The sequence below is a fragment of the Strix aluco genome, chromosome 2 (genome assembly GCF_031877795.1).
Source record: "Strix aluco isolate bStrAlu1 chromosome 2, bStrAlu1.hap1, whole genome shotgun sequence".
NCBI lineage: Eukaryota > Metazoa > Chordata > Aves > Strigiformes > Strigidae > Strix > Strix aluco.
In genome coordinates, this window is record NC_133932.1 from 85,735,151 (window position 1) to 85,807,239 (window position 72,089).

Here is a 72,089-nt window from a genome sequence, read left to right on the forward strand (position 1 = left end):
GTAACCAAAATGTTTTCCCATCCGTTCCAAGTGAATGAAGATGCAGCTATTATAAGTACAACTGTGGTGCATGAAAATCATATAGGCTTCAGCTGGATAGAAAGGTTATGGTTATTTTTAACAATTCAGATTAAAATTACACCAAGAACAGTCTTCTGGTTTATGCAATAAAAAACAAACACATTTAAAATAAAGTTTACTGCATGATAGATGGAAATGATAGTAGCTGATATCTGTAAGATTCTATCATACTCTGCATGGGTGGAAGAACTTATGTGAATATATTTCATTAATGGAAATACTAATTATGAACATAAAATCTACACATTGTTTTGAAACATGCTTCTAATTCTACTAACCATTTGGGTTAACTGCTCAGAAAAGCTTTTTTAAAATATTTTTTTTTCCTTAAGTTATCAGAAAATCATCACAAAATTAAAAAAGTTAGAACAGGTTGCACAGTGAATAGAATTAAGTATACATTTTTGCATTTGGGTAAAAGGATTCCTAATCCACCTGCAAGGATCTTGTTTATATTGTTAAGTATGTCTCTGGCTAGCTGTTGGTTCTTCTCTGTGTATGAGTGTTAACAAGCCATGTCCAAAATGCCTGATGAGTTGTAGAAATAAGTTTTTGGGAGTCCATTTTCAAGTATTCAATGCCAAGACATAATTACAGATTTCCAGCCTTCAGCATGCTTCCAAAATACATGTGTCCTTTTAAGGTATGCGCAAGTTGAGGTAGCATTAATGTCTAGTCATGCTTACAAAACTTTAAAAAAGCCCTATGCTTCTATGTAAAGAATTAACCCACCCCCACTTTATATTTCTTTTCATTTTACTATAAAAATGTACATGATGAAATACACTTTTTTTTCTTTTTTCTTTTTTTTTTTTTTTTCCCATTCCTAATTCTGTTTGGTCTTTGGAACCTTAGTCTACTCTCACTTACAGAGGAAAAATTTCAAGAGTAAACTTTTAAAGTGAGCAATGATTGTGGTTTAACCCTAGTATACTATGCATATATTTTGTACTTTAGTGGTCACTGGGTTGCTAAGGTGTTTATCTTCATAGTAAACTACAGTTTATTTTATGTTGGTTTATCTGACTGACAAATTCCTCACAGATTAACTGAGTGATATTTAAAATAAGATACAACAAAGTAAACATTATTGCAAAATATGTGGAAAAAATATTTTTTATATTATCTAAGATTTCTGAAAACATAGGGCAACAACTATACTGGCTTTGTCAAAAAAGTAAAGTCAGTTACACATTAATCAGCTCAACATAAGAAACATTGCTGGTGGAATTCTGAAATAATATTGCTGGTAGAATTCTGAAATAATATTTTGCAGAATAAAAATTAACTTGAGAATTATTCTTCTTCATGTCCAACACTTTTTGTTTATTCTATTTTTTTTCTTCTTTGGCCTCTAACAAAGAAAAAAAAATGCATATGCATTGATTTCATTACTCCACATTGAAACTGAACCATAATTATATGTTTGATGAGTTTTGTGTTTGAAGAGCTTTACGATGTCTAGGAAAAAAAAAAAAACAAAACCAAAAAAACCCCCAACAACAATAAAACCAAAACCCCATCATTTAAATTTGATACATCCCCGAGGCTTGGAAGGTGAACCCATGTGATATATTTAACATCAGAGTAAGATCTGAGTTTACCATGCAAATGTTGAGAAAGTGACATTTTAATAACTGGTATCCTAAAACCACCAATGGGGAAGGATATTTACTTCAGTTGCAGTGCAGCCCTTGTTCTATGCCAGTACCTGGAATCATTATTTGCAATTCATCTCCATAACAGATGAGAATCCTCATCTGAGACACTGCCTTAAATCATCCAATTTATTTAGACTACAAGAGCTGTTAGTTGCGACATCTGAGTCTTCTAATTTCATGAATGACTACTGCTTAAAACAGCTTTAGAATCCTTACATGAACCAAGAGTGCTAGTTAATTACGAGCATAGTAGATTTATAGAGATATTTTTGTATATATTCTGTATTTGTGTTGCCACCACAGCAAAATTTCATTTCTTAAATTTTAAATAACTACCTAGCATAGAATGCATTCAGGAATACAATAAAATGTCAGATAAGCTCAGCTCAGCAGCTCTTAGGCAGTTGGGCTAAGAGACAATGATTACCTAACACACTGAAATTTGAGAATGTGTTTTTTCCAACCTGACAGTACATAGTCACCTATTGAAAAATAGTTTGCCCTTTGAAGTGAAACACAGCACAGCAGAAAATGATAGCTATCTGTGGTCCTCTGCGAGACTTATTGCAATCAATGGGAAAATCAGCCTATGCTAAAGGCTTCCAAGGCACTAAGTGTTTTATGGGGAGCAAGTTGAGTTCAAAAGATAAGGAGAACTGCTGACAAATCCTCTAACATGCTTTCATGAATTTCTCAGTTCACTCAAGCTATACTGCTGATGGAAGAGTACTAATAATGTTCGATGATTCAAAAAAGCAAGTGAGATCATCTAAGTAAACAAGTTAATCTGACACTGGTCGTGGAGAACAAAGCACAAAAACTGCTTCAGAATATTTTAGTTAAAAATTGAAGGAGAGTGCTACGCTTAATGTCAGTCAGAACTGTGTAATGGAAAAATTAGTAAGTCTTGTCAAAAAGTTCGAATTTCTTTTAATGAGATTATAAATTCAGCTTACAAATGTAAGGCTTTTGTTGAGTATTTGAATTCTTCCTGCAAAACCTCTGATTAAAAACACCTGTACACACACACAAAATTGGCATAGCACAAATGAACAAAATGTGCTCTAGATGCATAACTAACATTTCAAATACTGTTGGTGGGATCTTGACTGAAGGGATTGTTTTTGTCAGGGTTGGATAGGAATCACTACTAAGTCCTATGATATACAACATTTTCTCCAGGAAAAATCTAGAAATAAATTTTAAGTTGTTATTGATATAACAGAAGAATGATACAGAGATAGGTGAAATGAACTTTAACAATAATGTTAATCATACAGAGTGATTTAATGAGTTCATCTCCTGTGATTTTATAAACAAGCTGCTTTGTGACATAGTGGAAAGCAGTTACAGGACTTAGAATAGGAAAGAGCTATGGAAAGTGGGACTGTATCTTTGAAAAATATTCAGTGTTTATAGCAGATAATTAATTTATTCTGAGCTCCCACTATGATTTAGTGTTATTAAAGGTTAGTAAAGTAGTTACCCATAAAATATGAGCAGAGTGAATAAACATATGTTAACAGGTACACTAGCCATACCAACTTCTACTAGGATCTTTTATCTAGGGAAGAGACTGCATCATGAACTATCAACAGAAGGCTAAACCTAGAGATACTTAGATGTGAAGTGTGGCAGAAATATTTTACAGTGGAATTAAATAATATCTAAAATAGTTATCACTGTATTCATTGAATCTTCATTTTCTGAGATCCTGTAATTTTCCTCTCATAGGGACTTAGACAGTGTATGGGAATAATCACATGAAATATCATGGTTTATCTCATATATCAGATTTTAGAAGAGTATCTAATAGTTTTTAATGGTTCAAGTCTCTTCTGTCTAAATACTGTCATTCTAAACAGGTCAATATTGCAGCAAACTAAATGATGTGTCCCCTCAAATGCATTGTTTTTCTTCAAAAGAAGGTTACCAAAATCTGTGTCTCTTTTTTAAAAATATAGAAATTTTCCAGAACAAAGGAAATAAAGAAATGGAGCAGACATGTCTATAGGCTAAGAAACTGAAGGAAAATAAGTTCATTACAGCTTGAGGGTTTGTATATCAAGTCATTGTGTTTTGGAAAGAATAGAATAATTTCTCCAAGTGGTTATCTCAGAACCACAATTTCAACATTATGTTCAAAACTCAGTACTATGCTATTTTCACAAACTATTCATAAAGAGGATGTCTCAAACAACTCGAGTGGGATGCTTCCTGGGGAGAAGTGGAGCAAGCTTGCAGAGGTGGGGCAGTGGACCATTTCTCTCCCCCTCCCTCTGGATGTCGCCCAGAGACAGAACTTGCCTTACTGTGCAGGTACAAGCCAGAGAAAATGAGAACTTTCTGGAACGGCCTACTGCACATGTGTGAGAAAGGCTATATAAAGGCAACACCCCACATGTGTCTTTGTCATCCCACCGCCTATGGACCAAGCTGTTTACTCCACAACAACACGGGATCCAAGGGTGGTGATCTCCTCTTTTCCTATCCCTTCCTCCTCTCTTTTCTCTTTCCTCTTTCTGCTCTCTCTTTCTCTCACATATATTCATGTGTACAAGTTTTGTAGAAATTGAATTTTGATTGGTTGGTCATTGATGGGTCTCATTGCCAAAGTGCCTTTATTTGTTCCCAGGACGGATATTTACCAGTTGATTGTTGCCAGATTGTCTCAATTCACTCACTAAAGTGGTCAGTTAATAAAGTCACCAGCACAATTATTCCTCTGAGTCATTGTGGTTACTCGGCCCGCCCTGCAGCTCTGTCGAGCAGAGACCAACTCTTCCACCTGCACGCAGACTCTAGGAGAATTCAAAAGATTCATCCCCCTTGTAACCCACTGTGTGGGATGAGACAGCTATATCAGAAATAAAATTAAAAATTCAATCTTAAATAGAAAATAAAGGATTTGAAAGAGAAGGAAAAGAAAAAACAAACAGGAGGACCGAAGAAAATCTATTGTTAAGATTAGAAGATTCAGATATGCACATCTTGATGTAGTGACAACTGCCAACATGTATCACAAATTATTTTTGCTTAAGTATCCATGGAAAAGAGTTAGCAAAGTGTTGTAAATTTTCACCACAACATACTTCTGTGTTGCTGCTTTGTGAATACCAGTGAATTGAAAAGATATGTAAGGAAAACAAACAAATGAAAACAAGGCAAAGAGCTGAGGAATCGTAGGTCTGTAAAACCTAAAAGAATGTCTCTCTTTTAATGTGTACTGAAAATAAATAATCAGCAGAAGGTAAACTTGTACTACCTCGAGATTAACCAACTGATGCAAAGGAGCTTTTCTTGGCCAGCTTCCATGATTCTTTGGGATATTATATTGTGTAAGAAGTTTCTCTTAAGAGTAAAAGCATTTTGAAAATGCTCATGAAATAACCTGTGTAGGAATGGAATGATATCCTATTACCAGTGTTTCAGAGAAAGGAGGGCTGACTAGATTCGACTAAGAATATTTCAAGAACATTTCTTTCCTGTTAATCTCTACATTGGTATCTATGTGTCAAAAATGAAGATGCAAATGCATATTATTCTTAAACAATGGTCTCTAATATAAGTGTTATATGATGAAGTTTTGGATGATTTCAGCATGACTCCAGTACAACTAACGCACATCTGATACTGTAATATTCCTTTGTATTAACAAAGGCCATTAAAATGTTAATTTCTGAAGACTATATATATATATACATATATTTATGTAAATTACTATATTATTTAAACTGAATCAGTACTGCAACATGGAATAAACAGTCTTGGGAATCCCTTCCTCTGCTGTTACGGATAAACAAACATTAACTTCCATGGAATTTCATTGATTCTAGATGAAGATATCTCTGTCTCTTATTTCTTTCGACAGTGAACAGAAGGAAGTGACTTTTGAAAATTCATAGTATTTTCGTAGTTCATCTTTCAGTGAAGAAACATCTCTGTGGATGCCAAGAATCCTGAGAACTTTAAGGCTGAGTCTGGACATTCATAGTCCTGCTTCACCTGATATAATTAATAACTCCATATCTCCCTACTTAATTTCTAAATACTGATTCCAGCCCTCTGCTCAAACCCCATGTTGTGCCATCGCAAGTGTTTAAATTGTGCTTGCTCAAGCTGTCTATCTTAAGATGAAGTGAGTTGCCCTGTGGGGATGTGAATTTGCCTTCAGTGTCTACAAAAGTAAGCAGAAGTGACTAGTTTAAATTGACATGGCTAACTTTTCAATACTCACATGAAAGCAAATGAATCCCATCTATAGGAAACTACTGCACCCTGCATCTGGTTACTCAGGGAAGCATCCTGTTTTTATGTAAACTAGCAAAAATGCTCTTTGTCTTGTGGAAAACTGGTAAAACTCCAAATATTCCATATCTGGGATTTCTAGTAGAACAAAGAGACTGAAAGAAAGATAGTATGCTAATAATATTGGTTTTATCATTTCCCATATATTTCATTAGAAAAACCATAGAGTAATTCAAAACATAGAGCCCCTTTCCATGTCACATAGAGGATAAAAAAATCTATTTTGCTGTAATATAAGCTCATTACTTCTTGTTCTAAGTGGCATGTATACATAGAGCAGAGTACATTTTTTTATTTATTTGAAATCTTTCTCTCTACGTGCAGTCAGATGTTTTTTACTTAGGTTAAATTACTCAGTTCTTTCAAATACTTGGTACTGGACACAATGTAACAGACATCTCACTACTCCACTTGCCCTTTTCTGGATTCTGTTCATTACATCCCAGATTCTCAAGGCTCATAACTCAAAATGGAACAATGTCCCAGCTCAGGCCACCTATGTTGAAATTGAACTAGGTGTATAAACTTCCTCCTATTATCCTTCTACTACATACAATGAAAAGTATTTCTTTATAGTGTCTTGGGTGTGTTTTTTTGTTTTGTTTTGCTGTTTGTGGGTTTTTTGGTCAAGAGCTTGCATATTGTTCCATCATGTTCAGCTTGTCACTCATTATAACCCACATATAATTTTCAAAAAAAATGTTACTTATCCAGTTTTTTCCATACTGTACAGAGCTGATTTTACCTGCCCTTTGTACTTTCCACTTGTCCCTGTTGAATTTCTTCCCATTTTCTAGAAGATTAATGGTTTTTCATGGTCACTTGAAATTTATACCTTTCCTTCAAGCATAGTTGCAATCGCTCTCTACTACATGCCACCTGCAGATTTAATAAGCATATTCTCTATTTTATCAGTAATGTCAGTAATGCATGTGGACTATGGATCCACTACTGCTTTCCAGTCTTTCAGGTGAGAGGTTATGTCATTTGTGAAAACTGTACTTGAGAATAATACATTTTTCTATCAGTAAAGTCCATCCTTGTGTGAGGAAAAAATGCCTGATTATTCAAGAAATATAAGTAACAATTAGAAATTTATCAAGAGGCTACAGTTTCTGATCATAACAATTAAGAGTAATAATTTCAATATAAAGTGTTTGGTGCCTGAAATAGCTTTTGAAGAATAAAGAACTCTCAAAATAGAATGTGCTGGGTGTTGGAGTCAAGGTGTTAGCAGTGTGGGCTACAGTGGTGTCTTCTGCGAGGAGAGGCTGGGACTGCCCCATGATGGACACGGCTGATTCCAGCCAGCTCTAAAGGACCCACCACATGGAACAGCTGAGGTCCTCAGCCATGGGTTTAAAAAAGGGTAAAAAGTTTCATGGACAGAGGAAAAAGAGTGGTGGCGGAAAGAGCGGGAGAGTGAGAAACAACCCTATGAGTACCAAGGTGAGAGAAGGAGGAGGAGGAGGTGATCTAGGTGCTGGAGCAGAAACTCCCCTGCAGCCCTTGGAGAAACCATGTGGGAGCAGGTTCCCTGACAGGAACTGCATCCTGTGGAGAACCTGTACTGGTGAGGACTGTTTTTTCCTGAATAATTGAAGCCTGTGAGAGAGCCCATGCCCAAGAAGAGGAAAAATGTTGGAAAGAAAGTAGCATGATACTATATACTGACTGTAACCCTCCCACCCCTTCCCATTACTCAGCAGGAGTAATGGGGTGAAGTAGTCAGGAGTGAAGGAATTAAATTGGGCATGGGAAAGGGGCAAAGAAAGGTGTTACATTAATTTTTGTTACAAATATATTTTATCTGTCAATAAATTAAATTAAATTTCACCAAGTTGAGTCTGTTTTGTCCAAACCATGAACTGATGGGCAATCTCTCAGTCTTTATCTTGACCCCAAAGATTTTTCATCATATTTTCTCCTCCTGTCCCACCGAGGACAGGGAGTGAGTGAGCAGCTGGGTGGAAGTTTGGCTGTTGGCCATGTCTAACCCAGCACATAGAAATACTCTTTCAAGCTACTGACATGATTCCTCCTGCCTGTTTACACTGTACCTTATTCACAGCAATGAAGAAACAGCCTATGTTTGTGCTGACAGGATCATAACACATACAAAGCATACTGCTTGGCTATTATGCTGGTTGAAAACTTTCTTTGAAAACCGTACTCACCATGTCTTCTTTTGACAATGCTTTGAAAATAAAGCTTCCTTGTGGTAAATTCAGACTCGTGCATCTTATGATTCTTCAACAACAAAACCAGAAATTTATCCAAATATCCATCTTCTGAATAACAGCATTTAAAAATGCAGTTTTAAATATTCATACATATTTGTATAAAGAGCTGGAAAAGTCCCAAGGACAATCCAATACAAAAAGGGAAAATGTGGAAAAAAAACCTGTGCTCTACTTTCTTAAGTTGAACTAGTATCAAAAATCAACTAAAGAGCATCAGAGGCATATTTTCTTATGACTATGGTGAGTTTCTCTTCACAAATCAAGTGAAAAATCCTGGTCTGAAATCAGACAAAATCCCCAAAACATGCATAGCCTAGTAGAATTATACTAGCTATTAAGTATAATTGCTTTCTGAATAAACATTAGTCTTTAAATGAAATTGAAAGTGCTTCTCAAATTCAAAACTAAAAGAAACATGATCACAAAGAACTTTTTTTCACCAATGTGGATTACTCAGTACCAGGGCAAGTCTGATTCTTTGGTCAGACTATTACAGGCCGGCAATTTCACCTGCTCTCATTGTTTTTATGTTCTCTACAGTGCAAAAAATCGCTGAAGTACAGCAATGTTCTATTTATCACTGGATGTCTTTGCACTCCTCATAATCAGGAAAAACTTCTATGAATGACTCTTTCTGCTGAGGTAGCATTAACCATTTTTTTCTACAAGGCAACTATCACAACAACAGAACATTAACAATTGAAATCTTTGATGAAGTAGAAGGAATAATATGAAGTGGAGGTATGGACTTTGATTTTTAAGAATACCTAATACTGCAACATGGTATATATATATATTTACTTTCAGACTACTTCTATGCTATATTTCTGTGACAATTGATTTTAATATTCTAAGGGTGGATGGAGACAGACATATTATGGTAAGATGTGGTTTTATGCATAGAGATTATTAGTTCAGTACTCTCTTAGATCTGAGGAATTTAAGAGAGATCTCCTTCACTTAGGGAGTGACCAGTCAAACTAATTTAGATATTAATATAAAAGTCTATCTATAAGCTGCTGAAGTCACGGCTATCATCAGTGAAGATGTTTCAGTAAATGTGATTTGTTGAGCTCTTTGGGCTTGATTCAATTGCCTGCACAAAGACAACTACTTACATCTGATATTTCATTCAATATCTAAGACATCTTTATGGAGCTAGTTAATATAGGATATCTTTGCCTTTCTGGAATGGGGAAATCTGGGCTAAGGTACTAAATGAATCACATGACATATAAATTTGGACACCGAACTGTTCCCTAAACTCCACTGGCTCTATCTCCACTGACTATAATGTAGACATCTAACTTGTGGCATTTTACAGCTGAGGTGAGATAAAACCCACTCTGTATCTTTCAATTCTACCTAACCAGTGATGTTAAGTGACTGTCCTGCACAGCTCATCCAGTTGTTTTATGTCACAGAACTACAGTTCAATATCAATATATTCAGATACTGGAAAGTATTTTAATGTAGTTGGTGGCTAGACAATATTTTTTTTTCCACATTTGTAAGGCAACACACCTAAAGAGAGGCATTCTGAGAACTTCTGAATGGAGGTAACTTAATGAGTAAAGAATTTTCCTCTTAGACTACCTGTTTCTTTGAATTGTGGGTGTAGAAAAGGAAGAAAATTTCTAGAAACTAAGAGAATGGTTCCAAGAAGAATTGAAGTGAGACTGATGCTGGTAAGTAAAGCATATATCCACATGCAGTACCTTAAAGGATTGTAGCTTCCATCCTGACAGAACATACGGACCTTTTCTCCTTCTAGCCACTTGATTCATTCCAACAGTGATTATAGATTATCGCTCTAGGTTGCGTGATAGGTCACAAATAATCTGTGAATCCCCATGCCAAATGTTCCTCTAATCATCTATTTTTTATAATGCATATTTAAGGTGTATTCATATACCTATTCTCAAATTAGTTTGCGAGTGTCTTGAAGCAGCTGCAATATAAAATTACACACTTGTGCATATATAGCATAATAGGCTCTGTTTCTCCTATGGATCAGTGAGCATTATTATAATACAAAAACTAAATACAAAAACATACAAAGATATAGTTAGACGATAATCCAGAGAAAAAAATCTAAATTGGAATATTTTGTTGATATTATCTGTAACATTGTTACAAGTGCTGTGTTGATGTTAAAAGATACACAGTTACTATTGGTAAGAGAGAGAGAGAGAGAGAGATGGATGGATATGTCAAGAACAAAATTATAAACCCAGCAACAGCATAATCCAGCTTCTAACTAAGTAAAGAAAGGTATTTTCATGACCGGTGATATGGTTGGTCCTCCTTCCAAAGAAACTGCTATATTTTATTAATTAAAAAACTCAAGGATTATTTCTTACCTTTTATTACTTGTTGATCCAAATTATATGTGTGTGAAGATCTTATTTAGAGCAAGAATTTTTTAATGTGACTGTACCTCCACCTGTATTGCCTGGAAATACTATTCTGCTGACCTACTGTTTATATTATGTACATCTCCTCATTTCATTTAAACTGTCTTTTCGTTGTAAATTGACTATTTTATGTAAGTGGAATATATCTGGCAGTGACTTATCATCTGAAAAAAAATCTAATTTCCTCATGACATTTCTTATGAGTGATTCAGAGCTAAATTACTTGACAAAACAACCATATGTAGTCAGAAAACAACAAAACTTGATAAGCACATGATGTGACAAAGGCTCAATATGAAAATAATTCACTTGAGAATATAGCATTCACTAAAAGCGTGTCATTTCATATAAACATATTTCATATAACTCATCTGTCAATTCATGTATTTTGTTGCTGCAGCACTGCTGCCCCTCAGAATCCTCAGTCCCCAGCTTAATCCTAATGGCTGTGCAATGTAAGTTTTAAAAAATAAAATAAGAAAATAATTATAATTGTAATGCATAACTACTGTAATGTACTGTAGAAAAACTTAGAAACACATCCACCAGTTTAGGGAACTCAAAATAATATCTAAGCTTAATTTTTCTCACTTAAGTAAATTTAGGCACTACAGCTCTTGAGAAATACAGAGTATTTTTTTAGAGAGGACTCTGCTTCCAAATGAAAACTCTTTTTTTTTATTATTATTAAAAAAGACTTCTTTTAGTCCTTAGCATAATAATTATTGACAAACGTTTTTTCTAACTCTAAAAAAAAAAAATCTGTAGAATTGCTGTGCAATAACTTCATTTTTCATTTACCTGAATAATATTCTAAGATGAATATTAGCTTCAAAACTTAGAGTTAAGATCACTGAATTTGTATCTCTGGTGATATAAAAATAGTTCAGTGGGCTTCTTTCTTCCCAAAAGCTTGCTCTTTAAGAATAAGATTTTTACTTATGAACTGTCTGTTAGCAAAGCAGAAAGTGACTTGGATAATCTCTCATAGGAAGTGAGATGACAGAACTTTTCTATTTGGGGACTTATTTTTTCTGTACAAAATTTTCTGCTTCATGTATAGAATGAATCAATAATGGCTCATATGACAGTTTTTGAGTCTCCAAAAATGAGCGATGGGTTGTTGCTACATAAATTTGCACAACTTCATTGTCTGTGATTGCACTTGTAAATTAAGTTGTGCTACAGAACACTCCTGGGCACTGAAACTCCCTTGCCTATACTGCTAAGCTCCTAAAACACGACTTTGGCCCATAGCAACTAACATTCTGCAAAACCAAGCCTGATCGTAATACCAAAGACCAAGCATCACTTCTGATAAACAGCTTGATGTATTGCCTTTGTTATAAAGGGTAAGAGGTGTGATAACATGGGCATAGGCTATTCAGCAGGAGCACAGTATCAGGTAAGTTAGATTTATTAGTATATTTTCTAAGATGCTGTGCCTCAGAAAACAACCTATTAGCAGAAATTGCAGGTTTTTGCACTAACTCACAGAAAGAACAGTGTGCATGAAGACAAATCAATATGGCCTATTTCCATCTCACTGTTTTATCCCTATGACAAATGTAAACTTGAGTCCAGTTCAGCTAACAACTTCAGGTACACCGAAAACAAATACAGTTATGTAAAAGAAGCTGTAGGTGAAACAAGGCAGTGGAAAAGGTTGCTAAAATTAATTATAGAGACTGAAATCTACTGGAAGTTATGCTTCAGTTTATGGTCCCTGAATATTTAACTGTTTGTCTTATGTTTTCATAATTCTTTAAAATATCTCAGTTATAGGTCTGGATCAAATCTACTTATTTGACTGCTTATTGGTTTGGGTGAACTATCAAAGAAGTTTAACTTACAATAAATTGTTCCTGTTGTCTTTCATCAAGTTATCTTTTGAAAGTAGATGCAACATGGATGAGAGCTCAAAAAGCTGATTTGCATAAGTGAACTTATTAAACATACTTAACAATGTTTTATTTGTTCTAAACAATAATCAAAACTGTCCTATCATCACTTAGGAAAACTTCAGCGAAAGCATAGGTTTTCAAAGCCTTCTGTACTTTTAATCACTAAGTAGTTACACTGTTTTCTGCCCCTTCTGAAATTTTTGTTATGTTTATATGCTTTTGCAAGATATAAAAGGGACCAAGACAGGAAAAATTCATCAGATGATAGCTCATACTATTTAATGTAAAAACTAACACGACAGAATATTTTTTGTCACTGACTATAAAAAAAGTAGAGATGGCTAAACTAAATGCCTAACTTACAGACATCTAAACTAGGGTAGAAAATATCTCTAGTCTAATACTTATCATTAATAGTGGATTTAACCACTAGAGGTTGCACATCACAATGCACAAAGGCAGTCAATGGAATGAACTGACAGAACTAATCTTGGGGCAGCAGACAGAACCCCTTTTACTCTTGTGTTGCTGTGATCCAAGTACCAGGCTTGTAGAGCCACTGTGCCACTGGATCACATCCTGAGATGAGCAAACTGACCAATACCAGGGGAGTTTGGGAACTATGCATAATACAGTTACAAAAACTAGGGAATGTCAAAGCAAAAAAGGGTGTCTTTGTGAAATTAGTCATTCACACCACCAGGCAGGTGCCAAAGAGTTAAGTTTTAATTTTATTTGTGGAGAAAGGCCTAGACCATCTATGTCATTTTCTGAATCAAGTCCTAAATTACTTAACTTTTATTACTGGATAATGTGGAGGTGATTGGTGGCAACTAACATGGCTTCCCCAAGGGAAAACCCTGCCTGACAAATTTGGTGGCCTTTTATGATAGAGTGACAGCATCAATAGATAAGGGAAGAGCAACTGATGTCATTTACCTGGACTTGTGCAAGGCCTTTGACACTGTCCCTCATGACATCCTGGTCTCCAAGTTGGAAAGACATGGATTTGATGGATGGACCACTCGGTGGATAAGGAATTGGTTGGAAGGTCGCACTCAAAGGGTTGGGTCAATAGTTCAATGCCCAAGTGGAGACCGGTGACAAGTGGTGTCCCTCAAGGATCAGTATTGGAACTGGTACTGTTTAATATCTTTGTTGGTGATATGGATAGTGGGATGGAGTACACCCTCAGCAAGTTTTCCAATGACACCAAGCTGTGTGGTGTGGTTGACATGCTGGAGGGAAGGGATGTGCCATCCAGAGGGACCTGGACAGGCTGCAGAGGTGGGCCCAGTCCAACCTCATGAAGTTTAACAAGGCCAAGTGTAAGGTCCTGCACCTGAGTCAGGGCAATCCCAAGCACAGATACAGGCTGGGTAATGAGTGGATTGACAAGAGTCCTCGGGAGAAGGACTTGGGCGTGTTGGTGGATGATAAGATCAACATGAGCCAACAGTATGCATTTGCAGCCCAAAAAGCCAACCAGATTCTGGGCTGCATCAGAAGAAGTGTGGTCAGTAGGTCGAGGGAGGTGATTCTGCCCGTCTACTCTGTCCTCATGAGATGCCACCTGGAATACTGTGTCCAGCCCTGGAGCCCCCAACACAAGAAGGATATAGAACTGTTAGAACAAGTCCAGAGGAGGGCTACCAAGATGATCAGAGGGCTGGAACACCTCTCCTATGAGGACAGGCTGAGAGAGTTGGGCTTGTTCAGCCTGGAAAAGAGAAGGCTCTGGGGAGACCTCATAGTGGCCTTCCAGTACCTGAAGGGCGCCTACAAGAAGGCTGGGGAGGGACTTTTTACAAGGGACTGTAATGATAGAATGAGGGGTAATGGGTGGAAGCTGAAGGAGGGGAGGTTTAAATTAAATATAAGGAATAAGTTTTTTACTGTGAGGGTGGTGAGACGTAGGACATGTTGCCCAAGGATGTTGTGGATGCTCCATCCCTGGAAGTGTTCAGAGCCAGGTTGGATGGAGCCTTGAACAACCTGACCTAGTGGGAGGTGTCCCTGCCATAGCAGGGGAGTTGGAACTAGACAATCTTTGAGGTCCCTTCCAACCCAAACCATTCTATGATACTATGATTCTATGAATCTACTGCTTCTTCCATTTTTATTTCTTTCTTTTCTTCACTAGATTAAAGGTTGTTGACTCCTTGTTTTAGGTATGGAACTGTTAAATGTGAAGAGACCAGCAAGAAGGCTTTCTAGGGTCATCTGTGAATTTAGATGCATCAACGTTTGTACACTTATAATAGCCAATTTTGGAGAGTCAGCTACAGAATTTCTGAAACCTAGGTTAGCAGATGTTGAAATGGTCCCAGAATCTGATACACACAAAATTCCACATCATCTTCACACATCCTGAGGAAAATAATTTCAAATAAATTACTTAAAATCCCTTCTTAATTTTTATACATTTCTTTCCATTCTTCTATTTCTATATGTAAAAAATAAAACACATTCTGCTCAAGGTCATAAAAGATTCCTAATAGCAGAATCAGGTGGAAATGTGTTTTTTTTCCTCTATGTCATAGTCTAGTAGGAATGACTGTGATCTCTTTTATGTTCAGTTTTACGCTTACAAGAAAGTGGGTCATTATGTTATTTTTCTGTTATTTTGTCATAATCTTTTATAGTTTATTCTACCTGTCTTCTTTCGGAAAATAATGTCCATGTGATTTTCACCCACCCCCAGTTAAACGGAACTGATACACTCTTAGCTGCATATTGAAGTTATCTTGAAGGGAAAAAAGGAATAAAAATTTTTCTTTCATTATAGATTTGGGATTTTCTTTCCATTTATACCAGATGGATTAAAGAGACAGAACTGCAATTAAATGGAATGCGGTAGAATATTTGAGAACATTCAGTATGAGAAAACACACATGAACTGAACCCTTTCTTAAAAGCTTGTTACTTCCGGAGACAGAAAGGAAAGAAAAGAAATAGAATAAAAGTGAAAATATGACTGGTTAATTTACAGATGAAGCAAAGAAAACAATTCATCATTAATTTTCAGTAATATTGATTTTTTACTGAGCAATTCTAAACAGCGATTTTCAAACAAATAAACCAAACAACCTATTTTTTAAAATAAGAAAATAATTAGTCCTGTAGAGGAATAGTTATTTCTTTAATATTTGCTTTTATTTTTAACTCATCTTTCTACACCTAGAATGAATTATTTTTAGAATTTTGCAGATCTGTGAGAAAATTTCTTTTCCATTTCCACTACCCTTAGTGTGCAATTAACTTATCTCCACTAAAACTGTATTATGAATATAAATATGTAGACATACAGAAGATGGAAATTAATTTTTGAAAGATCTCAGGACTGATATTATTCTTTTAAAAAAAGAAAAAAACCAGCAGCTTTTAAAAAATTCAGTGTAAAATATTTGTTCTGGAATACTGATGAAAGCTATCTTTTATGATGACTGACATGTTCAAGTCGAGCATAGTTTCTAATAATACCGAAAAAATATTTAAATAATTTAAATGAAAAGATAAACGTGTTTAATACCAAAAATGTCAGTCTGATGCCTTGAGCTGGCCAAAACTTCTCCTTTTCATCAGTATGAAATATTGCTAGGCAAAAAAATTATGAAGCATTTTAATTTTTGATTGAACAGAATTCTCTAATGAATATTCTTCCCTCTTACCCAGATAAAGCAATATGCAAGCTGGCAGATTAATGTGTAATTATGAATTCACTGGTGAGAGAGATCCTCAACTGGTGTATATTATTTTTATTTTATTTTGCTTCTGACAAATCAGACCTTGGGAGAATCTCCTCAAAGAATCAGAACTTGAATCCATTTATGATGCTGGGAAATATCAATGGATATGCTCTTAACATTTTTTCCCAAAACTGCTGGAATTGGAGATGAACTACCAAACAGATTTAAAAGGTTCATAAATATCCAGATGGAATAAAAGCTTAATATATGAGATTAGAAGCAAGTTCATGGAGGAAAACACCAATTTTTTAAAAGAAATTGTGTTCCATTAAACCATTTTTCATGTGACTTTTCAGTTGGGCAAATTTAAATGCAACATTACAAAACTGCACACAGTAATATTTTCCTCATTTGTGCTGTAACCTTTCTTTTCTTGATTACTTAGAAATTTGAAAGCAATTGTTGTAAAATCAACTATTAAATATCCAACAATACTAGATATGATTATTCAGCTTGCACCTTATCCTAACATGCTTTGTCAATGGATCAAATTTTGCTAGTTGGATATTCACCCCAAACCAGGTTTTCTTTTACCTTTCCACCCCTCCAGAAGAGGGAAACAGCTACTGAAGCTATTGAATTCTACCTTACCCCAGGAAAACTGTAAGGAAATGTTGGGAGGACAGGAGATAAATACAGCAAATCCTAGTCCAGCAGTCCATAAAGAAAGAACAGCCAACGTTCTTCCTCTTGATTGTGTACACAAAGTCCATAGACACAGAGCCTAATTTCCTCCTGAGACTCTAAATCACTTTCTGGCTTTATCTCCATCTACCTTCCCAACAACACATTAGGATAAAAACTATCTCATGCCAGTATGACATTCAGACACTTCTGCTGGATTGTAACTTTGATATCAATTAAAATTAATTTGTATAAATTTCATAATTAGTTTTATTAGTTTATTGATTTCTCACATCAGCATCATGCAGCTTCTTAATGATTTCCTACATTACTTAAGAAAAACAGTACTGTAAGTATTTTACATAATAAAATTCAGAGGGAGACCTTATTGGAAAGGAAAATTATATTTATTTATGAAATCTCTGAGTAGATGTTACCTGTTTGCAGTCATTGTCTCATAGGCTTAATTCACTCATCTTCTCATAAACTCAGGATCCAAGATGTATATACCCAAGATCCAGAGAGAACCATGTGTGTGTCACTGAAAACAAGAGATGCCAGCTATTAGGTCTTCATCACACCTCTGGGGTTCTTCTTGAGCATCAACGATAAATTAGGGTTTGGACAGTTATTTTATACATTTTATGAGTTATCAGTTGTTATTGGCTGATTCAGTGTCTTGTTTATTTCCATCTCCATAAACCTTGAGCAAGGTTGCATTATGTATTTTTCTACCGTGGAAATATATCTGTTTTCCTGATAGACTAACTTGAAAACAAAGGGCATAACTGATATGTTACCACCTTGTTGTTGGCCTCCTGTTTTTGGAATGGAGAGTCATTTACTGTTATATGGGAGTGCAGGCCATCTGCTCTTGACATCAGCTTTTTAAATGTTGGAATGGTGTTCTTTTTTATCAGAACTGACGTGGTTTTAACCCTTGCTATGTTGTTCCTTCTGGTACACTCATACTTGGTTTGTACCAATCTTAATGTCTCTGTTACAAGTATCTACAGTATAATCCTTATAAATGCTATAAATTCCTTTTTCAGAGAATGGACAATTACATAGAGTACAACCAGTCTTGTACCTGAAGTTGTACTTACAGTGTGCATTGTAAGTTTTATGAAATTTTCATATCAAAGAGGCTAGAGCATCTCACAGACGATAGTACAAAATGAGGATGGAATATATCACAAAAGCAATTAAGTGGGCGTTCTTTAAAAATTTTCTCCTTTTGAATTTTTCATTTAGCAGTGATTGAAACCACTGAGAAATTCACTATATCTAAAATTTGATCATAACTTTAATAGAATGGGCAGTAAACAACTGTATTATTTGAATTGGTTTTAGTATTACCAGTTAAGGAGAAGTAAATTACCTTTGGGAAATGGTTAGAAGACTGAATAATAAACCAACATTTCATTTCCTGTTTTCACAGTCACTTACCAGTGCATACAAATGCAAGATTCAGTGCTTCCAAAAGTTGACAACTACACTATTCAAATGTCACAGTCATCTGGTGTCTTTGAGTCAACATAATTTACATTTCTCAGCCCAAGCGATGTAATGATGATCCATGCTCATGATATTGTGCCATAACATCTTCCACTTTTAATTTTCTGGTCTATCTGAATGCATATTCCTCAGATTTTTGGTTTCTTAATTTCCTGTTGTTGTGGATGTAATCTTAAAGTGGCTTCCTTGGTGTATATAAAATATTTATCTGTCACTCCACCTGCTGAGTTTTGTTCGAGCTTTGAGAAGCTCCTTTGAAGTGTCTCTGTGAGCTGTCTTTTGATATTGACTCCAACACACTGTTGTGCTGATAAAAAATATTTACAGTAGTAGCACGCAGAGACAAAGATTAAATGACTAAGAAGGCCAGTCTTCCTAGGCTGCCCATAAAAGTAAAGGCAAATTCAAGCTTTTATTCTGAATCTGCATTCAAGGAACTTCCTCATCTCCATAAGGTAGAAGAAGGTATCCTACCTTCTACCTTCTGTCTATAAGGGATTGTCTCATCCCATGCACTGGGTTATGAGTGGGGTGAATCTTTTGAATTCCCCGAGAGCCTGTGTGCCAGTGGAAGAATTGGTCTCTGCTCGACAGAACCGGAGGGTGGGCCAAGTCACAACAATGACTCAGAGGAACAATTGTGCTGGTGACTTTATTAACTGACCACTTTAGTGAGTAAATGGAGACAATCTGGCAACAATCAACTGGTAACAGTCCAGAGAATGAATAAAGGCACTTTGACGATGAGACTATTTTCCTAGTAACCCATCAACGATCAACCAAACGCAATTCAATTTGTACAAAACTTATATACATGAATATATGAGAGAGAGAGAAAAGAGAGAGAAAAGGAAAGAGAAAAGAGAGGAGGAAGGGATAGGAAAAGAGGAGATCACCACCCTTGGATCCCGTGTTGTTGCAGAGTAACCAGCTTGGTCCATAGGTGGTGGGTCGACAAAGACACACGTGGGGTGTTGCCTTTATATAGTCTTTCTCACACATGTGCAGTAAGTTGTTCCAGAAAGTTCTCATTTTCTCTGGCTTGTACCTGCACAGTTAGGCAAGTTCTGTCTCTGGGCATCATCCGGAGGGAGGGGGAGAGAAATGGTCCACTGCCCCACCTCTGCAGTCTCGCTCCACTTCTCCTCCACAGGGCATCCCACTCGAGTTGTTTGAGACAGTTTCTTGTTTATGAACAGTTTGTGACAAGGATTCTACCTTCCTTCAGTAAAACTGAATACTTTAACATATATCACTATGGAAAGGAAAGAGGGCTCCTTTACTATATTTTTCAGAGTAAATCCTCCATTTCAGCTCTTTCATGTCTCCTTGAAAACCAATGCTGTATTTCCTCAGTTAGGTGGAGCATTTGGCATGCAAAACTGGGACAGAAAGAAAAGTGCACAAACTGGAAGCAAGCAGCTGTATTCTCCAGGTTCCCTGATAAAAACTGTCCAGTTGCTAGGACTGCTGCAGAATGCATGCTTCTGACAACCTAGCAGGAATTGCTTTGCAACTAATTGCACTAATGATTGGTTTTGCTAAACATATCAGGTTGTGGTTTGGCTACTATTTCAGACACATTGTTGTCCTCAACTGTGTTATGCTTTTTTACCATACTTAGTCTTTGCTTCCTCAAAGAATAAATCAAAGGTGTGTGCAACTAATCTTGTCTTAATTAGGAGGAGTTTAGTTGTTTATATGGGGTGAGGTTTATATGGGGAAAGCAGATTCTTTCAAGGTTTTTTTAAGCATCTGAAGGCACAGATCAAAATATGATTTATAAAGAATAATGCACTTGTTCATAAAGAACTGATAATATTAAGACTGTCAAATTGCATACAGAAACACTCCTTGGTCCCTGGAAAAGTATGAGAACATATACTACAACTTCTTGCAACCCATTCTAAAGACGACTTCAGATTAAAATTTTCAGACTCTAATCTGGAAACGGTGTCACTTCAAGTGTCACAGTTCTGAAACACTAATAAGAAATATCCCCAATCCTGATACTGACACTTTGAAAAGAATTCTGAAAAACATGAATTCATGATGTCATAAAATGTGTGCACATTGACATGCATATATAAGTGGCACGCATGCATACGTATATGCATCTGCAGATGGATATACATGTGTTTTGTGGTCTTTAAAGTATGACTTACAAGGAAAGAATAAGTAACTAAAACTACATAAACAGAACAGAGGGTATGTTTTTTTGCAGGTTATGGTTATTTTTACAGAACAAAATGTCAATCTGATGCTAAAAAATACTTTACCCAGTAAATTGAAACAAGGGCAAGTTGGAGTTAGAAAAGTTCAAATTGGAAATCACATATTTTTGTTTTATTTAGGATTTTTTCTACATTGGCTTAGTAAAAGCCAGTAAGTTTTCATCAATTGTCCATCAAATATTGTCTTTAAATTGTTGGTTTGTAGTTTTCATTGGTTCACATGAATAATCAGAATGGTACTTGCTTGTCTTAAAAAGGCAGTTTAAATCTGGAAATGATTGACTTTTAACTGCTGTATAAAGTTTCCTCCCACCTGTCAGTGAAAAGTGTCTACTTTTAAGACACTGGAGAAAAACATGTTTTTAGACAAACTTGGTTCACTGTCACAAAGTTACCTGTGCTCAGCAAGTTTAACTACTGTGCTTAGCTCACATTCACTAACTAAATTTTCTTTTAATTCTGCTATCATTTAAATCTCCTGTGAAAGACTTGTCCAGGACAAAACTTTATTATACCTTTGAAGAAAAAGTGTCAGTGCTACACATTATACATACTTTGCATCAGCAGCAATGGTGTTACTCTTAGAGCAGCTAAGAGTCTATTCTTGTATGTCCATTTTGAGAACCTTTTAATAGACGTCAGTTTTGTAGATATTTTCATTTTCTGAAGCAGCATCAGCTTTTTTTTTTTTTAAATAACATTTTAGAAGTATCTAAAATTTATTCAAATTAAGCATTTTACCATTAATTTCAAGGATTTGCTTAGATTTTCACTGGATTAATTCTGCTTACATTAACAGGCTGTTCATATCCTCAAAGTTCTTGAAGATCTTAAACAGCTTCTTTTGTGAAAAGGCATTCATTTTATTGACCTCGTTTCATCTTAAACTTTTCCACATGATGACTTTTTATTATACATCTGTTAGGAACTACTTACAATTAATTAGAATTCATATACACACGCACACACATATAAACACCCCCCTGCTATAATCAAACACCACACACTGCTATAATCAAACACAAGCTCCATTTGGGCAATTTATTTCAAATAGCTTTTTTTGCAATTAATGCCTGTAGGGTGTTTTTAAGTCCTGTGTAATACCAAAACCATCAGAAGTACTTATGCATACTGTGTTTCATGTAGCTATCAGCAAATTAGTTAGATAAATAATAGAGTGAAATAAAATCTTCCAGTCTATTAAAATGCCATCAAATTTGCTGAAGATCTTAGATGGTTCATAACTATATCTTTTTAAAATGCTGTTAAAGTGCTGATATTATTTGCACTATTTTATTAATAGAAATGAAATTGATTGACTGATTGATTGATTGATCACTTGAACTATGTTTTCTGTGGGAGTCATGTCATAGTTTCAGGGTCGTTAGGGAGCTTTATATTAAAGAGTAATATATCCAGAAAAAGTCTAGAAGTCTAGGATCTATTTCCAGTAGTCTTCAAGATATTGGATTGCCACAATTATCATCATCATCATCATCATCTAAAGGCTGGTGTTCCAGAAACCTGCTATTTCCTCCTTGGCAGAAAAATTAAGTGACTCAGACATAGACAATTTTATGCTACTCTAGGTTGCAATCTTACATGCATGCTAAAGTTGCGCTTCTAAATGAATATTTTGTAACAAATCTTATTTAGAAGATATGAATCGCTTTTATTTTTACTGTGCTTCTTGTCAGTTAAATCCTTATTTTGGAAGAATGAATAACTGTTTACATTTTTGTTAGATTTTGTTTTGAAACAACAGAAAAAGCTAGCACAACTCTGTATATGTATCTTTTACAAATCTACTAGCAAAGGTTAGAGGTAAGTACATATTACATAATTTACATATATAGGTCCTTGACCATCTCCATTTAAAATGAACAGAAAAATGTATATCTACTATTGATTTCTAAACAAGTTGGATAAGGTCCAAGTGAGATTACTAAAGCTGTATAAGTGTTGAAATTCTTTGCTACTCTGAAACTGGCATTCCTTGTCTCTTGAGGAATAAGTAGCATCCATGAAAATAAATATTGGACTCACATCAAAGAATAAACCAGGCTATACCAGAAACAGTTTTATTGATTTTGCTTGTTAGCTTTTTCACTTTAAGAATTAATGACTAAAATGCATAAATGACACTAGGATCCAGGATTAAAACCTGGGATTTCTTTCTTTGAATTGAAGTTCTTTATCCCTAGGCTATAGAATCACTCTAGCCAAGCAGAGACAAGTTCAACCAATTCATTTTTTTTCCTCCTTGTACAATATGTATTTTCCATTCTCCCCCACCCCCCTCTTTCTCTCTCCCTCCTCAATTTCAGTAACTGGAAATTAGAAAAATGGTTGTTAATGATAAGAAAAATGACAACAATAACATTAATGGCAAAAATTGACTTTGACAGATAACAGGTAAAGGGAACATGAATTTCTGAAGTGAAGGGCTTTGAAGTTTTAGAATCCTACTAAGAGATAGTTTGGTGGAAATAACTAGTGTCTTCTTAAAAACTATTTAATTTATTTTCCCCTCTAGACAAAATCCAATTTGTGTTCTTGACAGCTATCAGTCAAACTACTTCTGCACTATTTCTTTTCACTTTTGGGGTTAGAAGAGTGCTTGAGGCCAATTTATTTCAAAGTCCTATACCATCAGAAATGTAGTTTGATTCTGGGCACTCTAGCTAAGGTAAGAGGTTCTGCATTATTCAGGCATTGAGAAAACTGTAAAATAGTGTCTATTGCTCACAGTAAAAATGACTGATGGTTTTTGAATGCCAAGACCATGACACAAATCTTGATTATTGGCAAAAGAATATCAAACTATTAACTGCAGCTGTGTGAAAACAATTTTTACTGAGGGTAATATTTTTTTAAAAATTCTTAACATAATAAAATATACCTTTATGCTTTTTTTATTAGAATAAGCACTTCTATATTTGTAAAACACACTTTTTATTTATTCTTTTAACAAATTTAAAGTTCAGTGGAGAAATTTGTCTAGCATTACTTCCAAAGAGCCATCAAGAAGCTATTATCAAGGTACAAGAGTGCTTGATAACACAATCAAGAATCTCCATAATTTATGCTCCTCTCTTTATCCAGGAAGATATAATGATAATATGCAGTAGGTAGATAAATTACAGAAAATTTTCTGTTTAAATATTCATACATATTTAAAAGTTCCAAATTATTTTGCTGATAAACAAAGCTCTGCATCACTAAGTCTTTTTTGCATGCCATTATTATGATCCTGCTGTTTCTGGTCATGTTATTAATAACCTTGTTCTTCCCAATTCCCTTAATAAGAAACAAGTCTATGAATACTTTTATTTCTTCTGCAGTTCCTACCATATTCAAGAGGGCATCTCTAAATAGCCAGAGAAGATGTGATTATAAACTACTCACTTGACTTTTGTAGATGTTGAGGGAGACTTCAGCACCACTTTGTAACTGAAGCTCATAGTCTTGCAGGATGTGGTTTATAAAAACCTCTTGCTACCAGAAATATTAATGTATTAAGAGCTCTTTTCTGACATTTTCCAGGTCACTGTAAATAGAAGTAGGAGTAAATTCCCTTTCAATGATTTCCAAGGAAAACAACTTCATGCTTTTGTATTTTTATTTATTATTGTATTTATTCTAAAATAAACTGTTATTATTAATGTTCCAGTGTCTTAGGCTTTTTGAGTGTGTAAAAACATATAACAAAGTGATGTCACTTCTGCTACATAAAGATGTGCCAGTATTATTCCTTTTCTTCTCCAGGGTATTCCAGACTGCTTTTAAGGACAGCAGGTGACCATTGTTTTCAAAATGCTTAAATTCTAATATTACACATGCTCAAAAGATTATGACCTCACTTTGTAAATACCAAACATCAACTCTTTTTAGTTTTATCCATGGCAAGATGCAGCTGGTTTCCCACACCATTTCCCAGAGACTTTTTTTGTCATGTATAGTGAACTACCAGATAAAAATGCATGTCTTCCTGAAGGTCCAAAGACAAAGCAGTATTTTGTTTCTGCTGGAAGTGGTAAACAAACTAAACAATATTCATTTGCATGATCTTATCTGGGGAGTATTTTATCAGTATGTGTAATAACTGTGTATGTTGCATAGTGTATATCTGCACTTGATGGAGAAAAAAAATGTGACAACAAAAACTAATTAAAAAAAACAACTCGACAACAACTAATAAAAAACCCTAAAGCAAACAAAATAAACAGCTCACAGAAGAGGTTCAGATTTTGTATAGCATGAAGAACTGAGTTCTCAATAGTCGGTGCTACACAGCTTTTTCAAAATGACTAAGGGTCAGTTTTGTACAGTTATCATATTCTTAACATTAATTGTCTCAGGATCTAAGCAGCTAGGAGTTGTTTTTAAAATGTTTTTGCTTCATTAACTGTTATTTATTTCATAGCATTATTGATCTTAATGAAGTTACACAATACATGCACTGGGACTGTGCAAAATGAATATATTCTCTGAAAGACCACAGAAAATAATATATATTTTATGTAAGACATCACCTGGAAACCTTAGAGGGGAAAAAATAACATGGAAAATACTTTTTTCCCCTAACAAATATAATAATTCCTGAATTTATGCTACCAGAAGTTTACATTTAAAAAATGTAGCTAGAAAAAAATTATGTATATTTTCAGGCAGGTGCTGAACAGATTTAGGAGAAACTAAATAATGCCTTCATTTTTTATAAAGTTGTGTAATTACTTTGTCACTGAATCACTGAGGTATTAGAATATGTATGTATTCTAACAGCTTTGTCAGTTCTTTTTATGTGTAAATTCTTTTAATGCATGAAAATAATTAAAGTATCTGAATCACTAATCAAACACCTAATCAGCATTCTAATCAACAGTCAAGTATCTGTCATGACAAATTGGGTTAATTGTCAGATGCACACCAGGAAAATGAAATGATTAATGAAAAAAATATAATAAATCCATTGCCAGGAGTATTGTTAAAGTTAAACCACAGTGACAGACTGGAACTTTGCGAAAATAAGTAAAATGTTGCTTGTGATCATTGTGATCAATAAGTATCTGACAACAAACTATTATGAAATTGTAGAAATGCCTCCAAAAAAGTATGTGTTTAAGTTTGTCACAAATAGGGAGATCATGAATAAATTTACTTTTTTTTTTTTAACATTTCAACAGCAAAATATATTTTACTGTGATAAGTATTATTAATATCTTTAAATTACTAAATATTTATCCTTCTTAATGATTTAGCCATCAGATCACAGGTGTTAACCTGTATCTAAATTTCATTATATCTATAAATATATATGTTGTTGTTGAATTCAGTTAAAGAACATGCTGTTATAACCACAGTTATTATGGTTACACCATTAACATACATTTATTTACGCAAAGTAATTACTATTACCTATATGAAACATAAGTATACGGTTCTAAAACTCTGTCAGCCATTTCTAGTGATGGTTATTAGGCAGAATTTGAATTCTTGATATATGTGCTGAATTACTGGTATTTTTTGGTTAAAAGACTGATTGTTCATCTTCCACAGCTTTTCAATTTATACACTTTTATAATTCCAAAAACTGAGTTGTAGTAAACAGCTGGTCTGAAATAACTCTAAGTCTCGATTCAGAATTTTAGAAAGTAAGCATTCTTTATTGCGGTGCCAGATGCACGGGGGATAGCTCCACCTAATGTGCATCTAACAGCACTAAATACGGTTAAAGTATACATTTTCATCAGTTTTCTGATAAATGATTAACATATTCATACAATTTATTGGAATTCATTAACATATGCAAATTTATTTGACCCATGCATCCTCATATTCTTTGGTGGTCTTTGGTGGTCGTCAATAGTCTTCCCCACTGTGTCTGTTAGTTGAACTTGGTTTCTGCGCATGCTCAGTCCTACTCCATATTAAGTTTACATACCTTGTGATCTACAGAACCAGTTTATGCTAGTATTACCCTTTTATCTTATTCTATTCAAGGTTAGTGTCTCAGAACAAGCTTCTTTTTCTATAAGCACTTGGCCTAGCTGCGCAATTTCAGTGGGAAAGGAATGTAGTTTTAGCGTGAGAAGAACTGTATGTCCTTCAGTTATTGTATCACTATCAAGGAAGGTGAATATCTAAACCTCAAATTGACACTCTAGGCATGCATGTAGACCTTGCCTCAGCTGTGTATTTCTGCACCACAGCTTCCACTCAAACATTCCTTTAGTATTGTTTAAAGTATTAATGTACTCTTCACACTGAAAATTTGGCACACAGATTTCATCAAGATTCACAAATTTATTTCTCTGGCTACACCAATAGTAAAACCTCACCTAATTGGCTAAGAATGCCTAACAGTTCACACTTTGCACAGTGGATTACTTCTGTTGCTACCTTTTTACATATTTTAAGATGTGAGGGAAATAATCCTTAGTGAATTTAGCCTTAAATATCAACATGTAAATTATTCTGGACAGCATTTTTTTTTTTTCTTGGGAAGAGAGATTTTATATAGTTCCTTGTTGTGATCATAGAGATAAGCATGAAATGCCTATTATGTATATTTAATGTCCTGATAAATCTAGAAGTAACTGTCAAGTAAGTTGCATAAGGTCCATCTGAACCCTAAAGATAAATTTTGTCAGGCAGATGAAGCTTTGATTGCAGACATGATGTGGTTGACATATTGGTATTGGTACTTCCTTCCAAAATATCCCTGGATATGTATGTATGTACTTCTGATCAAATGAACCACATCTTCAGTTATAGTAAAACAAAGACGACTAAGTGTGTGTTGGGACTGTTGCCAACTAAGAATCAAATACGGCCCAGGGAGTAGGGATTAAGTTCATAAATTAGGGCTTTGAGTATCATTCTAGGAATGCCATTCACACAAAATACAAAACAAAACCAACCAAAAAAACCCCTAAAACCCAAACTCAGAAAAAAACCTTTGAAAGCCTCAGACTTCTGCAGAAGTGCATTAGGAATGTTTTGCGGTCTGACAGGCGGGGTGGACTTCTGACTTTCTAGATCACTATTCTGTTCTTGGCACTGAAACCAGTGAGATGAGATTGGGAAAGTATGTAAGCTTGGCTACCTTCTGCATTTCTTTTTCTTGATACTTACCTCTCCAAAATCTGTGCAACTCGTGTGTACTTCATCCTTCCAGATGTTTTGAATTTATCATCCTTATATCTTATATATCACAGAATCACAGAATCGTCTAGGTTGGAAAAGACCTTGAAGATCATCCAGTCCAACCATTAACCTAACACTGACAGTTCCCAACTACACCATGTCCCTAAGCGCTATGTCAACCCTACTCTAAAATACCTCCAGGGATGAGGTCTCCACCACCTCCCTGGGCAGCCCATTCCAATGTTTAACAACCCCTTCTGTAAACAAATGCTTTCTAATATCCAGTCTAAACCTTCCCTGGCACAACTTGAGGCCATTCCCTCTTGTCCTATCACTTATTACTTGGTTAAAGAGACTCATCCCCAGTTCTCTGCAACCACCTTTCAGGTAGTTGTAGTGGGCGATGAGGTCTCCCCTAAGCCTCCTCTTCTCCAGACTAAACAACCCCAGTTCCCTCAGCCGCTCCTCATACGACATGTGCTCCAGACCCTTCACCAGCTTCGTTGCCCTTCTTTGGACACGCTCGAGTAATTCAATATCCTTTTTGTAGTGAGGGGCCCACAACTGAACACAACATTCAAGGTGCGGCCTCACCAGTGCCAAGTACAGGGGTAAGATCACTTCCCTGTTCCTGCTGGCCACACTATTTCTGATGCAAGCCAGGATGCCATTGGCCTTGTAGGCCACCTGGGCACACTGCTGGCTCATGTTCAGCCGGCTGTCAATCAACACCCCCAGGTCCCTCTCTGAATGGCAGCTCTCCAGCCACTCCTCCCCAAGCCTGTAGCGCTGCTGGGGGTTGTTGTGGCTGAAGTGCAGCACCCGGTATTTTGCCTTTTTGAAACTCATACAGTTGGCCTTAGCCCATCGCTCCAGCCTGTCCAGATCTCTCTGCAGAGCCTCCCTACCCTTGAGCAGATCAACACTCCCACCCAACTTGGTGTCGTCTGCAAACTTACTGAGGGTGCACTCGATCCCCTCGTCTAGATCATCAATAAAGATATTAAACAGGAGTGGCCCCAAAACCGAACCCTGGGGGACACCACTCGTGACCAGCTGCCAACTGGATTTAACTCCATTCACCACAACTCTTTGGGCCTGGCCATCCAACCAGTTTTTTACCCTGCGAAGCGTGTGTCCATCCAAGCTACAAGCAGTCAGTTTTGCCAGGTGAATGTTGTGGGAAATGGTGTCAAAGGCTTTACTAAAGCCAAGGTAAACAACATCCACAGCCTTTCCCTCATCCAATAAGCAGGTCACCCTGTCGTAGAAGGAGATCAGGTGTGTCAGGCAGGACCTGCCTTTCATAAACCCATGCTGACTGGGCCAAGTTGGGTGGGAGTGTTGATCTGGCTGAGCCAGAACTGGTTTTCCCCTATAGCAGCCCTCATGGTGCTGTGTTTTATGTTGGGAGCTGGCAGGGTGTTGATAGCACACTGGTGTTGTGGCTACTGCTGAGTAGTGCTTACACAGCACCAAGGCTCTTTCTGACATTTCCCCCCCCCCCACAGTGGGACGGGGTGGGCAAGATCTTGGGAGGGGACACAACCAGGACAGCTGACCCGAACTGACCAAAGGGATATTCCATACCATATGACGTCTGCTCAGTATAAAGCTGGGAGAAAGGAGGAAGGGGGTGGGGTCACCCTTGGTCCTCCGAGGCAACCACTACGTGTATTGGAGCCCTGCTTCCTGAGAAGGCCCGACATCGCCTGTTCATGGGAAGTAGAGAATAAATCTGTTTTCTTTTTTTTGCTTCCACGTGCGGACCTTTGCTTCGCTTTGCTTATATTAAAACTGCTGTTGTTTTACCCACAAGGGTTGGTTTTTTTTTTTTTCCTACCTTATTTTCTTTCCCCTCTTTGCCCTGTTGAGAAAAAAAGGGGAAGGGGGGGGAAGTGATAGAGCGACTTGGTGGGTACCTGGCATTTAGCCAAGGTCAAACCACCACATATACACAATACAAAATTATATTAATTCAATTATAAATATAATGATCCTAATATATACATCCCAATTATCCACTTACTACTAATTTCAATGAATGATGTAAAGTTGTTATACACAGACTGTATAGTACCCAGACTTTTCCCCTATATTATGTTTACCCTTTCCAGATCCCTATCTAAAGGCTAATGGGATCAGTCTTCACTTAGTGGGGAAGATTTGCATTCAGTCATTAGCATCCAGGACTCTCCACTGGGAGGAGTTTGATGGTGAAAGCAGTGGTTTCTTACTCCTCAGTCTTAAGTCCACCAAAGATTTTTTCTTATGTGTTGTTACAAAGTCTGTTTGGTCACTCTTTCTTTCCTTGTTGGCTCACAGGTTAGTTGTTTACCTATTATTTAGTTTTATTGGGTCACTACCACATACAGTTAAGTCCTTCCACTGCAGAATCAGGATTAAGAAGAAGCAAAATAAGCCATTGCTAAATTATAGGAAATAAGATACTGTAGAGTCAGTGTTCATCTGAAGGACATAGCCCTTTTGACCTTCAGCAATTTTTGCAGTCACAGCTTAAAAAGATCCACAAATAGTCAAGACAATCCCTGACAAGCCCTGAGGCCTGAGTTGCTAAGTTATTCAAAAGACAGTGGCCTCTTCTGATCAGTAGAAACATTTTCTTGGCTGGTTAATCTCCTTTTCTGACAGGTGGGAAAACCTGCTCAATATTGTCCACAGTTTAAAGGATTTCAGCTGAACTGTCGGCAACACTTCATGGCCTGTTTAACATGTGTTAGTGTGTAACAATTAGAGAGCCAAAGGAGAGTCCACCTTTTCACCAGTACTCTAGTGAGGCTATTAATCAAGAAAATTAAGGAAATTCTTTTTCTTCTTTTTTTTTTTTTTTGTTCTCTCATATTCAAAATTCATTAAACAAAATTTTAAAGCATTTATCAGCAGAGAAGCACAAGTTCCTTTCCCCTGATGAGAGTAGCACTCCTTGAGTGAACTGTGAAGTCAAAATCCTCATTTTTGTTCTTTCCCAGTGTAAAATACAAAAATCCATTAATTTTCTGCCTGAGTCTGGAGTCAGCACCAGTATGACCAGAAACGGAAGGAAGGAGGAAGCAGAGTCTGTGAGGGCATCATAGACTAGATAACTATGAATTATATGTAAACATAGGGACTGAAAGTAGAATATTAAAGACTTGGTGAAACTAGAGTCAGCGTGAGGACATAGGTTTGGAAAGGATGGGCAGCTTAAGAGGATGTAAGTGGAGGGGTCTAGGAACACCTAGCTAACAAAGGGGGTTAGCTGAGTGAGCAGAAGGTCATGTAAACTAGAGGTCATCAGAGGCACACTATTAAGGAATGTGTGGAAGAATATCAAAACACAAAACCACCAGCCTGTTGGGACTGCAACACAGCTCTTACAGTATTTTACAGCATCGTGAACAAAAAAAAAAAAAAAAAAAAAAAAAAGAACGTTTAAAAATACTAGAATCTTAAGAGCACATGGACATCTCTGAAGATACAGTAGCAAATATTATGAACTGTAAAGAAAACATGTTGCTCTAGGGTTGGGGAGGACACACAGAATGCTCTTTCTATATTCAGGCTGCCCCATATACACCTTTTGCTATTACTGGTTCCTTCAACATCCTTGCAAGTCCTATTCTCTTCTGTTTTTTCAGAGTGGATGATGTTAGTTAATATTCCTATGTCATCTTCCTACACTTGTCCTTTTTGTAATATTTTCCCCTCCTGCAAGCTCAGCCCAATCAGTATGCTTTGCATGTCACATTTCCTGACAGAGAAAGTGATGCTTTTGCATTAAGACTCATTCACAGAATCACAGAATCACAGAATCACAGAATCGCCTAGGTTGGAAAAGACCTTGAAGATCATCTAGTCCAACCATTAACCTAGCATTGGCAGTTCCCAACTACACCATATCCCTCAGTGCTATGTCGACTCTACTCTTAAACACCTCAGGGATGGGGACTCCACCACCTCCCTGGGCAGCCCATTCCAATGCCTAACAACCCGTTCTGTAAACAAATGCTTCCTAATATCTAGTCTAAACCTTCCCTGGTTCAACTTGAGGCCATTCCCTCTTGTCCTATCACTTATTACTTGGTTAAAGAGACTCATCCCCAGTTCTCTGCAACCTCCTTTCAGGTAGTTGTAGAGGGCGATGACGTCTCCCCTCAGCCTCTTCTTCTCCTGACTAAACAACCCCAGTTTTCTCAGCCCTTCCTCGAACAACATGTGTTCCTTGTTTCTATTCTATTCACGTTACTTGTTTCCTTCCCTAGCATTATACGCTGTAATTTTGGCCTGGAGCTGTGAAAAAGGATATGTACACATGCTGTTTGCTTAAATCCACTAGTGTCTGCCTGATACTGTGTGAGTGCTGTGAATTATCTCCTAGTCAGCCTATCTGCAGCTGCTGCTTTCATCCCACAAAGATATGAAGTTATTAGATGCTAGACTCTTACCAGACTAATGAACCCATGTTACGTACCTGTGCCATGCAATCACACCATGTGCAGTATCTATAATACTGCCTGGGATGGGAGAGGACCTTTGAGAAAGAAATATCCAGCCAACCAGTACAAGAAACTTCTATGTTTCCAAGGAAGTGGGGAAGACAGAGTGCAGTTCAAACAGTGTGGAGGTATGGGGTATTTTATGGTTGCCTTTTCTGCGCAGGACGGACTGATTTATTTGATGATCATTGTAAGTGGGAGTCAATACTGGAGACAGGAGCAGTGACCTGGGCTTGCTGTCCTAGAGAATAGTTTTTGAGCTAGAAATATAAGCTTGTATTTCATCAGTGACTGGTAGGGACTGCTGTCTTTTCTCATGCAGAGTGCCCTTTTATGTGTCAGTCTTGTTCTTTAGGAAAAATTAGTGGCTTCCAGGGTCCTTTGGTAGATGGGATAGCTATAATTACAATGAAAGGATAGTCTGTAAAGAAACAAGGAAAGCATGCGTATAAATATTTTTAACATTTTGACCTAGTGATACTATGAGACTACCATGAAGCTGAACCATTCTGACTGGATGCCTAGACATTTGTAATGTTTTCCATTATGTGAATGGAAGAACAAAATGTCCTTGGGCAAATGAATCACTGTTAAAAATAGCCACCTACAGTGGGAGGTAAGTGTCATTTGGACACCTGCTTTAAATGAATGAGCTTCAGTTTCAAGTGCCCTAATCACTAGACTAGAATCAAGGTCCGTTTTTTGGTGATTTAATGCAAAGACTCTTACTTGCATGTTCACAGCGGCTCAGTTTCAAATGAAAAGATGATGGGCAATGACAATCAGAATACATCACTGCTTGGTGATTAAGTCACCCTCTTCAAATGAGAGAGAAGCAAATCCAGTCTTTTGCAAACAGCAGGAGAACTAGAATGCAGGTCTAGATAGAACAACTTCATGAACATCAGTGTTTACAGAGTTATGCTGTTCTGGATAACAGGAGGGCTGGGATATAGGTAGAATGGATTCTACCAAAAAAAAATATGCTAGGAATGCCTACAAACTTTAAAAATATTTCTTGAGCTGAATGCTTAAAGTAACCTAATGTTGTTCTTTTATTTCAATGTAATATCAGTATAGCTGACCATACTTATAATAGTTTTTTGAGTTTTGAAGTGTTTATTATATCGTCATTTCTACCTGAATAATTTTTTTTTTTTTTTCAGGAAAAGAAATGGTCACCAAGAAGATTATCATTATGAAAACCTTGTTAAATAAATTTGGAAAATCATTCAGTGTGTTTCAGACTCTTGTTTACATATTAAAATAGCTTGGATATCTTAGTGTTGTTTCAGATGCTCTCAAAATAAAGAAGGAAAATACTCAAAATTTATTTTGAGAAAAATCAGTTAGTATTCCAGCAATCATTAATAAACTATAGGTTCAGATGTTTGTGAGAGGAAACTATTACTACACAGCCAATTTAAGGAATTCCTAAGATATAAGTGATAACCCAAAATGCGCAATCACTCATCTGACAAGTGAGGGCTCTCAACCTTAAGGAGTTTCCTTGGGTGGTGTCCCAACCCAAGGGGAGAGTCCATGACTGCAGCCTTGCTGCTCCGAAGATAACTGGCTCAAAATGGCTCCCCAGTAAGATTCCAATTATACCCAAGCCAAATCTGATCTGTGGTCAATGTCAGCTCTTATTGGTTAAGGGCCCAAATTGCTGTAAAGACACAAAAACAAGGGCATGAAAAGAGTTGGCAGCCACTATGTTTCAACAGTCAGAAAGTCCCATCTTTGTCATGGTGGGTGCACATGCCACACAATCCACCCCGTGACCACAGTCATGATTTGGCTGGTTTCCTTGCAGTGGCAGCGCAGTCAACTCTTGCCTCTGAGGTTAAAAGGGAGTGCGTTCTCAATGAGCTTTAATGCTCATTGTGGATCATCATTCCTTAATAATTACACAAACAAATTTTAAAAGATTTACTCTACCATTAACATGGACACACTAATACAACTTATTATAATACAAATCATAATAAGCATAACTACACTCATTATCAAAGTTGCAGGGAACTAATTAAACATTCTGAGAAGGAAAATCCAAACATATCAGACCAACCAGTTAACACCTAATATAGCAACAATTGCCTTTGAGTCTCTTGTCACTTTCTTCATTTGTTGACCTGAAGTGGCACTAACACATTTGGGACATAGATCTATTGACAGATTTAAAGTCCCACATACACCTTCCTCCTTTAATAACATCTAATCCAATTGTATTCTTCTAGGAGATGCCAAGTTCACAAAGACTAAAGTTTATTCACCACCGCGTTGTCATCCAAGTACTTTTTGTCCACATGGGTCACTATCACCATTGCCAATAGGGCTGCTGAGACAATCTGCTTTTCCATGGTCCTGTAAAAAAACCTAAAACTAGACTTCATATTCTAAACTGGACATCAGGTTAGAAGTCAGGAACACCCACTTAACAACTTCTCCTCATGCCCCATTTGACACCATTGTGGCCGTGAAATGTGATCCATTGTCACTGGTCTCCTGTAGCTGTGCTAACAACTGTAGCTATAGTTAATCCTGACACCGCTCTACTCCAGAAAGCATTGTGGGCAATAATGGGGAAGATGTTTATACCCTTGTACAAGTCAATTGAGGGTGTACTGTGTCCCTTTCTTGATGGTTGAATTCCTAACTCATCAGCTTGTTGCCTGTTTAGAACACTAATTTGAGTCCTTGTATCAATTAAAAATTCTAAACTGATCTCTATTGGACCCACAGGAATATGTATATAAGGCTCCTTGTCAGCAGACCATTGGCAGAAATTCACCATGCAGAGGGTGGCCCGAACCCCAAACTGCGGCTTCTAGTTTTTTAACTCTCTCAGTTTCACTTGAAGTGTCAGAAAAGGGTTAAGTTTCCTTTCCTGAGGAAGTGCCCTTACTAGCATTTCATTTTGATCCTGTGTTTTCTCCTCCAGCAATCGCACCAGCTTCCAGATGTGATTGTTCAGGGTGCCTCAGTGTCAACTTCTTTCACCAAAGATTGTTCCTTCCTGTATCATAAGTTCAACCTGGCTTGCCTCAGGGAGTTTCAAACTCCCAGCCAGGAGGCCACTAGGAGTGGAGTTTTCGGCTACCTTGCTGGACCTTCCTATTTCTTTCTATGCCACTGCCTGGATCAGCCCATAAGCAACCAGATCATGTAACTTTTCTGCCCAGATACATGTATCTTTAAAGCATCCAGGAGTCTTCTAATAAGACATCTAAGCTGGCTGGGGTACACCAGCACAGCAGGTATCCAATGTCGTCCCCTTCTCATATGTTGCTTGAATACAAGCAGACTTTTGTATTCCTTCCACCAATTCTAACAATACCTTCACCTTGATAATAACAGGTTCTACCTCTTCCTTGGGGTCCACACCCCCAGCCCAATAAGCCACTTGTGATGTTATCAATGGCTTACCCACTGGCCTATCTCTCAAAAACACTCCGGGACCCCAGAACCCCTCTGCCTCTTCATCACTCAACAGGATTCAATCGTCCCCCCCAAAACTCTCCACAGATATTCAGTTTCAGTTTCATCCGGCTTAGGTGAAAACTTCGTCTGGAGTTCACTAAGACTGGATCCTTTACAGAAAGTTGTGTGGATGGTGATTTGGGGGTTCCCACATTGCGGACCCATGTACCTTTCTGTTTTAATAAGGGGTTGCATGTCCCTTTTCTCCAATTCCTCTATTTCCTCCAAATTGTTTTCACTGGGTTCTCCCCATCCCAATCCCTGGGATCTAAACCCGTGATTAACTTTCAAATCTGGACGATACTGGGAGGTTTTTTCACTTGTACCATCATGATTTCAGTTTTTTGTTCTAACAAACACATCTGCTCTCTTTCTCATTGCAATTCTTTCTTTAAACAACCTGTTTTTAATTGCTTCTTTAAATTATCTTTTCCTACCATTCTGAAGTAGTCTTGCAATTTAATCAAACAGGCACATAAGATGGCACACATAGTTCTGTTACCTCTGCCATCGCAAAAACTTCTGTGGCTTTGTTCTAACTTTTCCACAACTGCCACCAGATCATACCACTTCTCCTTTGTCCATTGCACATCTGGGGGAGAAGGTGCACAGCTATGCCTGTGTAATAGTTCCTCTATCTACATCCTGCTGACTGCACCAATTTAAAACGTTGCAGAGGCTCTCAAAATAAACAGGACAAATACTCAAAATTTGTTTTGAGAAAAATCAGTTAGCACCCCAGCAATCATTAAAAAACTACAGGTTCAGATGTCCATGAGAGGAAACTATTACTACACATCCAATTTAAAGATTCCTAGGATTTAAACAATAATCCAAAACGTAATAATCCAATCTGTAAAAACAAGAAAACAAGGGTATAAAAAGTGTCAGCAGCCACTATGTTTCAGCAGTTGGGAAGCCTCATCTTTGCCAGGGTGGGTGCACCTGACACAAATGTTTGAAAAGGAATCTGGTTCTAATTCATACAAAATAACTTTTTAAATGTTGTTATAATTGCAGAAGAAATCACAGTACATAAAAACTTCAGAAGAACTGTTTAGAAAGTCAAGACAATAGGGATTCAAAGTTTTTCATGTATTGCGCTTTTTTTTTCCTACAAGAAGTATAAATTAGAACTAGATTTCCAAACATACTTAAACCCCTTCATTGGTCTGAATCTTCACTTTGCTGTATTACGTTTAAGTGTTTAACTCAGAACTCTTATCATGTCTCCTATACAGTTAGTGGGGAAATAGAAACACTTCAGAGTACTATTCAGGAAAGAAAACTAAATAAGCCATCTGCTATAACATGGCAGAGAAAAGCTTTTCTTATAATATAGAACGTTCATGCATGTGTGTTTATCTAAATGTGAATGTCTGTGTCATCAAATATGCTTTAAATTAGATACGATCACAATGGAAAATTGTGTTTGATTTTTTCAGAGGCAGCCATACAACAATAATAACAAGTTAACCCCATAATAATGCATGTAGATATAACTAAAATTTTTAAGACTCTGGAGGTCAGTACATAAGGACTAGATACTCATCTGGTATAAATTAATGAACTACTATTGATTTCCGACATCACATACATTTCTAGAATGGATTAGAGACTCTTATTTAGATTGAATTACTGACTGTACTCTCATTCAAATTCACAGCCCCAATCAGAGAAGCACCCCAAGTGAGAGGGAAAAAAAAAACAAAACACAGATGCCTTTAGGTCTAAATGATTTAAATTATTTCAAACCAATCTCACCTTCGAGCATTTTTCTTGGCTAGGAATACACATGAGTATGTATCTAAGATTTTGTCTGGTTTTTTTTGTTTTGTTTTTTTTTTTTTTAACCATACTCTGTATTTAGAACATGGGGTATTAAAAAAAAAAAAAAATCTAATTTTACAAAAAATACAAATTGTATGTTAATGACATTTTTTCCAAAGTAAAACTTTGCAAAATTTTTATTTCAAAACATTCTTAAAAATCACTATTGGTCTGAATCTTCGTTCTGGTGGATCTATGTTTCGGTGCCTAAGGCAGAATTCTAGTAAAATTGCAAAAAAAAATTGCAAAAAATGTTTGAAAAAAAAAAAAAAAAAACCAACAACCTGTGTAGGGAAATTTGAGAAATGAATTTATTAAAAAAATATTGTGATTTACCTGTAAAGATGAACTAAAGACATATCTCGAGACTGCTGTTTCTAAACTCCACAGCTTTCAGGACAGAAAGAGCAAGCTAGCTAAATAGCAAAATGCTAAATGAGAGTTTTCTACTAGAAAGAAAGAAAATATCTGGGAACAAGGAAGGTAAATTTCAAACACAAAATCATTGAAAACTTTAGGCTGGAAAAGACCTCTGGAGGTTATCTAATCCAATCTACTGCTCAAAGGAGGTCTAATTAAATAAGACTGGCCATGGCTTCATCCCTCTGAGTTTTTAACATCTCCAAGAACAGACATTCACAACCCCTTTGGGCAACTTGTTCCAGTGTTTGACAACCTCATAGTAAAATGGTTTTCTTTATGTACAATCAGTTATCCATGTTCCACCTGTCACCTCCTCTGTTCCTATTGGGTCATTGTTGACAGCAATAAGCTCTGCCCTTCACTGTTCCTTTTTGAGAGTGAACAATCCCAGTTCTCTCAGCTTGTACAAGTTCCCTTGTACATCATGTTTTTGAGGTCCCTGACCATCCTGGTGGCTCTCCCTCCACTGGACTTCTTGCAGTATGTTTATGCCTGCCTTGTACTGTGGAGCCCAGAATAGATGGGGTCTCACAAGTGCTGAAGAGAAGAGAATAATCACCTCCTTTGACACTTCTTATTGTGTCTGAGCTTAGTCAGGCATTACCTGTCCCTTCATCATCATCTTTTGCCAAACTTACTTGACTTTCTGCACACTGCGGTAGACTGTCTTTGTGCACTGAGGTCTTTGAAGACCAGCCCAATTGTGTCAGACCCTTTTGCTCTCCAGGTCAGTCTCCCATAGGAAAAACAGATCCAGGAATATGTCCAAATCAGTACTCCTTAAGTTCAGGGCTGTAACTCTTTTTTTTTTTTTTTTCTTCACACACACACACACCCCCCCTCTCATTCTGTTAGTTTTGAAAGATCACAGCAGTCTCTCAGGGGAGATTACAGAGGAGTAGATGAAAGTAAATTGTAATCCTATTTTCAAGAAGGGCGTGAAGGAGGATCTGGATGGGGAACTACAAGATTTTCAGTCTTACCTCAGTCACTGGGAAGGTGATGGAGCAAATCCTTCTGGAAAACATTTCCAAACATATGAAGGACAAGAAGGTGATTTGAATTAGTCAGCATGGATTTATGAAACATGCCTGACCAGTCTTCTTGCCTAAAATAGGCTTCATTTACCTCCTCTTCTTGATTAGGTGGTCTGTAGCAGATGCCTGCCACAATGTCTCTATGTGGATCTGTTCTTCCTCATAAGCTCTAAATTTTCTCATCACCTGCCTCAGTGAAAAGCTTTGTGTACTCAAGCTACTGCTTTGTAAAGAGAACTACCCTCCTCCCTCTCCTTTGCAGTCTGTCTTTCCTGAAAAGCCTGTATCTATTCATTGTAACATCCCTGTCATGTGAGATATTCCACCATATCTCTGTAAACCCAGTGAGATCCTAGCTCTTCAAGTGCACTCAGACCTGTAACTCATAGGAAACACAGGACCATAGGATCGTTCAGATGGGAAGGGACTTAAGTCCTTCTAGTACAACCTCCTGTTGAAAACAGTGTCAGCTCTGAGGTCAGATCATGTCACTCAGCTTTATCTAGTTGGACATTGAAATATTGCAAGGACAGAGACTGTGCTGGGGATTCTAAAACTGGATGCAGTATCTAGATGAGGTATAACGGGTGTCAAGTAGAGGGCAATCATCACTTTCCTTGATCTGCTTTCTATGCTCCCATGTACACTGCCATGGATGTTGTTCACCATCTCTGCTACCAGGGTCCACTACTGGCTTATGATCAGTTTGTCCTCCAGGTGTCCCAGCACCTTTTCCCCAGCTGGTCCCTAGAGTGTCAGTGCCAAGCCTGGATCACTAACATGATGCATCGATAGCATCAACAATAAAATGAGAGAGGGAGTCAAAACAGTTAAATAGTCTGTACTCCAACTTCAGCCAAAGCTTCTGACATTGGCAACATTTGCATAATAAACATGTCTCCTGACTCTTTTACATGCTGTCTGCATTTGTGTGCAGGCACTTGAGGTGGACCACTACTTGTGCTGCTTTCACGGGGAAATCATGAGGGGCTCCCCCATCACACTGTCCCCCGAATGCTTCCTCACCCCCCACTGCATCTTCACTTCTCTTCAAGCTATGAAAACTCTTCCCTGACATACCTAGTTTAACATATAAGGTGTGTAAGAGAATAGCTGTCAATGCAAATTGTGTGAGAAGAGAGTCAGACTTAAGAAAGTTATGGAGAAAAAACCTCTATCTTTAAAATCTGCAAAGTAAAACTGGGAAAGAGTTATCAGTAAAGTGCCAGACTATTTGTAACTGAGAATATAAGGTTTACTGAAAAGCTGAATAGCGGTCCCTAATTGTTACTATGGAGGAAGAATTTGTAAAGAGATATTACCCACATAGCTGTTATTAGATATATATGTTCATTCATTTAACTTCTGTTTACTTAACTTTAATAATTTCAATGACCTTTTCCATTAGTTTTGTTAATAGAAATTTTGATTTGTTAGTTTGAAGATAAGATGTTGAGGTGTCCGACTATGACTTCTAATGCAGTAGTGGCACAGCATTTGTGCTAATCTTGGCAGAGCTGTGTCATTGTCTCCTTCCCTATAACTCTGAACAAAAATCTGTCATTTCACCAATATGAAATGACGGAGTATAGGGAACAGAGACTAAAAAAAAATAAGGAATAAAGATGATTTTTGTGGGAATTAAGAACTGGTAGTTAGCAAAATGTAAACTGACCTTAAGGTTAGAAGAATGATTGTGAGCAACTGAGGCAACATTCGGAACACTGTGTTGCAAGTGTCAGAAATAGCAGGTTGGAACACCACCTGCAGAATGCATGGTGAGCGTGTGAGCAGTGAGCAGATAAAACCTGAAGGTCAATAGGATGTAGAAGTAAAAACAAACCTATGTAAACAAGTGGTAATAATTTGGGAGTTTGCACATAGTGTGGTGGCATTTGCTCTTGGCAATGCTCCCCCTTCAACAAACTGGTGTGAATTTGTTATTATTCAGCATCGCCCCAGTCCTAGCTGGTCTGAGACCAACACTTTTAGGTAAATTGTGACCTGCTGATTTCACTGAAATTGTCAATGTTCATCATTCTGAAAATTATTAGCTTCAAATATAGCCACTTGATCTGTGCCTTTTGGGCAAGGTAGTTGTCATGAACCACTCTCTTCCTTTGAAATAGAAGAAATAACTTTTCTTGAAGGCATGGTGTTTATGCCTCTGCAGTAACATCTAGTAATTCTCCAATCTACTCTATTCCACTAATACCATTTTAACCCTTTAAGAAGCTAAGTTTGTGTTTCCCAGGAAATACAAAGTGTATCTGTATTAGAAAGATTTAATTTTTCAGGAAACTCCTGAAACATAACCTGTTTTATTTATTTCTGGAAATAAAATAAAATTAAATCAAGAAGAAAAAGTATTATCAACCAAAATTTATATATCTACATATATGCCTGGGAATGTACTTCTAACCTGGTATGAAATGTTCTGGCTAAATCATGCTATCCTGAGTTGAAATTACAGTAAATGTCAAATTCTGTAGTGCTTTGGGGATGGTACAAATACAATTCAAAGGCAGTCCAGTGCTGCCTTGGAATTATAAGAACTGATGTTTATTTTAAATCTAGAGATTTTTAAACAAACTGTAAGTTTTTTGCTAATATTTTGCTTCTTCAGCAACCTTGACCTGTTAAGGAAAGTACAATAATATTTTTTTTCATTATTTTTATATAGCAGAAAATTAAAAATAGTGTGTTATGTAAAGTAACAAAATTGTAAGAAAACAGTTTTTGGAATAGTATTTCCCTTGTCCTGATTTTTAAAAAGGAAAAAAAAGTTAGGCAGTATAGGTCATACAGTGTTTTTGTATCTAAAACCTTAAAATTTAAAAAGGAAATCTTTATTTTGATGCTTGTAGAATCCGATTAAACACTTCCCTTTAGATGTTTCTACTGCAGTCATAGGAGAGACTAGAGCATTTCTAGCAATAAAAGCAAAGGTGTCTCCATACTACAGTTTGTACAAGCAGCTCCTTGGTAGTATCAAAGCCTGCATGTATGTTTCACATATATATCAGTTATCAGAATGGTTTTGGATGCTTTGATCCCATTAGCATTAATAAGCTTTTTCAACCACAGTGATTAAATTTCATTGGTAGTAGTAAGAAAAGTATTTGCACAAACTGCTGCAGGATGCAGCTCCTGCAATATGATGGAGAAAGTGGAAATTGTTACTTGGATAGCTTTATCTATTTTACAAGACCTGACTCAATGTTTCACTGTAAACAGTTGTGTAAGTTTATTATAATAATTGAACAGTACATGAACAGTCCTCAGTCTTCACAAGATGATAAACAAGACTACAACAAATCAAGATACCAAATAATCATCTAAGGAGGGGAAAATCAGCAGTCTTACCCTTGTTGCCTCTGGCAATTTTAGTAAATTATCTAAAGGTGTTCTTGGCTTTAAATTGTGCCAACTTGTATGCTTCTAGGGAGTTAAACAATGGACTGAAAATGCCAACAAAAAATTCTATATGGCTGCCACTTCAGTATTTATGAGTGGGAATTTTAAAATTTGCAAGAGAATGGATAATTGAATATCTTTTTAAAAAAATCTATATAATTATATATACAATATGCAATGAAATTTAAGTGAGAACTTCCTTTACAATCACTCCTCTTAGGAAAGAATGAATGCTCAAAAATATGTGTAAACCGTGACAGTCCAATGAAACCATAGTTAAGCGCTCAAACATCCGATGAAGAACTCTGGTAAAGGAAACTGTTTCTATGGAAATGTCGGGACTGCGCAGGTAATGTCAGGAAAATGCAGCAAGAGGGGTGTGTCCAGCAGAGGTGGGACCACAGTTTTCTGAGGCTGAACTTCCCTATCTTGAGCAACTCCATAAAGAGCCAATAGAGAAGCCATTTTCATAACACACGTGCCAGGAAGAAAAGTCAGACAACAGTCATAGCTGCAGGGACGGGGGAGTAACTTCCCAACGACCCCCGAAACCACCAACCCATTTCCAGAAGAATCTGAAGGTACAAACTACACATGCACCAAAGCAAGGAGAATTCTAGAAGCAAAGACTGTGCATGATGCCTGAATTAGCCTAATGAGGCCAAGTGTCCACCCGGTGGCTGCACTCCTGGGTGGCTGCACCCCTCCAGAACCGGACCCCTAGGCTGATGGGACCAATGATGAAACTGGGACTGGTGAAATCTTTCTTTTTTATCTTTCTCTCTCACTCTCCTTTTCTCTCTTTCTCCCCTTTTCTCTCCCATTCTCTATCTCTGTGTCCCTGCGTATAAGACAAGGCTTGTCGGGGCATGTTTACAGCTTGTTGGGGCGTGTTACAAGATCTGCCACTAGTCGTTGTAATTTGTAAGGTTTGTCAGTGCATGTTACGAGGTTTACCACTTGTTGCAGAGGTTGCAAGACTTACTGACAAAGTTTCATGCCAATATCTGTTGTGAGCAAATAAAAATTGAGTTTTGTGAAGTGAAGAATCCTTGGTGCCATTTCACCTTAATCCTGACCTGGGAATCAGTGAATCTGAGTCACCATCTCGAGAAACTGGGACATGACAAAAACTCAACACAAAACCATTGTGAACTGCAGCTGTTAGAAATACTTCATATTTTCTGCTACAAACTTCCTAATACATTGTATTGGGTTTGCGTGGCAAGGTTTTGGTACTGAGGGGGCTACAGGGGTGGCTTCTGTGAGAAGATGCCAGAAGCTTCCCCCATGTCTGATAGAGCCAGTGCCAGCTGGATCCAAGATAGACCTGCCACTGGCCAAGACTGAGTTCATCAACGATGGTGATAGCATGTCTGTGCTAACATATTTAAGAAAGGGGAAAAAAAACCTGTGCCACTGCAGCCAAAGATAGGAGTGAGAATATGTGAGAGAAACAACACTGCAGACACCAAGGTTAGTAAAGAAGGAAGGGGAGGAAGTGCGTCAGGTGTCAGAGCAGAGATTCCCCTGTAGTCTGGGGTGAAGACCATGATGAAGCAGGTTGTCCTCCTGCAGCCCATGGAGGTTGATGGTGGAGCAGATATGCACCTGCAGCCTGTGAAGGACCCCACACTGGAGCAGGTGAATGTGTCCTGAAGGAGGCTGTGACCTCGTGAGAAGCCTGGCTGAAGCAGGCTCCTGGCAGGACCTGTGGCCTTGTGGAGAGAAGAGCCCATGTAGGAGCCCGTGTTCTGACAGGACTTGTCACCCCATGAGGGACCCATGCTGGAATAGTCTGTTCCTGAAGGATTGCACCCTGTGGGAAGGACCCACACTGGTGCAGTTCATGAAGAACTGCAGCCCATAGGAAGGACTCATATCAGAGAAGTTTGTGGAGGACTATGTCCTGCGGCCGAGACCCCACACTGGAACTGGTAGAGAGTGTGGGAGTCCTCCCCCTGAACAGGAAGGAGCAGGAGAAACAAAGTGTGATGAAATGGCTGCAACCCCAACTGCCTGTCGCCCTTTGCAGCTGGAGAGGAGGAGGTAGAGAAAACTGGAAGTAAAAGTAAGCTCAGGAAGAAGGGAGGGGTGGGGGGAGGTGGTTTTTTTAAGATTTTAATTTATTTCTCATTATCCTGCTCTGATTTGATTAGTAATAAATGAATTTCTCCAAGCTGAGTCTCTTTTGCCTGTGATGGTAATTTGTGAGTGACCTCTCCCTGCCCTTATCTCAACCCACAAACCTTTTGTTATATTTTCTCTCCCCTGTCAAGCTGAGGAGGGGGAGTGATAGAGTGGCTTTGGTGGGCACCTGGCATCCCGCTAGGGTCAACCCACCACATACATGAAAAGTTCTGACTTGTTCTCAACACGATAAAGCTTTCTTGAAAATGTAATAAAATGCAACATTATGCAAACAACTATAACTCACCAATAAGAAACTGATCTTGAATAAAAATGCAGATTGGCAAATGTCCTGGTTTAACCAGGATAGGGTTAAGTTTCCCCAGCAGTGGGGGGGAGCTCTAGCCGGGTTATTCAGATACCATGCGGACGTCACATCCTGGCAGGTCACATTTTCCTGGCGCTGGAGCGCGGTGCACTCGTGGTTTTGTACATCGTGCTTCTCACTGCTGTATTTGGTAGCTATTTTGCTCTGTTCATTGCTATCACTATTACTGTTATTGTTATTGTTGTTGTTTGTTGTGTTGCTATTGCACTGTTGTATTAAACCTTTCCTTATTTCAGTCTTGGGGCTTTGTATTTCACTCCCTTTGTGGGGGAGGGGCAGCGGCCGCGTGGTCTCAGACCCCGGCGGGGGCTAAACCATCACAGCAAAAAAAGGGCAAAATAAACAAATCTCTAGGTTCACAGTACTTTAAGCAATATTATGATTAGTCTAAACAGAATAAACAAAAAAATAAGTATTTAATATAAATCTTAATATTTTTGTTTAAGTTGAGTACTTTCTATGTTAGAAAAAGTTGAATAGTCACAGCCTAAGAATGTCCCCTGTCCCCAGGATCCAAAATATGCAATCTGGTCCATATACAACAAAGCACATTTCAGCCCAGGCAACCTGCTCTAAGTGGCCCTGCTTGATCAGGGGGATTGGACCAGATGACCTCCAGATCTTCCCTTTCAATCTCAACCATTCTGTGATTTTGTGATTCTGTGATTATTCTTTGAAGAGCAAAGAGGACAGGGACACCTCAGACTTTGCATTTCTGGCCTTTCAGTATTAGGCATATGTGCTGAAGTAAGTGACAAGTGGAAGCAAACAGCTGACACATAGTAGGCATGTATCTTCTGAAAATGTTTAGTGATAGCTATATCCCATTCTTTAATAGCATCAGCCAGACATAAAGATGGGAGAATCTGAAATGAAAATGGATTCAGTAAGTAGAGTAGATCACTCCAAGAAGAACAGTGCAGACAGAAGCAGCTAAGAGATACAGCAATTCATGAAGCAGTTTCTGGGCTCTCCTTCCAGAAGGGTGTCACTGGTGCTCACACAGGTAGTTAAGAGAGATGTTCACTCCTAGAATCTCTAGCAGTTTCTAACAGCCTCTGAAAGCTAATCCTACTCAAAAGGTGCTTACACCTGTTAATTTCAACTGACTCTTAATTTAGAGTTAGGAATTGTTAAGCACCTCTTCAGCTGGCACCAGGGAAAGCATCACCAGCTGGGAGCACAGAAAACAGAAGCAGTAATTTGTGCAGCAGTTGGGGTGGAAGGTGTCCAAAAACTCTCCTGAGTGTGGGACTGCTCAGCACTAGCAGTGATGTGCCACAGGGCATCGTTCCCAGCAGCAATGGAAACAGCTACCCAGCACATCAGATGCCTCTCAAACTCAGACTCTGCAGGAAGGACACAGGCGTCTAGCATGGAGTGCCCAGTACCTCTCTCTGAGACTCTGGCAGGCAGAAATGGTGGCCTTGCCTGCAGGAATTTTGCACTGTCTCAGTAGTCATTAAGTTAAACCAATGCACAAGGAGGTGAGCAGAAGTCTGCACATACGGATTTTTAATACATGCCTACCTTTCCTCAGCAACAGATATAGATGAGCAAACTTCATTCACATAAGAGAGGCTTTATTTTACTCCTAGTTAACAGTAATTATTTCATACATCTTACAATCATATGTTATTACAAGGGGGAGGGGGGAAAGAAAAACTCAAGTTTTTAATCAGTCAGATTTTTGTATTTTTTGAGATAGCAGGAAGTTTTTATCCAAAAATCAAAGACTCTGGCTGAATTACTCTTTCTTGGGTTTGTTTCTGATTTCATTGAACATATCTATCAGCTGACTGTAAAATTTTAAATCGGTTCATGCAACCTTAACTTTCCTTTTGTTATATATCTATGAGTACTAGCAGATACATCATCCTCTGGAAGCACCAAGTAAAAAACACCACCACCAAAACACTTCCTCCAGTTGTCCTAGAAATAAAATATCTTCTGCTGTGACAATCCGTATCTATATTTTACTTTGTAGACCCTCCACTAGGATAGAAACTTACATTAAAATTTCCTTTCATCTGTGTTAACTCTCTGATTGGAAGGGGGAAAAAAAGTAAAAAAGTTTTGCCCCTTGGATGAAATAAAAATTTCACCATCTGTAGTAACAAAACATGTGGAACAGCATCTGCTAAAATTAACTAAGCATAGATAGACAAATTGACAGGCCTAGGCAACTCATGCCCAAGAATCTTAAGGGAAATAGCAAATTATTGTGATATTAAGACAATTGTAACTGTAAATTTGTTAGGAAGAACTGAATAGTTGAATTATCTCCAAACCAATGATTTTATTTTTTTTAATAGCTCAGAAGGAAACTGGAGACTTTTCAAAGGTTTAGAGGACTGAAAACAGTAGCAGTATTTGCATTACAATTAAGGAAATTCCCAGGGAGCCATAGACTGCTTAGGCAGATGTTTATCTTTTGATAAAATAACTGATTTGTGGCTGCCAAAAGAATCAGAAATAAAAATTTAAGCAAAAAATCAGGCTATATATTTGGAAACACCTGTTTCCAGATGGGGAGGGGCTGTGAAGACTTGATACTGGCAGGCTGCTTCTACCCTTGGAATAAGTAATTTTATAAATCCTCTTTTTATGCCTGTATAGCAGGGCTGCTTTTATTACCCTTGGCTTTTTCATAATTTATCATAATCACAGCATTCATGACTGGGGACCAAAGTGATCATAACCTCCAGAGACGTTCTGTTAGACCCAGCAAAGATGGATTATATTGATGTCTTTTTTTGTAGCATAGAACATGCATTCTCTGATATAAAAAACCATTACTGAATTCATTTAATGAATTCCTTGAGAATTAATTGTCTTCAAAAAACACTGACATACAGAAGAGTTGAAAGAAAACTCAACAGTCCTCTATTGAGAAAAAGTATCTTATATTAATACCACTAAATAAAGGAAGGCCAGGTACTGATGTCTGGCCATGCAGCTCAGCTCCATGGCGTATCATTCACAGTGTTTGGACTAGCTTTGAAGAAGTTGAATTTAGCCTTCTGCTGGGCCATATGTTGTAAATTAATTATTTCTGTGAGGTTTTTTTTCAGATTAGAATCTGGTATAAGGAGAAGACTCTGTTGCTTGCTCATCAGAGAGCTTTTTTATATGAAACTGAACACATGGCATACACACTGCTTGCATAGAATGATGACATGAAAAGGTTTCTGAGTGTGCAAACCTTCTTGAGAAATACCAAACCTGCCATCCTTAGGATCCAAAAGAACACTGGAGGGAAGGAAGTTGTTGTGCAACAGTTTTAACATGACTTTTCTGTGTTAGACTATTTAAAATTTTGAGTGCAAAAAAAGGCCTCTGCTGTCATCCTAAGGCTGTACTTTCCTATACTACAGTTTTAGTACAGTGCCATAGATAGCTGATTCTACACAGGACAACTACTTGTTATCACTATGTACTGGTCTAAAAAAATATATAAAACCAATAGACATTCCACCACACAATGTATACAGGTATGCTGGAGATAAAACCAGTCAGGCAAGAGTTTTTTCATTATTAGAGAAATGTTCTTGCTGTAAAGCAGGTGAACATAAAGCTCCAGGCTGGCCTAGACAAATCGACACAAAGCAAGACCAACAGTCCCAGTCCTGGGTCCTTGCAGAGTCAGGAGAAAGCCTGTGGCCTGTTACAGCTCATGCAAGATTCTTCCAAAGTCCTCAAAGTCAAATTAGTTCTCCAAATGAAACCTAATATAAACTGAATAAACCCACTCTTGTTTACATATCCCATGTGGTTCTATGAATCTCAGTACTACAGTAGATTTTTGATCAGTTTTGTGATCATCGTTTACTTCCAGGTAATTTATGGGTATTTTTCATCTAATCAGTTGATCTACATCTTGTGTTTCTGTAGTTATCTATTCTTACCAAAACAGAAAATGCATATGTGACTTAATTGAATTACTTATCTTTTTAAACCATTTTTCTAACTTTTAAAAATAATTCTTAATTCCAGTTTCAGTCTCTCTTATTTCCTTCGTATGGCATACAACTGCTTTCTGAAGACTGAAATGCAGAGTTGTTTTATTCAGTAAAAAAATATGTGGATGAAGTGCAATGACCTGTGTTATACTAGAGGTTAGATCAGATGATTTAAAAGCCCCTCAGGCTTTAAACCCAAGGAAATCTCTCTGAAATCTATGAAGTTTCAAATATATTTTACTGTCCTAAATGGCTGTCTGCTAGAGCAGCTTGCAGGAAGATAATAACTAAATAGTGATTACTAAAACCTTAAATCTAAATTTCCTTATCTATCACCAGATAGTTCAGCTTAGTTGTATCTACTCAAAGATATATATCTAGCATTTTATGCCATATCTTACAGTTACAATACTTTTGAGATTATTAAATTCTCTCTTGAAGTTTTTAAAGATCTGCAGGTTGTTAACAGAAATAGAAACAGTAATATATGTCTTCCATTACTGTATGTAATTGTATTTTTATTTATGTACATGCATATGAATGTCTTCTTTTATTCCCTAAATGTCTATTGACACTAGTTTGCAGCACTGGATCATTTAAAAGGCCAATAATCTGTTTAAATGTGTGGTCTATTCATTCAGTACATAATAAGTAATCAGTAATACAATCAGGGCATTTCAGTTTTTCATAAGCAGTACAGGAAAACTGAGACTCTGCGTATTCTTTTGAATTTTTTAAGCTTCTTGTTATAAACAATCAGTATTTCTAACTGTGCATTTTACTGGGAAACAATACATTGAAGTTCTTTTTATAAGGCACTGTTACACAAAGTTCAAGCTATTATGATTAATAACAGTAATATATGTAATAACTACAGGAAATAAGTCTTGATAGCAAGTAGGCAATATTTGTGTGAGAATTTTCCCTATGCTGCCTAACGCTGGAACTGCATACATTCATAAGTACCTCTGCATTAGACTGATGAGTTGAAAAACTAAACAACACAGGACATGACACCCCTCCTGCTGTATTCCTTTAAGCATCATCCAAGTAAACTTGACTTAATTTAGTTTCCAGTATCTGACATAATGAACATAGTTTGGTTGAAAACTCAACCACAACCCACTGAAAAGCCATAGATGGAAAAAGATGTGGCTTAGGATCCTAAGTACAAGATTGTTCTACAAGATCATGTGGACTGAACACTCAGAAAAGCAGCTGAAAATGGAAGGTAAGGAATCAAAAATGTTGAGAGACAATTCACAGTAAGGAAACCAAAAAATTACTTAAAAATACAGATATAAAGCATATAGTATAAGAAAAAACTTTAGAATTTCATTTTACATTTATCTGAAATCATAAATAAGAGCTGCTCAAATTACTTTTATTATGAGAAAGGGGGTAAAATTACAAGAAACATTGAAAAAAAAATTGGGAAATGCTGCTGAAAAGAAATATGTCTCTGTGAGAGCACATTCTACTTTATCTTCCTTATGGAAACTTTTTAAGTTTTTAAAAAACTTATTTATTAATAGAATCATAGAACAGCCCAGGTTGGAAGGGACCTTGAAGGACCATCTGGTCCAACTTTTTGTGGGAAGGGGAGGCTGGATGAGATTGTCTACCTCTCTGTCTTGAAAACCTCCAGTGCTGGGGACTCTACCACATCCCTAGGGAGGTTGTTCCAGTGACTGTTCTCACTGTAAAAAATGTTTCTTATATCTAGATGAAATGTTTCCCAGTGCAACTTGTATCCATTGCCTCTTATCTTCTCCATGTTGCTCCTTGTGAAGAGAGAGCCTTCATCCTCTTTGTAGCCATGCTACTTACCATTCTCTTTAATTATTTGAAAAGAGAATGGCCACTTAAACCAGCATTTTCTGGCCACTCTCTATCTGTGTTTTACAGCAATTTTTCCTCTGTGCCTGTTCTGCAATTTTCACTCTTAACCCATTGGGGCAGGAATTATTTATTAATTACCTTTTGTATGTACAGTGCCTGACACGAGGGGTTCCCAGTCTCAGTTTGGTTTTAGATTATATTTAAACCAATAGAATTAATATCAAGATGCTAATGTAGACTAAGTACATAAACACTACAAAAGTAACTACTTTTATGACATGTTTTCAGCTTGAGGCAGTATCAACTATGAGTTAACTGAGAAAAAAATAATCTAATTTAGTTTTACATATTCTTGAACAAAGATGGGTAAGTCTCAGAAGAAAAGCTTTAGTGAACATGGTTGTAGCCATGTTTCTTCTGCTGCCAACAGCTTGATACAGCTGGCACTACTCTACAGTAACAGAGCAAAAATAGTTCCTGTAGATGTTTTGCAAGCATAACAGACAGCCAGGCTGAGAAGATAAGATGTAAACCAAACATATCCAGTTATAATTTATCTTGGTTTATGTGTTCAGAAATATAAGGCCAAATGAGCTAAACACTGAACTCATTTACAATTATGTCTCAGTAAGTACTGAATCTAGTCCATAGTGCATAAACACAACTTAATAAATAGTGCACTACTTAAAGCATCAGAAAACAGTCCTTCCTGAAGACTAATTACAAATTAAAAGATGACTATCAAATTAACCATGCTTCAGGCAAGTGGAAAATGGAATGTATTATAAATAAAGAAATTAATACCAAGCTTCTCACTTTTCAATTTTAAAGCATTAATTACAAATTATTCTGAAGATATGACAGCAAAACAGTTGCTGTTTTATTGTCCCTCTGCACCAGGGAGCAGATAGAGCATAACAGTATTTGCTTACAGAACAGAAAATGTTTCTCTTGAATCATCTCATGTAGCATTAATTTAGTAATATATTCGACTTGTTTTTGAATGATGGTTAATGGAGTTTGGAGTTGCTTGGAGTTTGTTTATAAAACTAGGGAAAAATAGAGCTAGAACAGCCTGTTACTGCCTTATTTCACGAACTGTAGTGTTAACTGAACCTTTTTGAAAGAAATTGTTATCTACAGCCTGCTGTCCCCCTTGCAAACCATCTCCCTGGAAAATTGGTAAGACAATCCTTTAGCAGTAATTTTTCCCTAATATCCAATACTTTGGTGAAAATTAGTAATTTTTTTTAGATAAGCAAGAAGGTTATTCTCTTCATCGTTCCAACAGTCTTCTGTATTTTGAAGACCAGGGTCAATCTTCTCTTCTTGAGGGTAAAAAAATACAGTTTTTTCAGTCTTTGGTAATTCTGAATGTTCTCTGGGCTCCTGCAATTGATCCACAATGATAATGAATTGTAAGCTGGAAACAGAATGTCATATTCCACCCAAGACTTACCAGTGTTGAGTGAGCGAATGGTTTATTGTCTTCAATCTTTACATTGCAGTGTGATATTTCCTTCTTTCTTCTTTTCTTTTTTTTTTTTTTTTATTTTTAACTGACATTAATTCTTATTTTTATGTTTTCTGAAGATTTTTCATCACAGCTGTTATTCCTTATCTTACATTTGTAAAAAAGACTAATTCTTACTCTATTACAAAAAAATTAATTTGAACATTTGCGACAGTTTGGTCCTCTAAAATCTATATTGGCTGCTACTTTTACCTTAAAGAATAATAATAACAATAACAAATTAGAGTATTTGTTGTGAATTCGAAACTATGTGTTGCATTTAAAGTGAGGCTAAATTTGGTAAGAGATGAATCCCCTTGCATTCTAGTCAATCCTCAGAGATTAGAAGGGCTAGGGGCGGTTGGATTTATCTTTTAATAGGTATGCCAATTATGGCCATAACTATAGACCTGACACCAGATGCACGAACATGCATTCAAGAGAAGCAGTCAGGTTCACTAATAGTACGGTTTATTTTTTATGCAACATTTACAGATTCTATAAGATTGCCTGTGATAAATGCACAAACTGCAAGTTGGTTATATAACACTACACACAAAAAGAAAAAACAATTGCAGTCACCCACACAGTAAGTTCATGGGTAATCACTCGGCGTAGCCAAGGGAATCTTACCAAAAGGTGTTCCTTCGGGGGGGGGGGGCGCGGTGTGAGAGCACAAACCCATTGATCTGTCCCTCTGATTTGGTGTCGGATTATCGTCCCTCCAAGTTAGACACAAACTTGGGGTAGTATTTATCATAGCATGTATGTGTGAGTGGGTGGGACTGTGGTCAAGCCATTATCTCTTGAATAATGACACAGCACATTCCTTGGTGTGAGGGGTGTGCTGGTTTTTTGTGCGAGAAGAGGAAGGGTGAGAGACAAGGTGGCAGACTACTGCAAAACAGTCCTTGAGAGGAGATAAGTGAAAGAATGGGACCGCGTGGCCTCCGTCTCGCTTTGCATTCCTCCTTGGTGCCACAGCAAACACAAATCACTGGATCTTCACTGTGTTTGTTCTGGGCACCATTGTCAAAGAAATGTGTGTTTTGGAGATTTTTTATTGTTTTGCTTTTCCCACACTTCCAACCTAACACTATGACAACTGATCTTTTTTTCCCCTGCTTTCTCTTCTCCTCTTCCATTTGAAACAAACATTACTTTTTTTCCCCTGAATTTCAACTGTCCTCCCTTAGTTCTTAGAAATAACTACAGTGGCTTTGAAAGTCAGTTAAATATGTAGATCCAGCAGAAGTCACAAAAACATGAAATAAATATATCACCATTACTTAGAAATCATCTTCCTTACATCTTCCTCGTATCTTCATCCCCCATTTTTCCTAGTGTAAAGTTCTCCTTACGAGGCCAGGCAGCCTATTGGCAAAAAAACTTTTGTGACAGTTAGTCAGGTGGATCCTCCTTTTCCTAGCAGTAGTCCATTCTCAAAGAGGGCTAAATGGTCATATAAATCATATAAATCAAATCCCTGTTGTCAACACCTGTTTGGAACCAGCTGTTGGCTCATAGGATCCAACCACAACTCCTCAAGCCTCTCCCCTCACTAGCAAGATAAAAGAGAAGACCACTTGGGCCCTCATGCTGTCAATTGTCTCACTCCTACATCTAGGTAGTCACACTTGGTACTTTCCAGAAATTCACTTTAAAAAATCCACCTATGTTTTTAAAAATTCACCTATATTGCAATAGTTTTACGTTCATTGAGATGGCCATAATTAAACCATCCTTCTGGGAGTCACACATAAAGTCTTAATTTGCTGCACAGTACCTCTAAGCCATCACTTGGGAGTGGGGGGAATAAATAAATAGAGGAATGATTAGAGGTCTACTAAAACCAGCAGAAACTGAGATTCCATATTAAGAAGTAACTTAGAAATATTTCCAATGTGCAGCTTCTGCAAAGAGTCTGCCATTCTAGCTAGAACTGTGCAAATAAAAAAGCTGTCCTCAGCACAAAAGGAACAATAGCTGGGTAGATTCAGTTTCACATCCTGTGTGCTGCAATATCTGCAAGAACAAGACAGTGAAATATTATTTTAGGAAACAAATGAGAACCATCCCACTGCAACCCCCATTAAAATCAGATCTTTTTTTCCCAGAAGACAGAGAGTTCAATCAACCATTGCAGTTTAAACACAATCCACATTATGTCTTGCCTCTACCTATGTAATAAAAATGTGGTAAAAGTGCTAAGGGCAATAGGCATCTGTCAGAAAAATGAGCAATATAAGCACACACATGTCATGCATCAGCCAGAGAAATAAAACATTTGAAGTAACCATAGATCCTTTAGGGACAATAGGCCTGATTATCTACTACCTCAAAACTTAGAAAAATGCTACTGACAATGAAAGATGCTCCTGTTCAGATGGGATAGCATTTTATGGCTGCTCAGTGGATAGGAAAGACACAAAGAAAAATGTATAAGCTCTTATTATTGAGAACATGCTGCACAGAACAACCCAAGTAATATCCAATCTTAGAAGACACATCTGGTCCTTAGTTTTCTGTCCTTTTTTGCATGTGATTCACCCCAGCAAAGACTGATGTTTTCTGACTTCAGGAGGAAAGCTGTAAGCAAGAGTAATCTGTCCTACTGAGCAGTTTTCACTCTTGGCTTCCACACTTAAAGGTGGAATTTGTATAATTTTAGACATTCTGAAGCTGGAATGTGCTCACAGCTCTGCCTGTAATCAGTGGGAAGAGATAGGTACAATTAATGCCATTTAGCTGATCATATAATTGACTTAATGCAATAAGAAATACCGTTCTCTGAAGTTCCAGCCTTTTTTTCCAATAATTGAAGAGGAAACATAGAGAAGCGACATTGATTAAACAATGGACTTTTACCTAAATATTGTTAAATGTGTCTCACTGTAAATGGCCATTTACTTAAATGTAAGCACAGAAGGACCTTGGATATGGATGTGTGAGTGGCTCCTAACAGCACAGGATGCACAAAACCCAATCCTTAGATCTTGATTTTCTATTTGTTCAAGTCCAGACTTTAATACTTGATTAGCCTTCTCTCTTTTCACATTTTTCTAATTTATGTAAATGCGTTCTGTTTCTGTTGGCCATTTTAGGGTCTAATAGCAGCAAAAATATATGTTAGTGTAGTGTAAAGGATAGCTGTTTTTTTCATCAAGCGTTGATACGCTATCATGCCAAATGCAATGCAAATTTCTATAGAGGCAAAGGTCATTGTGTGCAAAATGGAAATCTTCCTCAAACTGTTTATTTACTTAAATTTATAACCAGCAAGAAGATAATCATACTTGGCTTCAGGTCTACTTAGTATAAATGCCTATTCATAGACACAGAACCAATCCATAAAATATTCATTGCTCTTAAATCACAAAATTATTAACCACTTAAAACCAGACACAGTGCTGTCCCATGCCTTAAATTATGTATGCTCATAAAGCACCAGTGCTTTCTCATTTCAAAATTACTAAATGGAAAATTAATACTAAAGAAGCTGTGACAGATCTTCAACCTATGGAACTGGGTAAAGTTTCACTGAAGGCAACAGGAGCAACAGTATTTTAATCTTCTGAAGATCTGATGCCAGTAGTGAGAAACCAGAGTATTTTATCCCCACAACATAGATGTATCATGTTGAGTTAGTGTTATTATAGACATGTCCTTGTTAATTTCTGTTGAAGATTTGTGTACACGACAATGAAAAAATCTTAAATACTCTCTTTGTTACTGCTTCCTCTCCGCTGCCTGTCCCCATTTTGACATATTTCTATGCTCTCTTGTTACTTCTTTTAAAGCTGACTGCCTCTTTGTGTTATAAATTTTTTCTAATTTCCCTTGTTACTGCTTAATCCCTCTGAAGGTCATCTTCCTCTTCAGGACTATCAGTTTTGGGCAAATGACCTCTCAAACAGTTTTGGGTGTCCACTTCTCACACACATTTTACACTTCCATTCTCTTACAGCTGTTGTTATCCAGGGCATGTTACCAAGAGGAAGTTGTGCAGGGACCCCCACAATGTTTTCTTCATACTTCACATCTATTTACTTACTTTTTTTCCTTTAATTAGAGTATTTTGTAGGTTTTTACCTTAACATTTTTTACTTCATACCTGCTCACAGTACTATGTTTTTCTTTTCCCCCCACAGTTTTTACTTCTTTAAAATGTCATGTTATCAATAAACAAACCACATCTTTTCTGGTTTGTCATGGCTCGGAGATTGTTGCAGACAGGTTTGAGAAAAGTAGATGTACATCTGAAAATGATGAATGACTTCCCATAAGCAGTCTGGATCCAAAAATGCAAGGGATAAATCCAAAAAAAAAGAGTACCTAAATATCAAGGGAATCTATTGAACCTTCTAGGGGTGGCACACAGTGTCAGGTTGTAGCAGCCAGAAATTTATCTATGCCATAATTTTCAAGCACAGAGCTCCAACCTATAAAGCTTATTGGATGAAAATGTTATATCTTGATACTTCAGTTATTAATCATATACAATTTTCAAATATGAAGAAAAAAAGGTCCTGCTTTATCTGTTTTATACATATATATATGTTATACAAAAGATTGCAATTTCTGACATAATACTATCATCTACTTAATTTCTGTTGCATTTTCTGTCCACTAATACCTTTAACTTCAGGTCATTTTAGTTCCATCAGTGGATGGTTTTCTTGTGATGGTTAAAGGTTGCATTGACAGATTGACAGATTCACAGAAAGTGTTTTTACGACCATCTAGGCTGGCCTGCTGTTTAACACAGGCTGCAGAATTTCACACAGTAACCTATCTATTGAGCACTTCTGTTTAAGCTATGGCACATTTTAGAAAATTTTTAGTCCTGATTTGAAGATTCAAATAGTGATTATAGATTGCTGCCAACAAAACCTGTAAAACATGATAAGATAAGGGGTAATGGCTTTAAATTGAAAGAAGACAGATTTAGATTACATGAAAGGAAAAAGTTTATCACTGAGGATGGTGAGGCACTGGAACAGGTTTACCAGGGAGGCTGCGGATGGTCCCTCCCTCGAAGTGTTCAAGGCCAGGTTGGATGAGGCTTTGAGCAACCTGATCTAGTGGAAGGTGTCCCTGCCCATGGCAGGGGGGTTGGACTAGATACCTTTAAGGTCCCTTCCAACTCAAACCCTTCTATGATTCTGTGAAAACCATCAATCTTTTCCCCTCAAAACTTCCCTTGTTACTTTTGTTATATAGCCTACACAGCACATAAACATATTTTTAGAAACCTTGTATCATAAACCTTATTACAAGAAAAAATATCTAGACAATTCCAGACAAAAAAACGATTCTGCATTCTATTTTGGCACTTTTTAATGTATTTAGAAAGCAAGATGATGGTCAGTTTGGAAGTACCTATGATTGACATAAATGATAGAGAGGAAAGGAAAGTCCAGATTCACAAGGCAAAGTTCTAAATCCTAGTAAAGACCTACCGGAAATTACACTTTTGCTGCCACTCATACATGCAACCATACACACGCATAATACATTTGACAGAATTAAATTCTTAGAGACTGTGATGGGTTGACCCTGGCTGGATGCCAGGTGCTCACCAAAGCTGCTCTATCACTCCCCCTCCTCAGATGGACAGGGGAGGGAAAATATAATAAAAAGCTTGTGGGTCAGGACAAGGACAGGAAGATCACTCAGCAATTATCTTCACAGGCAAAACAGACTTGACTTGGGAAAATTAAAGTAATTTATTACCAATCAAATCAGAGTCTAGCCAGGGTCAACCCACCACAGCATCTCATGCAAAATACAGTTTTGGCAGTGCTGGAAGGTAAACAGACCAACTTTCCAACCGAGAGTGGTGTGTATCTGCTGCATTATTCATAGCACACACAGGATTTTGGCACACTGTATTTTACCAACTTTTATTAGATTTACACATTAAAATGGTTATACGTATGTGTAAGGGTGTGTTAATTCTTTATTATTAGCTTAGGAGAGACATGTGGTGCTGCAGGTAGAGTCCTACAGATTTGAAAGCCTTAGAGCACATATTCTTGTAATTATACAGACACATTTGAAATAAAATACAGAATAAAGTACCATTCCTGTAAATTCTTTAAAGATCTGAATAATAGCAGAAAATCACACAGAGAGACGAAAAACATGTTTCCATAAATGTATTTATATGACACAATATGTTGGTGTCTTGCTGAGCTGTAGCTGTCAGCAGCAGTTTTACTCTTGACAAAAATGCTTATGGTGATATTCCTAGTGGATTATTTACAATGATGATTCATTTTCACTTATATTGTAAATATATGAAGCAAAATTTCATGATATATAGCAGTGCAAGTCTTTGTACTGTGGTTTTGTTTTCTGCTCATTTAGAAGTCTCTTACAACTAAAGCTGGAGGTGTATTAAAATGAAAAAGTTTATTGTCTCCTTTATTTGAATGTATTTAGATATTTATGCACTTGTTTTATGCATTGTAGTAGGAGGTGTTTTAGGAAGCAATCACCAAAAAAGTCTGTAGCACTTCAGTTATTCTATTTACATAACTTTGATAAATAATATAGGTTTCTTTTCAGTTTCTTTTCTACAAGTTCAGAATACAACTTTTCTTAAAAAAAAAAAAAAATTGTTTTGGAATTTAGTCCATTGAAGGTAAGAAATAAATTGAGTATAGTCTTTTCTAACATGTTCAATTTCAGTGTCTTTTTAAAATATTAAGTTCACGTATAAATTAAGATATATGTCATTTAGTTCTTTCATATTTCTATTTCACCCACTCATCTACCCAACCCGCAGATTTCCTATGCTTTACTTTAGTTTTCTTTATATTTTTCCTACTTTTTCTGTGTTCTTTCCCTAGCAGTTTTTCACATTTTCTTGTCTCTTTTTGCGTCTGACAAACTGAAAATTTGTAAAAAATATAGTGAAGGACAAGTTCAGTCTAAGAGCTATAACATGGAACTGCAAAAGCTGAAGTATCTGTCTTTTTTGCGGATGATGTTCAGATGTTTTCTCCTACTCTAGGCAAGACACATTCTGTGTGTTGACAAACCTATCTACAAAATGAGGATAATATTTATCATTTACATGGATTGCTATCAGGCTGTAATTAGCTCATACAGTTAAGCATTCTGAGCAAACAGAAGCTGCTGGAGTATGAAACTTGGTTTAATGATGTATATTAATTCTTAGAAGCTATAGTTCAGCAATGATACCATTTAATAAACTAGATGACTTTAAAAACAAAACCACACCGAAACCCCTTGATTAACTTGAAACATCAAAATTGAGTTCTCACTTCATTCTTTCTCTTTAAAATACTTGAGGGGCTAAAACTTTTGTCTTTCTAGATATGGTGTTTTCTCTTGCAAAAGTCATAACTAAATCAATTGGTTTTCTATATGTAATGGGCATATAAAACTGTGTGCTCTGAAATACAAAAGACCTCAGAAAAAAGGATGGTTTTTAGGTTGTTTTGACTTTTAGAAAAAATGTTTCACAGTGGTATTTGACCAGCCTTCTCCTCCCTCATGTCTTAGAGGAACAAATGATTTTGCTATTTGAGTTTGTACAGAATTTACAGACTAATTTCTTTAAAAGCTCTGAGGAATTCAATTTTGAATTAATCACCATCTTCAAAGACATATGATATCATTCATAGCCTCATTTCCTCTGTCTCTAATTTGTCTAGAGATATCTAGTCAAGGCCTTGACTTTGCCTTCAGGAGATCCAGGTATCACATAGTTAGTTACTGTATGTTTACATATTTAACATAAATTAGAGTCAGTTCAATTTCTTTGGTGTCCATCTGTGATGGTTCCATGAAACCATAGTTAAGCGCTCAAACATCCGATGAAGAACTGTGGTAAAGGAAACTGTTTCTATGGAAACGTCGGGACTGTGCAGGTAATGTCAGGAAAATGCAGCAAGAGGGGTGTGTCCAGCAGAGGTGGGACCACAGTTTTCTGAGGCTGAACTTCCCTATCTTGAGCGACTTCATAAAGAGCCAATAGAGAAGCCATTTTCATAACACACGTGCCAGGAAGAAAAGTCAGACAACAGTCATAGCTGCAGGGACGGGGGAGTAACTTCCCAACGACCCCCGAAACCACCAACCCATTTCCAGAAGAATCTGAAGGTACAAACTACGCATGCACCAAAGCAAGGAGAATTCTAGAAGCAAAGACTGTGCATGATGCCTGAATTAGCCTAATGAGGCCAAGTGTCCAGCCGGAGGAGGGGCAAGGAATGAGGACATAAGTCAAAGTCCTGGGTGGCTGCGCCCCTCCAGAACCGGACCCCTAGGCTGATGGGACCAATGATGAAACTGGGACTGGTGAAATCTTTCTTTTTTATCTTTCTCTCTCACTCTCCTTTTCTCTCTTTCTCCCCTTTTCTCTCCCATTCTCTATCTCTGTGTCCCTGCGTATAAGACAAGGCTTGTCGGGGCATGTTTACAGCTTGTTGGGGCGTGTTACAAGATCTGCCACTAGTCGTTGTAATTTGTAAGGTTTGTCAGTGCATGTTACGAGGTTTACCACTTGTTGCAGAGGTTGCAAGACTTACTGACAAAGTTTCATGCCAATATCTGTTGTGAGCAAATAAAAATTGAGTTTTGTGAACTGAAGAACCCTTGGTGCCATTTCACCTTAATCCTGACCTGGGAATCAGCGAATATGAATTGTCCTGAGAAATTGGGATGTGATACCATCATATTTCTGGAATCTATTGATGATGTGCTCTTAAACTCAGATGATAATATTCTAAATAATCAATATCATATCTGAAGAAATTTTTAGGTCCCTTATCAAAGAGACCACTACCCTTGGAGATATCTATATAAGTCATATACCATGGAAATATCGGAAAATTTAAAGTTCTGGAGTACCTAATTGATGAAAGCTCTTTTGTTGATATGTACCAGGCAGGTCCAAGCAATAAAAGCAGCTATTGACCTTGTGTTTGGTTTCTGTTCCCTATCAAAAAATGCAAATGCTGCGACATGGAACAAATTTGCTCATGACCGTTTCTGTAACCTTTGCTAAGGAACCAAATTTTCTTCTGCACTTCATTTATATTTATATCCCATTGTTTCAGTATAACTACTTGAGTGTGCATTATCACTACCATGAGCTCAATTTATGTCTGAAGTGTCCAGAAACAACGGTTCCACAAATCAAGCTTAAGCAGGCTCTGTCTCTGGCTGCTGTTCTACTCCAATACATTCCAAGTGATTAACACCACCTGTGGCACTCCTAATTCACAGCAGCAGACAATTATATCCCTTGGATACCCATTACGGGTAATTATTCCCATGACAGACTATTAGATATGGGTTGTGAACATCTCAGCTGTAAACTTTTTTTGCAATTTTATTTTAATTCTGATATTACCATTGAGAGACATATTTGGGGAACAAATCAGAGTGTTACATTAATGGTATGCTTAAAACAAGCAAAAGATTCATTTTTATTGCTGGAGTTGTAGTCAGATTCATTATTAAATATGTGATTAAAGGAAATTTTACATATTTGTCATTACAAGATTATTTGTATTTAATTCTCTTAGTATAGAGGCAATAACAGATCCTGCTGATAAAGTGACACTTGAGGCAGTTAGAAACGAATTGGTTTTGTTTTAAAGACTGTCTACTCCTCTTAACAAATCTTTTTTCTTTTTCCTTTTTTTTTTTTTTTTTTTAATTTTCCTCCTGAATATACAAGCTTGATCCCTTATAAGCATGTAGGGGAATTCTCATTGTGAAAAATGGTTTAAACTCAAAGATCAAAATTCATAAAACTTTCCTGCTGCTGTTGCTTTAATTTAATTTTAAAGATCCATTTTTTAATGAAATAAAAGGATTTAACACACTCAGTCATAATCTCTTTTATTATCTTTCACATAAGATATGGTCTTATGTGGAAAATAAGCATGCTTTGAATCTGAATTGGGATAACTTCAGTTTCAGATAGGATCAAGTGTACTGAAATCAATGGAAACAAGATAATGTAACTATAAATGAATGAACAATCAATTCTTCTTTGTATATTAATTTTCAAGATGTCCATTTATATAAAACTGCTAATATTGGATTAAAGAAAGAGAAGGAAAAAAGAAATTAGTTTGTTTATTATATTAAAAATGGAACAAAATGTGGTTTTTAATATATTAGAGAGAATGAAAAAAATCCCATAGAATTAAAAGAAGAAATGTTTACACATTATGTGAATGTTGCAGTCATGGTTTCATTAATAAGGCTGAGTTCAGGTTAGATTTTCTGTATTGACTAAGCCTCTTTGATAAATATGAAGACACTTTCTGTGATACCTCCATCAGGATCCTCTCTCTAACCCCAGGCCATTATTGAATAAGTAAAACCCTTAACTATTAATTATAGCTGATCCTATGTTGGAGCAGAGGGACAGACTAGGTCAGCTGATAAGACCTCCATGCTTCTTTCATATGATTTACTAAACTTTTAAAATCCTGTGGGGATTTCACAAGCGTTGTTGAAATGTGCAATATGACAGAAGATATGGTAAGCTACAGCTGCTCTTAGGCCAAGCTCAGGCTCAGCTTTATGCTCTAGTAAAAATTTAAGTAATTATAATTAGTTATAATTAACAAAGTGAGATAATGTTCACAAAATTCAGAGGAAAGGGAAAAATACCAAAACCGTTACTGTGGACTAAATATGCAAAGAATCTGGGCACAATAAATGGGATCTGACTCCATTGCACGTACAGTCTGACTTTACCACAATTTGTCATATGCTGGTGGATCTCTCAGAGAGCCTAAAGTCATGGAAGCAAATGGGATTTGTACAGAGTCTGGGTACACTATAGGCTTGTACTGTGTATCGAATAGCATGGAAATTTGAATCAAAGCTATGACATCTTGCAGCCGACAGTGTGGACACAAATAGCTCTCTCAGTTTCTCCTGACTTTATATTCTTCAGTCAGCAGAAACACAGCATAGCTCCTCTAAATACTAACTAGTACCATGCCATAAATTAAGAGTGAGAAACAGCATTACTTTGAAACTCTGTAATTATTCCTGTGTTCCTCTAAGCAAAACATAATTTCTTATCCTCCTTTGACAAGTAAACTAGGCCATGGGAAATATTTATGAAATTATCTGTCATACCTGAGGACTGTCCTCATGTAACTCTCAGGTCAAATTAATGTTTTTAAATAATAAAATAACACTCAATTTCACGGGGCAGATTGCCCCCAGGAATTCACTGTATCTATCCAAGTATGAAAATAAATGTAAACAATAGGCAATGTATCAAAACATGTAGTAGATGTGTGAAGATGATGCTTTAGTACAGTTCTTTATAGAAATACAAGCATATTTCCTGAAAGTCAGTGAGAGATTTATATCTTTCATGAACGCTTTTCTTTCTCCTGTCTATATTTTCTGAAATTAATAGGATAACTAACAAAGTTCTCCTGGTATCTAAGCCAGAAATCAAACTCATATTTAAAAGAAGTAATCATTCAGGATGCCTACTGTTAACATTTATGATCTATAATTGCTTTTCCACATTGAACGAATAAAACAAGTGGTTAGTAAGAATGTACAACAGCTTTTAAAAATATGAACAAGCATATGCGTACTCAACACAAGTGACAAATCTGAAGGATTTCAATTGAAATCTAGTTTATTCTGATCTTGTCCAGTGAAAATAGACCAATTCAAGTGAACAGCTAAAACCAGAGTGAAGTTCCTGCAGTGCCTCAGAAGCAGGATTATTTTATTATCTGTGACCAGGTGAAATAAAAGTGGAGATGATTCTATACCCTTGGTATTACTTCAAGAAGCACACATCACAAATCTAAATTCTATCACTAAAATTCTCTGAAATTGCTTACATCAAGGGGGAGAGAAAGCAGGAGGATAAGGAAAAAAACCTCTTTGGAGTAGAAGTTTCTTGGAGTAACTTGACTTTACAAGCAAGGTTTCACACTTTACAGTTAAAGGACTTTGCTGAATCTGTGATAGAGACAAAGTAATACCCTTTCTTTTTCTCTTTGGTCAGACATAAAACTTCAGTATAGCTCGTTGAAGTCAGTCAGACTCACAGTGAGAGTTTGGACACTAGTACTCTACAGACTGCTTTTGCTCTTCTCACTTCATCCATCACAGGTCAATTGCTAAATCCTGGCAGCTTATAAGAGCATATCAGGTGTAGAAAGCATTTGCAGAATACTTAATGGCCACATACTAAAGATTTTAAAGTTCAACAGCACCATCAGAAACGTCTGCTGAAGAGCAGTCTTCTTAGAGTAATCTGGAAATTAACATTAAACTCCAAGGACTCTTTTCCACATTCATATCAAACGTAGTAGAGAGGGCTCAAGGTTTACTGCTCAATCACTAATAGACAGTCTGTGGCTTCACTGGCTTTGCTCAGTGTGAAAACTTATTTCTTATATCTCAGTGAAAAATTTACTAGGCTCTATTGCCACTCCTTCCTAAAAAAATCTTGTCTTAATTTAGTGGTCTAAACATCTTGATCTGTTAATGAAAGACTGCATTGCTGGCAACCCAGAATGACCTTTCTTATCATTCACAATACATTGCTTTCTTCTTTATAGTGAACCTCATTTGCGTTTGTAACCTTTTTTATTTTCTCTGGAAAGTTGCATTTCTAAGTGATGAACAAAACTTGTGGAGCATGAGTTAACTGTCTTCAGAGTTGTTAGAAGCAGTGCAGGCTGCCTTTCACACTCCTTATTCTATTACTGACAAAAGGTCTTTTAGACTTCATTCCAACTGTGTTTATAAAAGAAAGAAACAATGCCATCTGTCAGTCATTTTTTTCCAAATGTTGAAATCACTCTCTATTATGAGCAGTATATCTGAAAATAGACCTGCAGAGAATATTTCGTTTATGTCAGTTACTAAGAAGGAACTACCTAGTAACTTGGAAGTGATGTTATTGTCATTTTATTTGTGTTCAGACCACTGAATACCTGAAATAAGTTCTACCAATGCAACAATAAAGAATTGAAGAGATATTTGCATATTTCAAGACAATACAATTGTAAAACTTGGAACAATTTAGAAAACAAAGAACAACTATTATAACATGTTTAAATAAAAAGAAACTGGATTTTTTACACAATTCTCTTTAAGAAAGGTAGTTAAAGCACAGTTTGTACTTTTTTTTTAACTTCCTCAGATCAAATGGCATTTCAGTACTTTCAGAGTTTGTAATATTTATATTTATGACATACTCCTATTCAATTTACCAATTTATTAGACTAAGAAATGGTACTTGGATGTGACTTGTGATACATATATTAAAAATGAAATAACATTTACTGTAATTCTATTTTGGGAACATTTCTATTAAGCATTATAGTCCTTCAGAAGATTCCACTGAAAAGCCTACTTCAAACTTTTCAGAATACAAAAACTAGTTTTTTAATAAATTTTGAGCTTGCAAAAAGTGAAAACATTCATAACAGTTCCAATGAAAGCAAGATTCAGTGATGGTCTGAATCCCCCTGGCAATGCTAAAAACTTCTTGACTGATGAAAAAAAATAGAAGTTGTGATTTGAGGGTCAGGCCACCCATTCAGCAAGGCAAAGTCACATAGTGACTATGGTTAGAAGAGGGGTTCCCAACCAATGAAATATTTTGGCCAAAAGAAACTTCTTGTTAACCATATATGGCCACAGATCAGACTCAACCAGGGTATAAATGGAGATGTGCTGGAGGGCCCTTTTGAGTCAGTCCTCCTCAGAACACCAGGTCTGCAGTCAGGGACTCTTCCCTTGAGTTGGGACACTGCCTAAGGAAACTCCTTGAGTTTGAGAGCCTTCATCTTATAGGTAAGTGATTGTGTGCTTTCAGTCATCATTCCAGGCTTAGGATCCTAAATCGGCTGTGTAGTAATTAATTTCACTTGGCATCCTGAACCTGTGGTTTACTAATGACTGTCAGAGTGTTAAGCAATTTTGATTAGAACAATTGTCACTTCTAGTTTATCACGTGTTAAAAAATTTTGGTTAAAATAAATATTCTTTGAATTTGTTACCCACCTAAACTAATTTTGTAAGCCTCTGCGACACCTCCTATCTATCACTTGGCATGTTTAGTAAATTCTAGGAAAAAGGATCTCACAGTGTTGCAGTGATTATACACTTTATAACTCATAATGAAAGTTATTAAAGTAAGACCTCTTTTTCCAAACTTTTGTGATCAACACAATTGTGCTACATATTGCTGTTCAATGTGTCCTATAAAATACAAAAACCATAATCTGACCACCAGAAGATAAAAGTTTAAAAATCCTGCAAGGGCATCTGATCTATCCTCCAGAAGATTCAGTGTTGCACATTTTGAATTTCAATAGAGTTTATAACCATTGAATACCTCTAAGGATTAGGATCTAAATATTTTGCAATTTTCAGTAGAAGACTGGATTAAAATATTGTGAAAATTTTCTGTAAAGTATTTAGTAGTTTTTCACAATCTAGTGGAGCTGACAATCTTCTGCCCTGATATTCATTTTCTCCTGCTTGATTTCATCCTCAGTGTTTTTAGGCTAAACAACTCTTATTCCTGTTCAGTATTCAGGTACTCAGATTCTGGTTTGAATGTAATAGAATAATCTGTATATAAATTAAAGAGTAAATTAAGGAAATTTCTCTGCAGACCTTGCAGTTGACACTGAATGAGATAAGCAAGTTTTTAGAGATTGTTCCAGAGAAAAGAGTCTAGAATGGAAATGGGCTTTGCTAACATAGTCACAGAATCACAGAATCGTCTAGGTTGGAAAAGACCTTGAAGATCATCTAGTCCAAGCATTAACCAACACTGACAGTTCCCAACTACACCATGTCCCTAAGCGCTATGTCAACCCCACTCTTAAACATCTCCAGGGATGGGGTCTCCACCACTGCCCTGGGCAGCCCATTCCAACGCCTAACAACACATTCTGTAAACAAATGCTTCCTAATATCTAGTCTAAACCTTCCCTGGTGCAACTTGAGGCCATTTCCTCTTGTCCTATCGCCTGTTACTTGGTTAAAGAGACTCATTCCCAGTTCTCTGCAACCTCCTTTCAGGTAGTTGTAGTGGGCGATGAGGTCTCCCCTCAGCCTCCTCTTCTCCAGACTAAACAACCCCAGTTCCCTCAGCCGCTCCTCATATGACATGTGCTCCAGACCCTTCACCAGCTTCGTTGTCCTTCTTTGGACACGGTCGAGTAATTCAATGTCCTTTTTGTAGTGAGGGTCCCAAAACTGAACACAACATTCGAGGTGCAGCCTCACCAGTGCCGAGTACAGGAGTAAGATCACTTCCCTGTCCCTGATGGCCACTCTATTTCTGACACAAGCCAGGATACCATTGGCCTTCTTGGCCACCTGGGCACACTGCTGGCTCCTGTTCAGCCGGCTGTCAATCATCACCCCCAGGTCCCTCTCTGACTGGCAGCTCTCCAGCCACTCCTCCCCAAGCCTGTAGTGCTGCTGGGAGTTGTTGTGGCTGAAATACAGAACCTGGCATTTGGCATTATTGAAACTCATACAGCTGATCTTAGCCCATGGCTCCAGCCTGTCCAGATCTCTCTGCAGAGCCTCCCTACCCTCGAGCAGATCAACACTCCCACCCAACTTGGTGTCGTCTGCAAACTTACCGAGGGTGCACTCAATCCCCTCGTCTAGATCATCAATAAAGATGTTAAACAGGAGTGGCCCCAAAACCGAGCCCTGGGGGACACCACTCATGACCAGCCACTGAGTGGAACCTTCTTATATATGGGTGTCACTTTGGTCGATTTTGAATCTGTCAAGACCTCCCCAGTCAACCAGGAATGCTGGTAAATGATGGAAACAGGCATGGCAAGCACCCCAGCCAGCTCCTTCAGTACCCTTGGGTATATCCCATCTGGTCCCAAAGACTTGTGTATGTCTATGTGATGCAGTAAGTCACTGATTATCTCCTATTGGAATGCGTGGGGGTTGTTCTCCCAGTCTCTGTCTTCTGGCTGAGAAGGCTGGATTTCCTCAATACAACTAGTCTTGCTATTAAAGACTGAAGCAAAGAAGGCATTAAGCACCTCAGCCTTTTCCTCATCAGTTGTTGCCATGTTTCCTCCTGCATCTACATTTCTTCTTATCTTTGACAGCTGAAGCCAGATTGATTTCTAGCTGGGCTTTAGACCTCCTGATTTCCACCATTCATAGCCTCACAACATCTTTGTAATCATTGTAAGTGACTAGCCCCTTCTTCCAAAGGTCATAAACTCTCCTTTTCTCCTTGAGTTGCAGCCAAAGCTCCCTGTTCAGCCAGGATGGTCTTCTCTGGTGCTGGCTTCTTTCATAGCACCTGGGTACCGCCTGCTCCTGTACCATTAAGTCTTCCTTCTTAAAGAGTGTCCAGCCTTCCTGGACCCCTATACCCTTCAGGACTGAGGAGGATTTTAACTCTTTCTTTTTGGCAGTTGAGAAATTTTGGCCTGTATCAGGGAGCGTGCACATGCCACAGGTAGTCATAGACTAAAGTTATAGACTGGGAAGTCATAGACTGGCAAGTCTACAAGCTACCAGGAGTTTTTATTGGTGACATCACTGAGAAACTGTCGAGTCTGGTGAACCCTACAGATTATCATCTGCTCCTACTATTCCAAGCAGGGTTAAATGATACTGCGATGAGACAACTTAAAACCATCAAAAGAAACTATATGTCCCTTGGAGGAAAGTTAAAAGGATATGTTACACAGCTGGTGTTCTCCTTTATCCTCCCAGTCAGATGAGGAGTTCAGGAAGAAGGAGATGAATTGAAGAGGTCAGTTCTTGGCCACATGTCTGGTGTCATACTTAAGGTTTTGTCTTCTATGACCTTGGATCTGCATTTGAGAAGCCAGGTCTATTGGGAGCAGATGGCATTCAACTGACAAAGTTGGGCAACAGAGTCTTTGCCAAGAAGATGTCCAGACTTACACAAAGCTTTAAACTAGATTCAGTGGAGGAAGGTGATGGAACTTTGAACAACAGATAAAAGCCAGTGGCTGCTGATGTATTATGAACCAAAAAGGAAACACCTGTGAAGTGCCTCAAAGTAATTAGGGCGTATTCCTCTAAAAAAGTGTCAAGGTTAATAGCTCAACTGATGTGCCTCTCTACCAGTGCATGTTACCCAGTATGGGTAACAAACAGGAGGAACTGGAAGCCATTGTGCAGCTAGAAAGTTATGATCTAATCGTTATTGCTGAAACATGATGGGATGAATTGTCTGATTGGAGCACTTCATTTGATGGCTATGAACTGTTCAGAAGGTACAGACAAGGAAGGAGGCACAGGGGGTGTTCCATCTATGTAAAACAATGGATTGCCTGCAGAAAACTCTCTTAAAAAAAAACGATGAATAGGTTGAGAGATTATGAGTATAAATTAGGGGCCAAGCCAACAGAGGAATCTTGTGATTGGTGTTTACTACAGGCTACCTGACCAAAAGGAGCCTGTAGAAGAAGCATTCTTACTTCAATTACAGGAACCATCATACTTGCAGGCTCTGATCCTGCTGGGACAGTTACCTTGACATCTGCTGGAAAAGTGGCACAGCAAGCTGTAAGCAGTCCAGGAGACTCTTGGAGAACATCAAGGATAATTTCTTAAATGAGGTGATAGACAGCCCAACCAGAGGACAAGCATTAATGGACCTGTTTCTCACCTACATGAAAGAACTAATTAAGGATGTTAAGATTAGTGGCAGCTTGGGCTGCAGTGATCTTGTCCTAGTGAAATGCACAGTCCTGAGGGGTATGGGCCAGGTGAAGAGTAGAGTCAGGATGCTGAATTTTAGGAAAGCAAACTTTCAATTTTTTAAGGAATTATTGGATGGGACCTACCAGGAAACTGCTTTTAGGGGCAAAGGAGCTGAACACAGTTAGCAGCTATTTAAGGACATTTTTCTTAGAGCGCAGATTCTCATGTGTAAGAAATCAGGCAAGGAAGATGGGGGACCAACATGGCTCAGTAAGGACTTACTGGTCAAAAAGAAGTGTAAGAAAGAAATGCACAGAAAGTGGAGCTAGAGCCATATATCCTAGGAAGAATATAGGGATGATGTCTGGATGTGTAGGGATGAAATCAGGAAAGCTAAAGCACAGATGAAGCTAAATTTGGCAAGGGATGTGAAGAATAATAAGGATGTCTACAGGTACTTTGGTCAGAAAAGGAAAATTAAAGAAAATATACTCTGCCTGGTAAATAAGACAGGAGAGCTGGTGGCAACTGACATGGAGAAGGTTGAGGTCCTCAACAATTTTTTTCCTGAGTTTTCAATGGTAGCCTCTCTTCCTACACCTCTCAAACACCTGAAACTCAAGACAGAGACTGGGGAAATCAAGTCCTTTCCATCATAAGGGAAGATCAGGTTTGAGAGCACCTGAGGAACCTGAGCATATATAAGTCCATGGGATCCAATGAGATGCATCCCAGGGTCCTGAGGGAATTGGCTGATGTAGTTGCTAAGACACTCTCCATCACATTTCAAAAGCTGTGGCAGTCAGGTAAAGTCCTCAGTGACTGGAAAAAGGGAAACATCGCAACCATTTTTAAAAAGGCTAAAAAGGAGGACACAACTACCACCTGTCAGCCTGACCTTAGTGTCCAGTAAGATCAGGGAACAGATCCTCCTGGAAGACATGTCAAAACATATAGAAGACAAGGAGGTGATTAGAGACAGCAAACATGGCTTCACCAAGCGCAACTCATGCCTGACTAACCTAGTGGCCTTCTATGATGGAATGAATGCGTGAGTGGACAAAGAACTGATGTCATCTCTCCTGACTTCTATAAGGCCTTTGACACAGTACTGCACAAAATGTTGCTGAATTGGAGAGATACAGGTTTGATGAATGGACTATTTGATGGGTAAGGAATTGGCTGGATGGCTGCGTTGGAAATGTTTCAGTCAATATCCAAAAGTAGATCAGTAAAAAGTAGTATCCTTCAGGGGTCTGTATTGGGACTGGTGGTATTGTTCAGTTTCTTTATCAATGGCATAGTGAGATTGAGTGCACCCTCAGGAGGTTTGCTGATGACACCAAACTGTGTGGTGCAGTCAACATGTTGGAGGGAAGGGATGCCACCCAGAGGGACCTTGACAGTCTTGAGAAGTGAGCCCATGTAAATCTCATTAAGTTCAACAAGGCCAAGTGCAAGGTCCTGCACATGGGTCACAGCAGTCCTCAATATCAATACAGACTGAGGGATTAATGTACTGAGAACAGCCCTGCAGTAAAGGAATTGGGGATACTTCTGGCTGAAAAACTGGTCATGACCCAGCAATGTGCATTCACAGCCCAGAAAGTCAATCATATCCTGGGCTGCATCAAAAGAATCATGGCCAGCAGGTCGAGGAAGGTTATTCTGCCCCTCTACTCAGCTCTTGTGAGATCCCACATGGATTATTGAATCCAGTCCTGAGGCCCCCAGGACAAGAAGGAAATGGACCTATTAGAGCGGGTCCAGAGGAAAACCATGAAAATTACCAGAGAGATGGAACACCTCCCTTATGAGGACAGGCTGAGAAATTTGGGGTTGTTCAGCCTGGAGAAGAGAAGGTTCCGGGGACACCTTACTGTGACCTTTCAATACTTAAAGGGGGCTTATAGGAAAGATAGCGACAGACTTTTTTGCAGGGCCTGTAGTGAT